At 31.5% G+C, this 64,264-nt stretch overlaps 3 protein-coding genes and 1 long non-coding RNA gene across 7 annotated transcripts; 2 read left to right on the plus strand and 2 right to left on the minus strand.

Annotated features, from left to right (window-relative positions):
• The first annotated feature begins 348 nt into the window (after positions 1-348).
• On the plus strand, positions 349-2,386 carry LOC123695217 (carboxypeptidase inhibitor SmCI-like). The gene is made up of 4 exons (XM_045640990.1): positions 349-469; positions 1,051-1,239; positions 1,567-1,721; positions 2,204-2,386. The coding sequence occupies exons 1-4, from the start codon at positions 349-351 to the stop codon at positions 2,384-2,386; spliced, it is 648 nt and encodes a 215-aa protein (XP_045496946.1).
• Positions 2,387-4,758: 2,372 nt separating this feature from the next.
• LOC123695106 (transmembrane protein 135-like) lies at positions 4,759-28,807 on the minus strand. Of its 4 annotated transcripts, none has more exons than XM_045640827.1 (10): positions 28,749-28,807; positions 12,760-12,922; positions 11,570-11,703; positions 10,154-10,280; positions 9,325-9,476; positions 8,999-9,089; positions 8,191-8,343; positions 6,379-6,519; positions 5,594-5,760; positions 4,759-5,007 (listed from the first exon to the last, which is right to left on the minus strand). In XM_045640827.1, exons 2-10 carry the CDS (start codon positions 12,916-12,918, stop codon positions 4,956-4,958), a joined length of 1,176 nt encoding a protein of 391 aa, XP_045496783.1. In that variant the 5' UTR covers positions 12,919-12,922; positions 28,749-28,807; the 3' UTR covers positions 4,759-4,955. The 4 variants fall into 4 exon arrangements, with proteins under 4 accessions (XP_045496783.1, XP_045496782.1, XP_045496784.1 ...); XM_045640826.1 differs by lacking the exon at positions 28,749-28,807 and adding an exon at positions 22,316-22,504; XM_045640828.1 differs by lacking the exon at positions 28,749-28,807 and adding an exon at positions 22,310-22,504.
• Positions 19,188-19,781, plus strand: LOC123695107. Its single transcript, XM_045640830.1, has 2 exons — positions 19,188-19,233; positions 19,324-19,781. Exons 1-2 carry the CDS (start codon positions 19,212-19,214, stop codon positions 19,665-19,667), a joined length of 366 nt encoding a protein of 121 aa, XP_045496786.1. The 5' UTR covers positions 19,188-19,211; the 3' UTR covers positions 19,668-19,781.
• Positions 28,808-58,276: 29,469 nt separating the features above from the next.
• On the minus strand, positions 58,277-59,314 carry LOC123695141. The gene is made up of 2 exons (XR_006751905.1): positions 59,240-59,314; positions 58,277-58,516 (listed from the first exon to the last, which is right to left on the minus strand). It is a non-coding gene; the product is annotated as an uncharacterized LOC123695141 (long non-coding RNA).
• Between the last annotated feature and the right edge of the window lie 4,950 nt (positions 59,315-64,264).

The following is a 64,264-nucleotide window of genomic DNA, read 5'->3' on the forward strand; positions in this document are numbered from 1 at the left end:
AAATTAGCTTGATAGTAGTCACTTGCAAAAATGGGCGATGTATCCTGAACTAGTAGTGATGTATATTGTGCTTAAATTCTCTGTCTCTTGTTCTCATATTTTTAATCATATACGTATGTTATTTTATATAACAACGCAATACATAAGTACTAACATTTTACGAAATTTTTTATCAATTCCAGTCCAATACCCACACGAAACATCAAAGAAAAATACTACCGAATACACACAATTTATTATAAACATAAAACAACAAAACAATACGGAACGTAATAAAATTTTAGTTTCAATCACGAATTTTCATTGTTTTCACCGACATTGAGGAAATGTTTCAATTTACTTGTAAACATGGCAGTGCTGAGGCTTAAATTTTATTTGTTATTTCTTTTAGAGAGTATTTTAGCGAAGAAACAACGATATAACACGTATAAGGAATCCGTGTCTCGCGTTACTCCGTATAATCCAGAAGGTAGATGATTAGACTAATGCAACTTTTTAAGTAGGTTTAGAAGTTTGTGAAAATGAATTACTGTAAGAATAAATGACTAATAGGTACAAATATCTACTAATTATATACATTACACGTATTATATGATTGTATTAAAAGACTTGCATTAGTTTAAAATATAGTGGCAACAATGTAGAAATATTATTATGCTCTATGTCAGAATTGTTCACTTTAACAATTGATTGTATAGAAATGTATAGAAATTATTAGACCAATAAGTGCATAGTAAATTTCAGAGAAAATACTAGCTGAGCAATAACTATTGGTGACTAGATATAGATAAAACGATAAGACTTGACTCTACGTTTCTCGCTCATAATAATATACATTCATATGTATAAATGAGACTTGCTACATTAAATTTATAATTTACTATATCTAACAGCTGCATTATAATATTTATTATATTATAATTTAATATGAGGATTTAATTATTATAATTTAATTATATAGGTAACGAAAATTAGCTACAACAACAACCTGTTTTCACTTATAATTATACACTTCAACAATATTAAGTATTCGCAAAAAACACTTTCCAGTGATCGACAAGACATGCCTCTTAAAGCCAGATATTGGTCCTTGTAGAGGCGATATCCTGATGTACTTCTATGATCCTTCCACCAAAGACTGTTCGAAGTTCTTCTGGGGCGGTTGCCAAGGCAACGGGAATAGATTCAATAGTCGCTCTGAGTGTCTACAGGCCTGCTTGAGTGAACCAAATGGGAGACGTACGTATTCTTTATTCACTCAAGCAGTTCTAATTTTAAAGATATATAGGTACTAATTCGTACTATTCTTATTTGTGAGCCAGTGTTTATACAATATATTTTTTATATTTAAAATGATATAAGATAATGACTACTATCTGTAACATGAATTTTCATTTAGCTGCCGATATAAATTTTCATTAATCGCAAATGATTACAACGTTTGTAAACATAAGCTGTAGGCTTAAGCCTACTTGAGAAATATTTATCTTTTAAAAGATAATAGTTTTTATGTAAATGGTCTTTAAGCTATGTGTAATGGTCTCTATATGTAAACAAATTTTCTAGGTCAACGACCCCGCTGGTGCAGTTTAACCTTTGATTATGGTTACTGTTTCGGGTCCCTCACAGTGTGGTACTACGATCCTCTGTGGCAAGTCTGTAAGGAGAGAATCTATTCGGGATGTGGCGGGAATAAAAACAACTTTTATAATAAAGAGCAGGTGATTTTGTGTCTTATGTCACTTAAAATAAAGTTTAGGATAAAATGTCTTATACCTAGCTCTTAAAATAGTGGCGAGATTGGGATAAAAATGATACGTTTGATACTTATTTATATTTTCTGTGTCCTTATTCCGTGGCTGAATAGTTTGCATTTCTTCATGTTTTGTCTCTTTTGTGTAATCATAACTGTATCACAGTACAAACTCTTAGAAAAGTAGAGAGATACTAACTCATATCTATTAATATGAATGATGACATTTTTTTTTTCATGATTTTATTTACTATGAATGGTGATTTTTTTTTTTTGAATTCTTGTATTTATTATGGGATATAAGATTATGAAGTCGCCAATAACTGTGCCAATATATGAACCGTACAGCAAAAGCTATGAAATAATAATAATTTGCAAAGTAAAGAAATCATAATTGCCATTAGCACATGCAAATAACACAATGTTTAAATAATTTCATCTTTTTTTCAGTGTGAATCCATCTGCAATTTCAATACTGGAATTATCAAGTGGGCGACCAAAGGCCCCGACAAACTTAAAAAGGTCATGATTATCAATCCTATCGGAGCCACATCGAAAAGGGGCAAGCATCAAGTGTCGACGACTAAAGTCATCAATTCTAATAAACCTAATTTGACAATAAAACATACTTGAAAAGAAAAAAAAGGATCTTTAATTGATAGTCAAAAAAAGTATAGGAAGACCGTTATTTTGCACAGAATTTCATAAACTTCATCCCCTTCTTCATTACTTCAAAAATAAAACGTTATTAAAATCGATCTAGTAGATACTGTAACAATAATAAAAACAATAAAAATGTAACAAACAAAAAAACAATCACATTTTTCTTTTTACAATATTACTCGTAGCTAACTCATTCCTCATATCTATATACGATATCTGTATGCTATAATTAAACCAAGAAACTGGTATAATATAAATAAAAAATACAAAATGTATAAAATAAACTTTAATAATTATTAATTATTGTCAACAGTAGGTAATAAATAATAAAAATACAATATTCCAAAAGATCATTATTAAATTGATGTCTAGTAAATTAATAAATAAATTAACAAACAATATATTTTTATTTCATGTAACTTTGATTTTATTATTAATACTTAAGTTTATTTTGAGAAAAATCTCCTATTTTCAAATTACTAGTTCACCGAAGCAAACATTTAACTTATAATATTTTTATGACACAATACGGTACAAAAATGTACCCCAGAAGTCAAAGAATATTGCACTAAACTTAATACTAGTCCTATTACCCGATATTAATTACTATACAAAAGTTAATTCACATAAATATAGCGTTATTTTACATACTAGCTTCCGCCCGCGACTCCGTCCGCGCGGATGTCGGTCTTCGCGTGGATGGTTTATTTCTTCATTTTGAGTAACTCTGACAATGATATCTTATAAATATATATTGGACCCAAATACGGCTAGGCCTATAATAATACGCAACGTGTGTTCGCGGTTCTACAGAACAACGTCTATGGATAAAACTGAAAAGATTAATTTTTTTCTACTTATTTTATTTAAAAAGTATCCTATTATACGCCCAGGATAATAAGGTATAATTATACCAAGTTTCATCGAAATCGAACCGTTAGTTTTCACGTGATGCAGACAGACAGACAGACAGACAGACAGACAGACAGACAGACAGACAGACAGACAAAAAATTTTTTAAACACATATTTGGGTTTGGTATTGATCCAGTAACACCCCCTGGTATTTATTTTTTCAATATTTTCAACTTATTTTCAATGTACAGAATTGACCCTTCTACAGATTTATTATAATATGTATAGTTACAAATACAATGAAATGAGATGACAGAGAGAATTATGAGTTTAATGAATAAACCAATTTACGGTGAAAACAATATTAATATGTTAATTATTATTATTATGCATACAATATATTTTATTCCAATAAGAACGACCGCTCGCCACACTGGACACGTCCGCTCGCATCAAAATTCATAAATTTTATGCGTCGCGCGGCTTTTTTTTTTTTTTTTTTTGTGTGGTGTTTCTCAATGTTAGCCAGAAGGGCTTCTACATTTTAACGCGGACGCGGGGGTGAACTGAAGGTTCACCCTGGTAGCGACATGCACAAGGGCGTCCCCCCTTGACGGGGACCACGAACCTCGGCTTGAGCTGTCGCTTGAGTGGAGGAGGCCAGAAGGGCCCTAATCGGACGGGCGCGTCGCGCGGCGCGGATCGCAGTCCTTATATAGGAGTCGTGGCAGGCGTGGCATCGTGCGGCTCTCGTGTGACGCAAACGGTTCAAGCCAAATCCGACTTTCGGAGCTACATGTTACGGCGCTGAATCCACTGCGGTATAGAACAACGTCTATGGATAAAACTGAAAATTTTAGTTTATTTTTTTTTCTACGTATTTTTCCAGGATAAAAAGTATCCTATTTTACGCCCAGGATAATAAGGTATAATTATACCAAGTTTCATCGAAATCGAACCGCTAGTTTTCACGTGATGTCTTCACATACAGACAGACAGACAGACAGACAGACAGACAAAAATTTTTTTAATCACATATTTGGGTTTGGTATCGATCCAGTAACACCCCCTGCTATTTATTTTTTCAATATTTTCAATGTACAGAATTGACCCTTCTACAGATTTATTATATGTATAGATTAGGTATCCATACTAATATTATAAATGCGAAAGTAACTCTGTCTGTCTGTCTGTTATCAATCACGCCTAGAATAGTGAACCAATTTTCATGAAATTTGGTATGGAGATATTTTGATACCCGTGAAAGGACATAAGCTACTTTTTTATGCCGGGAAAATGACGCAATCCCGGAAATACCACGGGAACGGGAACTATGCGGGTTTTTCTTTGACTGCGCGGAAGCCGCGGGCGGAAACCTAGTAATACAATAAATAAAAAAAAAATCACACAATACAACAAGATTTAAAATTTACCTCCACATTAATTAAAACCACAAAACACAAATTACAATCGAGATTTTTGTATTTCGTTATAAACTGTATGAAGCTATCACTTACCATTTAAACTTCAATATATCTAAACATATTTCGAAGTTATTCAAATACATAATATATTAACATTAAAGCAATATCTTTGATCAGCACCTTTAATTATAAATCTTAATATTATTCTAATTACACTATTAAAGTAAAGCCATTCACCTTAACCTAAGGTTAAAATTATTTTCATAAGGATCTCTTCACTGCTTCTAACATGTTCTTGTAGAGTATTTCAGATCTGAAAAAAATACGCAGAAATTTCACGATTTATTTTAAACACACAGCAAGGTGAAAATTTAATAAATATAACAAACTTTAGCTCGCTTATCTCCCAATATTATAACATATTATATTTTTTACCATTATGTATTGCGACAAACTAAATGGATCTCAGTCAAAAAAAAAAAAAGAGTGTGTGTACTTATGTACACGTGTTAGAAGTTATATTACTTCTTTAGCGTATGGAAAAAATACTAGAATATACAACTTGAACATAGTTATCAATTTTCATACCACCTAGAACTAACTTCATGCTGTTAAATTAAGGTGTCGGTGTGCGCGCGCAAAAATTCACTCTCATCATTTTTCTCCATCGCGCCATATAACACGCATTTTATAAACATAATGCAGAGGTCTTAGTATGATGATATAACTATAGCTTATAACTGTAGCCTTCCTCGTTAAATGGACTATTAAACAGTGAAGCAATATTTATAATCACACCAATCGTTTCCGAGATAATCACGAACAAGCAAACAAACTCTTCAACTTTACATAATATAGTAGTCATATTATATTAAAATTATTATTAGTAAACAACATACCTTCCATTACTAACGCTCTTTATAAGGTTGACTACATAACTGGGACAAACGTCTGGGTGCATGAAACGTGTGTGAAACAAGATCCCTTGACAGACACAGTACATAATAAGAGGAAGAGGAATATTCTCTGGTAATATCTTCTTTTCGTATAGTGTTGTGGAGTAGATCTGAAAATAAAATGCAATTATGAATGAAGGGACATCTCGAATCTTTGACACATACTTAAACGTTGTGATAACATTATATATGTATATGCAAGAGAAGTGAAGAAAAGCATTATCTTGATCACGTATTATTTTCCTATTGTATTTGACGTATTGCTAAATACCTAATGCAGCAGTAAGTAGACCTTAAAGAAATTCCTTTGTAGAATCTTGTATGTTTTATCTAATTATCTTAAAGCATTCTTCTTTGGATTGTTATAGGCTGTTTATTGAACGAGGATTTAAAAACAAATGTTAGAGTTTTAAAACTCGTAAGCAAGCTGAGGATATACCTAAACCTGCTTTCGATGCTGTTAACAAATGAACGACTTAAACTGAAAAGTCGACTGAAAAATGGTAGGCACATAGATTATGATGACTCACATCTATTATTTATGTTTAAGTAAATAAGTAAGAAATTAATTGACTATAGATTATAAGTTTTTTTTTATTGCGCTTGACCACAATCTCGCCTGATGTTAAGCTAAGATGTGGTCTAAGATGGTACGCCCTTTCCTAGAAGGTATCTGTTCACTCAACGCTTGAAGAATTAATAAGCTTTATAAGCTAAGTAATGATTACCTTGAACGCTCCCGTTAATGCTGCGATCGCGAATCCAAGGTTCGGCTTGAATAGAAACGATAAACCTGCGATGTATCCAGCTGGTAATGCGTACATTGCTGAGTCATAACCGCGCTTACGGCACAGGTAGCAGATGACAGCCTGTAATGGATAACGAACATGTTAAGTATGTCATATAAAAAGTGTTACCTAGGACGATTACGAGCCAATGTGCTGACTGTGGAATTGTTTTTTTACCTACTAAACTAAGTAAAAAAAATCGTGTGGATCGAGCACACGTGTCAGAAGTGAAACTTCTTTGGCAAGATTCAAAGATACCAAAATCGCCTTACGCCATGACGCGAACTTGAAATTTTACTCTCAACGCACCTAAAGAAATTTTACTTCAAAAAAATCCTAATCAGAGAAAAAAATGTCTATCCAGAATATACTCGGAATATACTCGGAAATTTTTACGTAAAAATATCTTTATGTTTAAGTTTCAAATAAATCCTTAATAACGTTTTAATTCTAAATAATTTTTTACACATGAAAGCCTTCAAAAATAGTCCTTGACAAACAACGCTCTTAATATACCGACCATCTCATACTCATACTCATAGTACCTACATAATGGCATATTACATCAAAAGACCACGCTGTAAGCTTACTACGATATTATTTTGTACAAGAACAGATGTGTACTGTAATGTACTGTCTCTTAGGACCTCATAAATATATTTCACACGATAGCAGCCTCTCAAAATGTATTTTAAAGGAAATATTGCTTTAATATCATTTTAATAGACGGCGATATTTATTTTTCAGTAGCCTTTTAAATATAATAAGTATGGTAAAAATATATGCATTGTATCTACTAGTTTAGTTTCGTAATTTGTATATCTTGGCTCCTAATTTAAGACCTGTCTCAGGATGACCCAAACAGCTCAGGATCTATTCTATTCCTCCAAATTACCAACTATTAACTAAAGTGCATTTCCAACCATATTATATAAAATTCTTAAGGCCGGTTGCAGAGCTTCACCGATCATCAGTGCGTACGTCAGTCGCGCTTGTCATATGTATAGAAATTCATAAAATCGTTCATAGCTAGACCGTCCATACGCACGCGTATTTCCATACATATAACAAGCGCGACTGACGTACGCTCTGATGGTCGGTGAAGCTCCATACGCACGCGTATTTTCATACATATGACAAGCGCGACTGACGTACGCACTGATGGTCGGTGAAGCTCTGCAACCGGCCTACAGTGAATTATTTCTACATTTGACCACCGTCATCTAGATCTGACAGCCGTCATCTACATCTGACAGCCGTCATCTACATCTAACAGCCGTCACCTACATCAGACATTCGTTATAATATGTATAGGTATAGTATTATTTATTAGATAAGATTTGAAATTAATATCGATGCAACGATGGTTTAATATTATTTGTTATGTTTAACGGTGTATTTACATCAAACGAACATAGAGCTAGCTAGAGCAAGAGCATTCTTTCATGATCTTTTTCTTCTTCTTCTTCTTTTTCTTCTTTCTTTCTTTCTTTCAGTATAATCAATGTTGTTCAGTTTTAAAACATAGCAAAGAATCTTTTTGAACGCACTAAAAACAACGAACGCTATATTATGCCTGTTACTAAAAGAATTTGACATAGTGTACCCCACTATTAGTGGGGTAAGAATGCGCATTCGCTCTTTAGATGTAAGTACACCGTTACATTACACGGGGGAAGGTATGGAAGGAAATCAAGTGATTATTAATTTAGTTAGAGACAAGAAGAACAGCTAAACAGAATAGTATCGTACTCTGTAGATACCGATATAGCTTCCGAAGAACATGGCCATTTTGAAGTGTCTGCCACGAATACTCGATAGAGCCTTCAAGGGGTTCCCGAGCCGTGGTAGTACAGTCTTAGCCAACGTTAGTGCTAAACCAGCGCCGAAATAGATTGATGTACCCTGGAATAATATAAATTAATAGACAAATTAATAAAAAGAATAAATTTTCATGAATGAACAAATCTGACAAAAACATTACAATAAGACTTTAAATGAAAACGGTAAATGAAAAAGCATTAAGTCATGAATAGAAAGAATAACTTTTAGCGACAACACAATTAAGTATCCACTAGAATTAAAATTAACATAACTGAAGAAAATATCTAAGTGAAAATGCGTTAAAATAAACAACTGTAAAAAACGCCAATCACAAATCGAACAAAATTGGGATCAGTTTCCGAACAAACAGCATTTTAATTCAAGCAAGTATATAATCTACACTAATATTATAAAGAGGAAAACTTTGTTTGTTTGTTTGTTTGTTTGATTGTAATGAATAGGCTCATAAACTAATGGACCGATTTTAAAAATTCTTTCACCATTCGAAAGCTACATTATCCACGAGTAATATAAGCTAGGTTTTATCCAGGAAATCCCACGGGAACGGGACCTATGCGGGTTTTTCTTAGAAAACGCGGGCGAAGCCGCAGGCGGAAAGCTAGTTATAAATATAAGTATATAATTTCTATTTTATTTATTAATTTTAAGTATATAATATTATAACAGTGGCTTATTAAAATATTCTTGTAACCTAAGAATCACATACGAAATTTACCTTAAAAATATACTTCAAACAGGGCCCATTGTGAGGACACACGTTCTTGGAATCGTCCGTTTTTCTTCGCACTTTCTCCGGTGTAAATAACCTAGAAATAATATTATCAATGTTAAATATAAAGATTTTAGTAAAAAAATAAAATTTTGTCCTTTCAGGAATTAATAAAATATATATATTATAGAGATATAGCACTCTACAATCTACATCTTTTTTTTTTCAATTATTTCTTTGGAATTATCAAAGTGCAGCAAAAACCATAACAAAGCTGATGAAATTACTCTTATTTTTATCACAGATAATAATATATTAATTTGAATTCTTACCATAATAAGGGTGTTCTCTTCTCCTTGTCTCCCTCTAATCGCATGAGATAGAAGAGGATAGAACTACCCAACATGAACAAAAATGTTTGCTTCGATTTTGTTAGCGCCAAAAATCCTGAACGGTGTAGTGATTGTAACCAGTATTCAATTACCTTTAAAAACATATTAATCTATATTTAAAAAACTCAAAGGTGACTGATACTTATAGTAATCTATCAACGCACAGCCCAAACCACTGCAAGTATCGGGCTGAAATTTGGCATGCAGGTAGTTGTCATAACGTCGTAGGCGTCCCTCTAAGAAAGGATTTTAGAAAATTCATTCAAAAGGGGTAAAATAGGCGATGAAAACTTATACCATGAAAATTTATCTTTTCCACGCAAGCGAAGCTGCGGGCAATAGCTAGTATAAATATAAAATAGTAATTTGGTATTAAATAAATTAGTTATAATGAGAATGAATACATCATGTTCGAGGAACTAATAATTTTTATATAAGCCAAGTATTGTTTCGTTCGAAAAATTTTGTGTACCTAACTGGAAACTACTATTTAGAGAATCAGACGACCAAGCGTTACTAGTTTAAATAAAATTTAATTCAACGTTAAAAAAAAATTAAATAAAAAAAAATTAAGTCAACGTAACATCAATCAGTGTTTACTTAAAAGTAAACAATACAAAATTGCCCTTTTCCAAAAAAAAAAACAATCATTAAAATGCAAAACAAAGCCTTAATTATAAAATAAAATCCTCTCCTAATTACTGAAAATTCTAAAATTAAGCAAGCAATGAGGAATTAATTTGAGGAAAATAATCTTGAAAATACGAACCAAGTTACTGAATAAGTTGATAACGAGGCCTCTTCGCGAAGGGGGTTCTAATAATATAAATATCCCATTAATCATATTGGGAATCATCAAGTAGGTGTAATAGGTGAATTTTCTACCCAATAGTAACCTGAAAATAATATAATTATATTAATCAGAGCCAGATTCATGGGTATTTCTAAATGTATTAAGTGTGTAGTAAATCAGAGAGTGTTCCTTAAACAATTTTAAAGTTAAATTTGTTGTACCTATCTAATATATAAAAATCAATGCCACTTTTCGTTGTAATTCCATAACTCGAGAACGGCTGAACCGATTTCGATAATTCTTTTTTTATTATATTCCTTGAAGTACGAGGATGGTTCTTATGTAGAGAAAACGTTAATATGTACCACGGGCGAAGCCGGGGCGGACCGCTAGTTATCTATAGAAACTGATTTCTAGATGGTATTTTTTATTACGTAACTATGTACGTAATAAAAAATACCATCTATTAGCACATATATTATTATATCGATTGTTAATATGAATCGAAAAAAGAAGTCAGATTAGTTGAAAGAGTTAAGTATAATGTCGTGGTTATTATGTCAGTTATTATTCATAATTAATAAAACATAAGTACCAAACATCGTGACAATATTTATGTAAAAAAAAAACAAAAATACTGACTATTAAAAATAATTAATATTCACAACCAACCTTAACGTCACATATTTTGATATTTATAGGTAGAGAGAAATTAATTTAACTCGTTTTGTGAAGTAAAATGTAGTAATAATTTTGGATATAACAAAATATTGATTAATCTTTACTGTTATTTTATGTTTTATATCTTAATATATAATATAAATCTCGTGTCACAATGTTTGTCCTCAATGGACTCCTAAACCACTTAACCGATTATAATAAAATTCGCACACCATGTGCAGTTCGATCCAACTTGAGAGATAGGATAGGTTTTATCCCGGAAATCCCTTGGAAACGGGAACTATGCGGGTTTTTCTTTGAAAACGCGGGCGAAGCCGCGGGCGGAAAGCTAGTTATATATAATATATAAATCTCGTGTCACAGTGTTTGTCCTCAATGGACTCCTAAACCACTTAACCGATTATAAGGATAGTTTAAACATGTAGGTACCACGGGCGAAGCCGGGGCGGACCACTAGTGTTAATGTATGTTTTTTATAGATATTAATTTTTAGTGCGGATAGCGACCTTTGTGTTTTTATGTATTTGGATTTATACTATATTTATTACCTTATTTTAACTACGTTGAATTAATTATTAACACGGGTAATATTAACAAAAAACCAGCGGCCAAAATAACTTTTACCATTCAGCCATTGTCTAGTCTAGGCCATATTATTGTTATTCCATAGTCTGTTATTCCATAAATATATGAATAAATGACGTACCTTACCTAAGTAAGCAGCCAAGTGACACACATGTTCCGCTTATGAGAGACCCTAGAAGGGTTGACCTGAGATAGTATTCTAGAGCTTTCTTTAGTTCCTCTTTTTGTAGTATTTTCTTGCCACGTATTAAGTTTTGTGCCTGAAAATTAAATAAATGTTATATTATATGAAATTCTCGTGATGCGGTGTTTATACTTAAACACCACCAAAACGGCTCTACCGATTCTCAAGAAATTTTGTGTGCGTGTAGGTCTGAGAATCGGACATCATCTATTTTTTTAAACCCTTCAGTGATAAGAGTAAAGGAGAACAACGTTTGTCGGTACATCTAGTATAATATAAAATAGTATGAGTGTAATATTTCAGAATTTTCGAGACTCTACATAATAACTACATATTATAAATTTTACATTAAAGTTTTCATTATATAATATGAATAATTCATAACATTATAATATAAACGGTGTTTTAAATTCGTTTTAATATGTATAATTGGGTATTTGAATAAAATTTTTTTTGTGCTAAATGGAAAGATTATATATTAGTTTTATAATAAAACTATTTTTTATTTTTTTTTTTTGCAATAATTCGAAAGTTATTTCAAAATAAAAATTAGTCTTTGAATTCAGTTCCGAAGACACACCGACAACTCCCGAAGCGTCACCCGGACGCGTGTGACGTCATAATGTTAGTTTTCACTCATTGCAGTTGATAGAAAAACGTATACAACTATAACATTTTGACGTCACATCTATGGTGACCAGCCATGGCGCGTTGAGTCACGTGATTTTAATCTAAATTTCATCAATTTTTCATTGCTTATAATTAATTGAAAAAAAATTTTTTTGGAGTTTTCTGCATTAAATATTGTAGAGGGGTTGAGAACTCAAAGACGATACTGATCGTAATGATTTTATTTTGCACACGATATCCGCTCTGATTATGAAAAAGAATGCGCCGCGCCGGCCTGTACACAATATGATATATATAAACTCTATGCATGTCTCCCATAATATCAATATTCTTTATAATAATAAAGTTTTAGAATACATAAAAAAAATCAATAATTTTTTTATTATTCAAATACCCAATTATTTGACTTTAAAGCTTTATGAGCTTTCACAGATTTAAAACAAAATCTGTAAAGTGGTTGGATTTATAGTTGGTAATTGGTATTATCGGATTTATTATTTACCAAATGTATAATTGCATAGAACCGAGCGCTGCCAATCAATGAATCTTTGTATGTCTGTATGGATGAAGACCAGCAACTCCTGTCCCACGGGTGAAGAATCACACTGCAGTGGAGGTCGCTGCAGGCGCTCTCAAACATGTGCTTGCTTATTTCAGCCATTGCTCTGTTAAAAATTAAGTATATTATTTAATACGAATACATAATAAAATATGGCTGTGAACGTGCTGTTTAATGAATATAACTGTATGAAAAAAGCATTTAATCTATTGTCTAGGTAACTCTAATTTTCTGAGATAACGTTGGGTTTTCTGTAAGCTTTCTCAATATTTATCCTACTCCAATAAAAGTCTAATTAGTCATAACCATCTCATTTACTTACTAAACAATGTATAAAGAATTAGAGTATTTCCCTCAATTTTTTTTTTCCAAAATACCCACACTCTACACAAAACAAAAATAATACGTAAACGTGTTATGCCAAAATGCACACAAACCACTGACCCAGTTGAAACGCTAACACACTTGCACCTACATCTTCATTAGTTTCAATTACATTGATGGAACTCATCTCGACCTATCTTATTCTCTAACAAACTACTGCCCACGCTGCGAATTCTTTATGGTGCATTTACACATTAGTGCGAATAGCGAGGTGAGGTCGCTACAGAGCGAGCAGCCTCGCGAAGCAATTGATGCGCTAAAAAGCTCGATCAGTGTAGATATGGCTTGTTCCAAAAAGCGTGTGTGACGTCATTATCCTCGGCCGATCCATTTCCACACTGACCAAACTGCTTCGCAAGACTGAAAATCCGCCTAATAAAGAACACGCATATGTAAACAATGCACTTGTTATTCGCATTGAAATTCACGTATACGCGTTAAGAGCAGTTTTTCGGACATAATCAAAGAGCACTAATTGCAAAAACGAACTTACTAAACATTTTTACATTACGGCTTACAGGTGTAAGCAGTTGTTCATAACAATACTCCTATACGAATTTTTCGTCGTGTGTGAAGGCGAATTGCGAACATGAATGTGTAAATGCACCATTATAGGCCACACTTTATTCTTAGCCACGTTTGCTTTTATACTTTTAATGGACGCTTAGAACCCTTTCATAGACTTTTCAAGCTTATTTTTATAATTTTGTTAGAGATGTTAGTTATTGTTATCAGATAAATCGGAATAATTTTCTTGTAATAATAAGCCGATTAAAATTAAATTTATTACGTATATAATTGTGGAAGTAAAGTACAGTAATTGTGGAAGTTAAAACATTAATATTATGTAAATTTTTAATACTACAAAAAGTTAAAACAGTGGGGAGTAATATGTACATAATATTTTTGAGCAAAAAAATCTATGGGAGTTGTATGTATGTCTATGTGTGTAGAAAATAAATCAAGTATAGTATAATCACAGACAACAAGAATGAATATAATTCATATTAATTTATGCAAGATAACAATTAAAAACCACGCTTTTGAAAATTTATAGGAGAAGATTAAAACAAAATACATCATTAAACTAGTAAGTAATAAAAAAATTATAAATTTTATTAATTTTGCTTATTAATTAAGCTATTGCATAGCTTCTATCGCGGGCCTTGAGCGCGGGGACCGAATCGAGAAATTCCGTAACGAAAAAAACCTCACGCTCCCCACTCCGATAGGCACGGAGGTGTGGCTTGAAGGCATGCTACAGGCCGGCTACTTTACCGCGGCAGTCCCCGAGTGCCACACGACTTTTTTTTTTAGGTAGATAGGTACTTGTTATAATATCCGAACAAATTATCAAAATATAGTGATATACAACTTATTTTTATAAAAAAATATAATGTGTTTTTACACGTCATATTTTTTTTAATTAATTCCATTGTTAGTCTTGTAATTAAATGCTAAGAAAATATCCCACGAAAGGTTAATCAGTGACACCATCACCGGGTCAGTTAAGTTTGTGGCACTGTGCATTGTACGAAGTATTATTTCTTTTTTTTTATTACATTTATTTTCCAATATAATAATTGATTTATTAACTAATCACAAAAATGTAATTAGGTATATGTAGAAAGTCATTATCTACGCTAATATTATAAAGAGGAAAACTTTGTTTGTTTGTTTGATTGATTGTAATGAATAGGCTCATAAACTACTGGACCGATTTTAAAAATTCTTTCACCATTCGAAAGCTACATTATCCACGAGTAACATAGGCTATTTTTATCCCGGAAATCCCACGGGAACGGGAACTATGCGGGTTTTTCTTTGAAAACGCGGGCGAAGCCGCAGGCAGAAAGCTAGTCAAAAATAATAATGTATATTTTATTAACGAAATATTATAAGCCATATTACATTGAAAAATCTTTATTGGATGACTTTATCTATAATATCTTAGATAGTGTTGTTTGTATCGTATTTATTGCATAATCCCTACTATCCCTACTGTAATATTATAAATGCGAAAGTAACTCTGTCTGTCTGTCTGTCTGTTACGCTTTCCCGCTTAAACCTCTCAACCGAGTTTGATGAAATTTGGAACAGACAATCTTTGACCCTGGGAAAGAACATAGGCTACCTTTTATTGCGAAATATGTACCACGGGTGAAGCCGAGGCGGACCACTAGTTTTAAATAAAAAATTTAATAATAATACTGTAATTTTCTGTAGTCAAAGACTATGTTTAAATAATGTTTGATTGGTTTGAAGTATGAAATGTTATCTCTAATCAAATCTTTGTTTGTATTTCTATAGATAAATAATTAATACCTATTAATAGAGTAGTCTAGCAATTGTTGACCGATAGAGGTGACCTTAGATAATTGCGTTTCTCTTATCATTTTATAGGAATTTTGAAAATCACTATCACTACAATATAGTATATAGCAAAGTCGCTTTCCGTGTCTGTCTGAATGTATCTATAAAACTACATAACAGATTTTGATGCGATTTTTTAATTGATAGAGTGATTCTTAAGGAATAATTTTAAGTAAGTATATAATTTCTTAGGCTTTACAAAAAGCGTGCGAAGCCGCGGAGGGAAAGCTAGTAAATTAATATTAAGTTTCAGATTTCGTACCAGATTCGAAGAAGAGAAGATTTCGTCAGTACCAGATTTCGTTCAAACTTTGTAGATTTATTGAGGACCGATGACAATACACTAATTTGATAAAATTTTATATTTTTTAGTTCGGTTTTCTATAAAAAGCGTGTTTTTTAGTTTTTTTAAACTATTATTATTATTGATAATTCATAGTCAATCCCTGGTAAGTAGTTAATTTAAAAAGATGCGGTGAAATAAAGACTGCGGGTAAGTTTAGAAAAGGTAAATAAAATCTTTTGACTTGACTAAAAAGCTAGACTTATTTTAACTTTTTAAACAAATATAAAAAAAAAGATTTTTCAGTTTGTTCAATTTCTTATTAATTTGATAAATTAGTTTATATAATAATTATTTTACTTACGCAAACTAGTTATACTTCCATTATACCAAGAATTTCTGCGAAGGTTATAAATGCAAATTTAATTCCAAGAGAACTACAGCTCTCTTACAAAGTCTGCATAATATAATAAGAATACTTCAATACAAGGATACTTTGTTCAATTACATGAACAAGTATCGACAAATAAAGTACCTATGTTTTTTTTAATATAGATATTTATTTATAGAAGCTGAAATCTACGCTTAAATTCGCATAATAATATAAAGTAAACTGTTGCATAGTAATAGTAAAGTAGCATAATATGTGTTAAGATTATAAAAATATCAATTATAATATTAGTAGGATTAGTAGTATCCTACTAAAATTATGAATGCGAAGGTTTGTGAGGATGTGTGTGTGTGTGTGTGTGTTTGTTACTCTTTCACGCAAATACTACTAAACCGATTAGAATGAAATTTGGCACACATATAGAGGGTAACTTGGATTAACACATAGGATAGGTTTCATCCCGGAAATCCCACGGGAACGGGAACTATGCGGGTTTTTCTTTCAAAACGCGGGTGAAGCCGCGGGCGGAAAGCTAGTTCTTACTATTCCTAAGATAGATATAGGTAAGTGAAGTCCCATGTCCCCTAGTGGGGTAAGGGGCAGATGCATTATACATATATTTCACTGATCGATTTTCTTTAGGGACAAATCAGCTTTCCGTGTCCTACTAGACCGAGGCATTTTTTTTCTTCGTCTCCACCGGAAATCAAACCCAGGATCCCTCGGTGCTACGCTCACGCGTCAACCACTGTACCAAGGAGGCGGTCAAAAAGAAAGATATGTAGTATTTGCTGTATTCTGTTCGTTTGTATAAAACTACTTGAATTTAACAAAGTAAATGACTCAGCAATGATTTTCAATATTTGAATTTTGAAAAAAAATAACGAATTTGTGAAACGGCACAGGTACCTACATCCAAAGAAGATCTCAAAGGAGAGGAGAGGTATACTATATACTGTATTATATATTTATAAAATATATAAAGAGATTTGAGTTTTAATTTACGTGTTTTGTTTTGGAAGAATTGGTTGGCATGGTTATTGGATTTGTTCTTTAGCTTATTGGTACGGAACCCTAGTCGGGATTCCGACTCGAACTTGGCCTATTTATATCTACCATAACAATGCCGTGATAATTTGCTGAGCTGTTTTCAACTTATTTATACATATAAAGCGCAGTTATTTGGATAAAGTAACCAAAAGAAAATAAATGATTATGTACATTCATTATTATGTACTCAAATGCTTTTTCTACACTGTTTGAATCACAGTGGTAAAGAGTAGGAAGAGAGCCGAGAGGAGCAACTCGACCCTCTATCGAGCTATCCTGTGAAATTTAGTTCATATTTTCACCGCGGGACTAAGTGGCGCGGCTTGGCGTGCATATTAAAATTTCGGAGGTTTTTTTTTTGATTTGATTAACGGAACAGGATAAAAAAAACTGTTTTACTTTTATTATAAGTATATGATAGATATTGATAAATTATTGTGCTAGCATAAGTTACAAAAATTAAACAGGTAAGAGTTGGTAAAGAAAATATAGTTTCGTGGAAAGTCTACCAGGTGTCGTTATGGAAATTTTGGAACATTATAAATCGCGCTATCGAAGTTTATTTTTAGGACATTAAAGTAAACGCTATGATAACCTAGGCTGGTGTCAGACTGTCGGATTGTCCTGGAGTCAGGTTAGTTTTAACATGTTATTTGTTATGACGGGTTTGGCACGGAAATCGGAATGTCGTCTGTCGAGTTTGCATCGATATTTACATTTTTTTAAATTTTTGAAGACAACGTTAATTTAACAACGTTGTCAATAAGGTACAATCAATTAACTCAAATTTTCGCATATTTTGCGTATGTGAATTATAATTATTATATTATAGTACATGACCTAGCAGATCTATCCTAGTATTTGACAGAACTTTTTTTTTTACTTTTGTGTCCTCCATTTTATATAGTTTGCATTCCCCTTCAGTTTCTATTTATCAGATAAACTTATCGATTAATGTTATCTCTTATATTCAATAAGCATCCTCAAAGTTCAAATTTCTTTCAAAAATAACAACTCAGATAATAATTTAGACACTTTTCAAGATATTTCCACTCGGTGTCACATAAACACATTTAAATTGAACAAAAAGATTTACAATTTACGTAATTGAGTGCCATTTGCTTACAATGTCAGGTCTAGTGTTAGCTCTTACTGACCTTGAGCTGATTGATATCGTTACATAAACAATAATACAATAGTGATAATTATTTAACTAGCTAACCGCCCGCGGCTTCGTCCGCTTTGTCTAAAAAATAATATACTAAAACCTTCCTATTGAATCAATCTATCTATTAAAAAAATCCTTATCAAAATTCGTTGCATAAAAAGGACATAGGGACAAATAAAGCGACTTTGTTTTGTACTATGTAGTGACAATATTTAATAGAACTGTAGAGAAAACATCATTAAGTTTTTTCAGTCATGTTAAAAAAATGTATGTATTGAAGGTACGATGTTTTTGTTGTTGTTCCAAAGTACAAATTCACAAATATGTATTTAAGGTTAAAGTTATTTATAAATAAAATGTTGTAACTTTAAATATTACCCTTTGTCCTTACAGTTTCTACTGTGTGTGTGTGTGTGCATATTACCATTAAGATGCAAAAACTTATACGTCGTTTTAACTTTACGTACGTACGTTCGTAATTATATTTTCCGACTTCCTTTGAAATAGAGGTTATCGACTCCATTCGGCTTTAGATAAGAAATCTAGCTTTATCAGATAAATCTTCATTAACCCTAGATTACTAACCTTCGTCGATTCGACGACGCGTCACCAAAAAAATCGCGATAACTTTTACGCGCGCGACCGTATGGTTTTCTAATTTCAGCTAATCTCAACCGACCCGTTGCGCTTGCGATGGACGGTAGTGTGTTTTGCGAGGAAGGCCCACACGTGCTGTTCTAGAAACCATGGCTCGTCACATCGACGAAGGTTAGTAGTAACGTGACTTTTTGTACTATTTAGTTAAGTTAAAATTACGTTATTTTCTTTTATAATGGTGCCTATTATTTTATTTTTTAGATAAGATTCATTTTTTATTATTAGAAGTCAAAAGCAATGAGGTAAATTCATCTGCGAGAGAGCCTGAAGACCACATTAAGGCTGATCCAGTGCATGAAATGGAGGATGATGATGAAGTTTCTATTGTAAATGAAGAGCAATTTCCAGATCAAGATTATGAGGCAAGTAGTAATACATCTTCGCAACGTTCAATTGAAGACGCGATACCTAGCACTTCAGCTGACCCTAGCGATTTGATTATAAGACCATCGCGTCCCATTCTTCTTGGGAAAGATAAACACATATGGTCATCAGAACAGTCAAGGTCACAAAGCAGAAGACCTTCAAGGAACATAGATACATAAGACGTAGGCCTGTACACTTTTTTCAAGATATTTTAGATCCTCTTCAATGTTTTTCAGGTATAATTACTGATGACATTACTGATACTCTGCGGGACTCAATCACATAAATTTTAAACATGTCAGGAAAAAGTAATGTGAGTGTTATAAGTGAGACTGAGCAAAGTAATGCTGCTGATGACTCTCCACAGCACAATAAAGAAACATATGTGCTATATGTCCCTCCGTAAAGCAAAGGCAGACTAAAAATAGGTGCACTAAGTACAAAAAATCGTTGTGTGGGGAACACAAACTTTATGTGTGTCACAAATGTTTTAGTTCCTAAGCTATTGTCAAAATTATATTTTTAATTACTTTTTCCGATATTATTTTTGTAATTAATAGTTTATTTCAAGCAATTTGGTGCTATATTTTATATGTATGGAATTTTTCAAAAAATTAAAGAAAGTTCATAAAGCGTGTACACTATGATCTTATTTTGATGATTGTTTGAATTAAAATTTTGTTAAAATAAATATTTTAATATTTCTATACGTAGATTAATACATTTTCCATAAAATAAAAACATAACTACAAATATATTTTTTTAATTAAACCCCTAAATCCCCTCCAATAAACAGCGTAGTCGAAACGACGAAGGTTAGTATTAAACGTCGAAAAATAAGGTTAGTGTTCTAGGGTTAATGCTATTTCACATTTGTTTACATAGTGATTGGGCCTTATTGACCATTTGCTTTACTATGTATGTAATATGTATGGAGAATTAAGTACGAATCTTGTATTTTATGGAAAATCATAAGATTGGCTAAGCTATAATTATACTACATATATAGGCTATCCAAGTGTGCTTTTATTTTTGATGGATAATCTATTCAAATGCGCAGAAAATCGTATTAATTCGTAATAAGTCTCATAATATGTGGATACTGTATGTACCTATATATTATGCAAAAAAATACGTGGGACATTTCACGCAAGGTCATTTACTTTTTGCTTTTGAGTAATAATTCCGCCTTTTAGTAGTGTGTGCCGTGTGATTGTTAATTATAGTTTATGTACAATAAAGAATAAATAAATATAAATTTAGGTACTTACCTTGGGAGTTGTTGAGTTTTTACTATGGGATAGAGTGAGCAAAAGTTATTTTAAGTATTCTAGAAAATAATTAATTTAATTTTAATTCACTTTACGATGCAACATAATATTATTTTTTTTTACAATAAACATATTTGTTAACCATAGACTATTAAGACATAATATAATATAAAATATTATATAGACCCAAAAAAATGCAATCCTCATTTTACAACATTTATTCAGTTTCTTGGCCACCAATTAAATAGAGTCGTTGTCAGCTTATAAAATTATCGATATTAATCAAAATATTTCGAATATTGAAATTGATTTTTTTGGTTTTATGGCATTCAAATGCTTTATAAATATAAATTTATAAAGAATGTAAAAAATTTGATCATGAATCGGGACTCGAACCCGCATCCTTTCGCGCCATTCCGGGGCGGATGCCTGACCAACTCGGCCACTCGCCGCGCCGCTCTGGCGGGTCACGACTCACGAGTGATCGATTTTTTTCTATTATTTATAAATTAATATTTCGAAAAATTTTATGACATAATAACACGATAATCAATTTCCTCTGAAACGATAAAAAGCAAAACAAAGGAAGAGATAATGCCATGGGGGAATAACCTTTCATCAAAATATCAGATAAAGGGATTACATCGTACGGAATAACTACTGTATTGCATTTATTGACAACATGACTGCATGTAAATAATACCAAAGACTAAAAACATGTTTTCTAGAATGTAAACAAGACGAAAACCCGATTGAAACACATTTCAATTTCTTAATTTTTGCAATCCATACTAAAATATTATAAATGCGAAAGTAACTCTGTCTGTCTGTCTGTTACTCAATCACACCTAAACTACTAAACCAATTTTCATGAAATTTGGAAATGAGATATTTTGATACCCGAGAAAGGACATAGGCTACTTTTTATCCCGGGAAAATGACGCAATCCCGGAAATCCCACGGGAACGGGAACTATGCGGGTTTTTCTTTGACTGCGCGTGCGAAAGCGCTGGCGGAAATCTAGTCTTCGATATTCTCTTAAATGAGTATGTGATTTTGTTTAATGTTTAAATGACACCTGAGCTAAACATTACCAGCCAGTATAATCAGATCCTTCTGTTATAAGAATGTATTATAGACACAAATATTATTAATTTTTATTGTGACTCTACATTAGCGTAGTACGACGATGGATATTTCTCTCTGCATCATTTTACATAATGTACTTTTTACAACTATATTTAAAATTAATAGAAATATTTTTATTGCATTTGCTTATTAAATACCTCTATATATATATTTAATACGTATCTTGGTTTTCCGGATTCTTTCTTTCCCTTTGCGTAAAATTAAATCTATTAGAATAAAAACATAAACTCTTAACTTGTAGAGGAATTTCAAATAATACACACATCTTAAATATGCTCTCTCCCTTCTTTTGAAATCAGTTACTAATTACTTCCTAGATCAAAAATACACTATCATATACATCACAAATAAAACAACACATTTATTATACCTAAATAACTACATAAACCAAATTAAATTACCTGTACCTTATCTAAACCTATCCCAGAGCCGTAAAATCTCTCCCTCCTTATAAATCTTCTCTTTTCTCCTTTCAACAACAAAACAAAACACCTTTTTCATAACAGAAATCACAACCTAATTACTCGAATGATGCGCGCGCGGCCTCTCATAGCGAGCTACTAATTGAACTCTAGCCGTGACTGCGCGCGCGCATTGTAGCGTATTTGAGCCAATATAACAACAATATTTACTGCCAATCGTTTATTATTTGTAATTGATTTGTGAGAGTTTAATAACATGTTTATTGACAATAAAATTATTTGTGTGATTGTCAATTTATATAAAAACTAGCTTTCCGCCCGCGGCTTCCCCCGCGGTTTAAAAGAAAAACCCGTTCCCGTAGGATTTCCGGGATAAAACCTATCCTATGTCCTTTCTCGGGTATCAAAATATCTCTAAATAACAAATTTCATGCAAATTGGTTCAGTAGTAAAGGCGTGATTGAGTAACAGACAGACAGACAGAGTTACTTTCGCATTTATAATATTAGTATGGATGTTCGACTACAGATAGTTTTTCTTTGCTACGGTTTTGGCCTATAGCATCCTATCCACTCCCTTATGTATATAATATGCTGTGAAGTATAATTCTGAGATCAGAATTTTTCCCATACTTATTCCTCCTTACATAATAATATTTAATATAATATGAACTTCCATATTTATAATATTATTATTTCCTTCAAAGTACATGAGCATTAATTATTTCGTTATGTTCATGTCGACCTTTTCAATCTGTAGGTAAATTTTAAAAATATTTTTGAAGTGAATCTTTATCGGGGTTGAAAAAAATGTAGTGTAACATTTTTTCGTTACGCGTGACATTTTTCCGTTACGCGCCATCTTTTTCTTATCCCTACCACGCGTGATTCGACGTATTTCTGTAAAGTTGCATACAGTAAATTATTTTTTTTAAAAATAAGGTCATAAAGCAGTTTAACTTCTTACGTGTGTACTCTAGTACACGTACACATTTTTTAAAATATAGAGCCTTAGTTACAAACTGTTTGGATTACATATTTATCCAATAACTAAATCCTTAACAATTGTAAGTTTTTTATTATTTTTATAATATAATGAACTTATATTTATATAAATACCTGGCACGTAAACATTGACCTAGGGTTCATCTCATGAGTTCTGACGTCATAGATACCTCATACGCAATCTCTAATAACTAACTAATGTTCCATTAGCTACGTTCATTATATTGTCTAGTATGTAGTATGTACTATGTATGTCTTTATTTGTAGAATAAATATAATGTTAAATCGATAGTTACATTTTGCATTTTTCGAAAAATAAAGTCGTATATAGTTACATACTTAATACGCAATTTTATAAAAAGTAAAAAAAAAAACGTGTTCGAAACTTGATTTACTTATTTGTTTATCTGTTCACATGATTTTTTTTAATCAAAAAATAATGTCGAAAAAGATCACATTCATTAAATCATACAAATTACTTAAATACCCAATATAAAAACTAAAAAGATTAGCATAAATTATATCCGTTAATCAAACTGGTTAAATGTTAGTTTAATATAAAAATATAATATGCAATGAAATATTAAAACATTATACTAACTGATTGTGTGTTAATTTAGCCCGCGACCTACAGTATATAATTAACTCTTTGATTAGCATAGCTTTGTAGGAAATGAAAAGGCATTACCAGGCTGAATCTAAATAAATATCATTAGTAATTTGTGTGGAGTCAACATAAGGTTAGACAAAACAATTTCTAGTGTCCTTTTTCATATTTTACTAACTCTACAAAAAATCTCTATGGAAGAGTTCATAATATTACCTATTTTGAAATGTAATTCTAAAAAATAAACTATTTTCTAACGCCAATTTCTTCCACTGATAGTTCTTGTAGAAAGTTGTAGAAGTAATTAATTCTGTGTCACTAAAAAAGAACAATGTACTGTGTATCCCAGTAAAAATAAGGAATTGAGTTCGTCTATATGAAATGTTATTAAGTGAAAAGAACTAAAATGAAGCATTCGTCCACTGTATATTTTTGTTTATACTATGGAAATCCTTGTCATACATACTAATAGGTTTTTGTTAAAACTTTTATTGTTCCAGCTATGCAAATTTTTGCAACTGTTTTATTTTCACAAAAAATATCAAAAACATTGGAGCACAATGACATATTCGAGTGAAATAACATTCGTATAATGGAACGTATTTTTCGCAAACAATAGTGCGAAAATATCATAAAATTTTCATTAATTAACCTAAGTAGATACGCTATGTTCTAATTATTCCATATAAAGATATTCTTTCTGATTGTTGTTGAAATTAAGAGTCAAATAAAATTTTTGTGAAATGTTAAAATGTTTTTTTGAAGTGAAACTTCTATAACGGGGTTGGAAAAAAATTTAGTGTAACATTTTTTTTGTTACGCGTGACATTTTTCCGTTACGCGCCATCTTTTTCTTATCCCTAACACGCGTGATTCGACGTATTTCTGTAAAGTGGTATATAGTAAATTATTATTTTTTAAATAAGGTCATAAAGAAGTTTCACTTCTTACGTGTGTACACAAGTACACGCACACATTTTTTTTTGTTTGGTAATAGATGAATTAAAATTTACGTTAATCGATTTTGATAGTATTATTGTAATATTTTATGTTGTATTAAACATTATTGTGTTCCTTAGTTCAAGGCACGTTCGATCGCAAAAAAAAACAACGTAAAAATTACATACAATTTTTTTTGTCGGAGACCAATACATCGAATATATTTTAAGCTCGTAAAAAGAAGTTACGTGATATATTGATATTTTATACGAACATTTTTGTATTGCATTTTTTTATATTTCGAGGATAGTAAATATTAAATTGTCAAGTCAAGTTAATAAAAAAATAAGTTTATTATATCGTACTTTAAAAACCTAAAAACCTTCGCTTCTCTGTTTATCTTTACTCTTTTTATGTGCCTTATTGTAAACAAAACACTACATAATATATTTTAGCGTAGGTTATCATTTGAAAGATAAATTAGTACATGATTATCTAATTTGAAATCACAGTTATCATTAGTCATCAATAATGTATTTAGTAAGCGAATGATTGAGCATATAATTAGTATCAACTATCACTGCAGGATGTGATATTAGTCCGATATAATCAATCAAGAGCTGTGAAAGATAATTTATACATTTTTCTTAATTATGGTGTAATTTCATTGGTCTTCTTTACGAGTATTTAATGCACTGACTGCTAGCCCTGCCTTACCTGGGTTGAATTTGTTTCTTATGAATCATGGGGTAATCAGGTTGTAGAGATGTTCACTGATACTACATACTTAGTATAAAGCAAAAATACTTCCCGCGTCTAACGTAAGTATGATTAGATCTTTAAAACTTCATAACGGATTTTGATGCAGTTTTTTTAATAGATAGAGTAAGTTAAGAGGAAGGTTTTAGTATGTAATTTATTAGATTTTAGGCAAAGCAACCGAAGCTGCGGGTGGAAAGCTAGTTAAAAATATGGGCAAATTAGAACAATCCAGAATTAGATTGGCATTCCAACAAAATTGGCACTAGAACCAATATGAAGCCGACTAGTTCCCTCCAACAATATACTAGGACAAACACGCCTTTTCAATTACAGGGAGTATTGTGGCTTAGCTTTAATTCGCTTAACTTAATCTGAATTAGATTATTTCGAAACTGTACTGTATTAGTATTTGCAATTAAAATAGACTTTCGTACCAATATATTCAAATTGAGCAAATGTTGGCTACAACTGCGAAAGACGAAGATGTATTTAGTTAAATACTAGCTTACCGCCTGCGGCTTTGCCCGTTTTGTCTAAAACCTAATAAATTATATACTAAAACCTTCCTCTTGAATCACTCTATCTATTAAAAAAACCGCATCAAAATCCGTTGCGTAGTTTTAAAGATTTAAGCATACAAAGGGACATAGGGACAGAGAAAGCGACTTTGTTTTATACTATGTAGTGATGTACTAGCTGTCCCGGCAAACGTTGTTCTGCTAACTCTTATCACTTAGGGGTATCAATAATGATCAGATTCTTAGAGACCAATAGGCACAAAAATTTCATGAGAGTTGGTGGAGTATGGTAACTAACATTGTGTCAAGAGAATCTATACTAATCCATACTAATATTATAAATGCGAAAGTAACTCTGTCTGTCTGTCTGTTACTCAATCACGCCTTAACTACTGAACCAATTTGCATGAAATTTGGTAATGAGATATTTTGATACTCGAGAAAGGACATAGGTTTTATCCCGGAAATCCCACAGGAACGAGAACTATGCGGGTTTTTCTTTGACTGCGCGGGCGATGCCGCGGGCGGAAAGCTAGTTATATAATAAAGCTGAAGAGTTTGTTTGTTTAAACGAGATAATCTCAGGAGCTACTATTCCGATTTGAAAAAAATTTTCGGTGTTAGATAGGTAGCCCATTTATCCAGGAAGGCTATAGGCTGAATATCATCACGCTAAGACCAACAGGAGCGGAGCAATGCGGGTGAAACCGCGGGGCGCAGCTAATTTTATATATGTAGAGAAGATAATTAATAATATAATAAAAATATTATTCCTTGTTAATATTAACTACCTATCTCTTTGTTTTAGTGCTTATTCTACACTAATATTATAAAGAGGAAAACTTTGTTTGTTTGTTTTTTTGATTGTTATGAACAGGCTCATAAACTACTGGACCGATTTTGATGAAATTTGGCACAGACAATCTTTAGACCCTGAGAAAGAATATAGGCGAAAGAATATATTATATAAATACCTTTTATTGCGAAATATGTACCACGGGCGAAGCCGGGGCGGACCGCTAGTATATTATATAATGGAAACTCCATGTTTGAGTACCATTTGTTCACGTGGACCAGGTCAATACGAGCGAAACGTTCATGCTCTTTTTTATTTTATTTACAGAATTTTTACCATTAGTATTTAAATTATTGCGTTGTTATTTTTCGAATATTGTACAAGGTAACATGATATATTGTGACTTCAAAAAATTATGATAACTGATTTTTTCGGGTACCTACGAATGTAAAAAAACATTAAAAATTATTAAGAGATTTTATTTTATTACAAAAAGCGTTAAAGAATTAAGTAAGTATTAATACACTTGAGCAATTACTTGACCTTGAATAAAGATTTAAAATTATATTATTATTTATTATTACTCATACATGTACATAATATCTGTTTATAGAACATAGCCTTTGAATTGAAAAGAAAAAGTATTCCTTTTACGTTTTGCATGCCTTGCCTTGTGCAATGTGCATTAACAAAAAGATAAATAAAAATAATTAACTGGATTGATCGAGCCGTTCTCGATTTTTAAGCTTTGCGTTTCGTGTGGCGTTAAAATTCAGGTGCATCATTTTTATTTACATAATTTACTAGCTTTCCGCCCGCGGCTTCGCCCGCGTTTTCAAAGAAAAACCTGTTCCCGTAGGATTTCCGGGATAAAACCTATCCTATGTCCTTTCTCGGGTATCAAAATATCTCTATACCAAATTTCATGCAAATTGGTTCAGTAGTTAAGGCGTGATTGAGTAACAGACAGACACACAGAGTTACTTTCGCATTTATAATATTAGTATGCATTTAGGTATTTGAATAGAGGACAAATATAAGTTAATTTGTAATTCAAACACGCTAAATGTATGTTTGAAAAAAATATATAGCAACAAGTTATTAATAAATTCAAAACAAGGATATTGAAAAAATAGTATACAAATAAAATTAAAAATTACCTAACTACATGATTGTTTATTACTTAAAAATACAACTTTTCACATAATTTGTATGCGTTAAAAAACGCTTACACAACGATTGACACAGGGAAATCCCCAATAGTAGACTTTTATACCCCAATAATAAACTGTTGATAAGAAAAAATGTACAAAACTCTAGCTGCGCCGCGCGGTGTCATCCGCATTACATTCTAAGTGTATTTTTAATTTTTTAATAATTAACAAAACAATTATTGTCCAAATATTTATGACTGATTTCCAAATTTACCAGTCATAAGTAAAATGTTGATATTAGTGATATTAATTACAAAAAAATTGTAAACCTGCGAAGTTCTTTTTTTTTGTGATAATGATCACGTTGCATTTATTTATGTATTTGTTTACCTACATAAATAACACAATTCTTATACTTAAAGTTACATTAAAACTGAATAAATGGATTTTTTGTAATTGAAAATTTTCATATTTTTTATTAAAAAATATTATTAACATTTAGGAAACCATAATTATTGTAAAAAATATTATAATTAATAAAAATAGCGACAACCTCCCCAGTCCTAAAGTCACCAACACTAAAATCTGACAACTACTACTACTATAATATTTTTTTTTTTAATAATAAAATTACTTACCACCAAAATAATTCACACAGACACACACACAACACAACCACTCCTTTTGACGGTATAATTTTGACTGACGGTTAAAATGCTATGTTTTTTGGTTTTTATCATCCTGTTTGACGATTGATAAAAGTTTGAATCACATATGACTCAAACTTCAGGACGTCACTATACATACGTATGAATGAATTATTTTCAAGTGCACCACTCCCAAATTTATACATATAATACTAGATACTAGATATAGATATAAATTACATCGTGTAACACGATTAAATAAAATTATAATTTATGATTAAACAAAACTCCCAATAAAAAATAAAATAAAAAAAATAACCTAACAATTTGGTATTACACAATTAAACTTAATTTCATGAAATTAATATTTTTTAATCAAGCGTTATGTAATCTACGACTCTCGCTTTTTAGAATTAGGCTTCGTGTTTTAATAAAAAAAGGTTCTTCATAAAATTTTACCGTTCCTAAAAAAGTGGAAACCTTCAAAAATACATACAACCCTTAAAAACAACGAACTTAACAGTACCCGTATATAATAAAAATTATGTACGCAGCCATTTACAGATGAAACTGTGTACTGGCAACCCGCCAATACAATTACTGCTTTTGTAGTAAGAGCTGCTGAAAAATTATAATATCATCAAATTTTCATAGAAGATTATAAATTAGCTCAGATTTCTTTTCAATTGTATATTATCTAATATTAATATTATCTTTTCAACGGTTAAAAATAATTAAATCAGTCCACTAATCTATTCAATATTTGTTCTCTTTTTACTTCGAAATGACTGAAATTATTTCGAGCTCTTGAAAGTTAGTTTAGTTAACATACAAAAAATAGGTATAAAATATTTAGAATAAATTTTTCCTTATAATTTTAAGGAAATTCAAAAATAATAATATCTTAAATGATGTACTAATCATGGACTAAAATACAGTTATTAACTCCTGTCTTTCAAATAACCTTAGCTCTTTTTTGTTTATTAGAAATAGCTATTTTTTTTACTGGAAAATCAATCAAACGCAAGATAAACGGATAAAAAAGTATATAGATATCCATAATAAGTGTCTAATGCATTTTTTACTTAGACTATTGTTTTGTAATAATATTATAATACACTAGCATTCCGCCTGCGGCTTCGCCCGCGTTTTCAAAGGAAAACCCGCATAGTTCCCGTTCCCGTGGGATTTCCGGGATAAAACCTAGCCTATGTTACTTGTGGATAATGTAGATTTCGAATGGTGTAAGAATTTTTAAAATCGGTCCAGTAGTTTAGGAGCCTATTCATTACAAACAAACAAAATTTTCCTCTTTATAATATTAGTGTAGATTTGCATATTATTTCTATGCTGAACCTAACCTAAGTATAATATTAGCTAACTACCAGTAAATAAGACTATTGAAATCGAACTATTTATTGGATCATAATATTATTATAATATGAAACTTATTTCAGCAAACACAGATCAATAGTTTTTACATATTTGTGAGACTTATCACAACTCACGTAGAATATGGAGCGTATTATTACTTTTCAGATGTTCTGATTGGGGACATTACATACACATTACACATACAGACGATTTCTGAATTGAGTATTCAACGTTGAGTCTGACGTCTAATATTTCTAATATTTTCTTGTATGTGTACTTTGTCAAAAATTAATACATTCTCAATTCAAAAATAACTTCTTTAGTTTAATAAAAAAGTTCGCTAGCTCTTACACTATTCGTAAGTGGACCAGTCTAAACAACTCCAAAGCTCACGGTAGATTACCTTTGTGGCAGATAAAGTATGCCAATTTTTGAAGAGCCGTTTTGTTTTTACTTTACTAACGATCACATTGTTATAGCGAAGCTATTAGTACTGCGAAAAGTTAATTAATAGGAGCACTTTTAAATCTCCTAGAAAATATAGAAGTTATATAATATGTGTCTGTTTGTTTGTTGTCTTTGAGCTCCTAAGGGTTGAATATATTATTCACGATCACGAAGAATTGAAAAAAAAGTAATATCGTAAATTAATATCATAATATTATGATATTATTATATTAAAGAAAATCCTCTTTTTAAACAGAATTGAATTAATTTTATTTGAAAATTCGAAGTAACCCATTGAGTACAGTCGATAGAGAACTTATTGAAGAACTTATTGCTCCATAGATTGTGTGTTTGGTTCATTTATGTACAATTTATTTCTATTTTCTTTCACTTGTCTAACTTCCCTCACATTACAAACAAGACTGCGCTTTTCATATTATTTAATATATTAAACTCTACCAGCAAGATATTAATAATTTCCTATAAACGTTTTCTTGGAAACTAAACTAAAACATACACATTGGAGAAGCATAATATGATAGATCTAGGAAACAGCTATTCGTTTAATCGTTTAAGCTGTACTCGATACATCAATGTTTGTTGATACCGATCGCACCCTTCAGCACTTGTCAATAAGCGCTATAATGGCGTGCTTTAAAATAAAGTTGCTCGCTGTAATTCAGTTTGTGATGTGCATAGTTTTTTATGATTTAAATGTGTATAGAATTGCAGTGAGTAATTTAGCTTGTTTATGCACTTTAATTATAAAAAAGAGTTGCTGCTGTGTGTTTACATTTACCACTGTTTCATTCGCTGAAGAAAAGTGTCCCAAGAAACCGAATACTCGCCGAAGATAATGACCTACACTAAGTTGTTATTTTTTAACAATAATCCAAATCCGATCAGTGTTTCAGGCATTAAAATGTAACTAGTCTGTCTAGACATACTAACTTTTAGATTTACAACTCTAGTATGGATTTTAAAATGGATTAGGGCTCGTTGTACTATGTTTCGTTAAAATCTATAGGTACTTAATATTATAAAGCTGAAAAGTAGTAGTAGTAGTAAGAAGTACTGGTCCGATTTGAAAAATGCTTTCGTTGGTAGAGAGCCCCTTCATCGAGGCTATATAATTATAATCACGCTAAGACCAGCAGGAGCTGAGCACTGCGGGTAAAACCGCGGAGCAAAGCTAGCCAAAAATATAACTCTTTTTTAACTTTAAATGGTTATTATTTTCCATTTTTTTGGTATTTATCTATTATTAGATAAGAATAATAACTGTTAAAATATTGAAAAGCTTGCAAAAAAACAGTCAGCGAAGTCGGGGCGAGGGCCTAGTATTTCATAATATTTAAATGCCGGGATATAAATCATTGACTACATTAAGCAGTATTAGCTATTACCAAGATCGGAAAACATTTCTAAGATTTTCCATTTATGTCTAATACTGAATATGGAATCCGAATAAGCATACATCTTACAAGCGAATCTTGTATGAATACTTCACGGTATTTACATAATAAACTACGAAGATCTGAAGATTTATTCCAAACTTCAATTTCCTAACGGCTCTACGTTTAATCTATTCACGGTGAAATTGAACTAGAGTTAGGGACTACACACATTTATACGTAAGTACATATTGTATTAGTTCGTAGTTGATTACTAAGTAATTAAGTAATTATTGGCGTATTATTTAGATGTCAGTCAAGAAAAACTTCCTTTGTAATTAAATAAAAAAGCTTTTGGATGCATAACTATCTGCATGCATATGAGCATTCAGTATACATTAGCTGAGTATGCGATGATTGCTATAATCATAGACTAATAATAATATACTGCTATAATTATTCTTTTCGACATAATCGTCAATATCCGTCCAAGGTGATTTATATTATTATAATGGGATTTATTTCTGCTGTAGCCTTTAGCAAAAAAATATAGAGAGGTATCTCTATATTTGTTTTTTCAGGCACCCCGTATTGTAAGCAGTTTGAAAGGTGGCTTCTTAGCGGGGTTTTCTTTTCTTTCTTGCCTTTATGAGAATAACAATGAGAAAATTAAACGTAGTTTACTCTACTGGACATTATTATGGCTTGTTTCACACAGTTGCCAACAATACAAATCTGCTCGCAATAAATATCTCCTTTCAGTGAAAAAACAGCGTTTTCCATCAACGTATAAAACGACTAGCTGCGAACCACTGCGTACAAACGTGTGACCACCCTCAGGATATTTACCAACGACCACGCCCATACCTCGTAGCTAGTGTATGCAACACTATGCGAAATTAAAATTGGCCTCAAGCCAATATAATCTCATAGTGAATGTATTTATCACCACAGGAGCTAAGTGGATGAGCTCAGATGAATATATCGTTGATGAAGAGCACGAATTAAGCCCAGTTGAATACACACAAGTTTTGACAGTGGAAACATGAGCTGTTACGTTTTATTTGTAGTAGTATGATGGATATTATCTTCTGTAAGTTTGTGGTTAATTTATCTGTCTTTTGAACTTAAGATGGTTGGATTGGTAAACTAGCTGTTATCAATTTTGAGGCAATCTCTTAAATGCTCTTTATTTAGATAAAATAAGTTCAATATACCTACACAATATAGGTTCAGCGACTCTAAATTTTTTGTCAAAACATATGTGCACTGAATTTTTTTTACACTTATCTCGACGTGAGATAAATCGATAGGTTATTTCTCTGATCAAACAAACATGATCATAATCATTTCGTTTCAGTGTTTTTGTTGCTACTAAAAACTAGATTCTATGTACAAATTCAATTAACCTCTACTAACCCTATACAGCACTACAATTAAATTGAGACTAAAGGTCCACAGAACAAGGAAAAATACCAATGTGTCTTTAAGAAAAGCATAAAAGGCATATTGGTATTTTTCTTTTTACGTATTAAAAAAACCCTAAAATACATGGAATATTTGAAATTGATAGACATTGTACATATTTTCTTCAGTACTGTCTTAGATGGACAGTGTTGAAGCTTTAATAATACTAGGTTGTGGTAACGTAATTATTGACGTCAGCAATTGTTTTAATTATAAACAACTATTTTAAGGTAAAAACATCAAACTACGTATATTTCTCAATTTCCTGTTAGAATGTTTTTCAGATTTACGCAATACACATTTAGGACAATCGTAAAAAACGGGACTATTACGGTTTTGTGGTTTCAATTAAGTGTTTAAATGTTAGACTAATTTATTTGTGTTGAAAATAATGAAGAATTCCTTCCTTATAACCTCCGTATACCATAAAAGGCATGGATTAAAACCTAATAAATACATTGCGTATAAAACATAACGATTAACGAGTGCAGATAACAAATATGAAACGTCTTTACACGTTTTTTATCCTCCTCCCTGTTTTTGTCTCTTTTCCTAATTATATACATCCGCGTTACATTAATCATAAAAGTATTATATATCTATCCTTTACCTTAGGTGGCCTGGAAGAAATCGCTTTTAAGCAATAAGGTCACCTTTTGTACTTTACCTCGAATCTGTACAACTATATATTATATACTGTAATGTTAAATGGTGTGGTACAATAAATAGTTAAATTAATAAATAAATATATAGGATCTGTCCTCTTGTCCCGGCTTTGTCCCAAGTTGACAAGGAAACAAAAACCAATTTGAAACCAGATAAATATTTTTTATGATCCATTTTTTTATCAATGTTTCATACAAAAGCTATTTTGCAGAAAAAAAATATTTCTAGAAAGCTACATCATTAGGTACCTAGCTACCATGAACTATTTATGACTAGGTATTTTGAATCTCAATCCTAGGTGAAGCCGGGACAAGCAGCTAGTCTTAAATAAATTGAATAGAAATTCAACTAAATATAATTCTAAATCCATCGTAATTTAATTGTCTCATTTTTTCTTAAATTATCTTATTAGCCTTCCTCGATAAATAATCTAACACCGAAAGAATGTTTCAAATCGGACCAGTAGTTCATGAGATTAGCGCGTTCAAACAAACAAACTCTTCAGCTTTATAATTTGAGTATAGATTTTTATCAAATTTATCTTCTAAATATCAACGTTTGTCTTAAGTTAATTTCATAAGATACTGGCTTTCCGCCCGCGTCTTCGCCCGCGTTTTCAAAGAAAAACCCGCATAGTTCCCGTTCCAGAGGGATTGAAATCTTAACGAAAGCACATAAAATGTAAATTTTCCTCTTCATAATATCAATTCAAACTCAAACTCAAACTCAAACATTCATTTATTCAATTAGACTACTATTTAGTAGCACTTTCGAATCGTCATTACATAAGTATTTTAACATTTACCACATTTCAATTCAGATACATTATTTTTTATTATTGTCATTCGAAATAAGTAAAACCTTATTTTTTCCTTAATTCATTGTCGTAATGAAGACCGCATATTATTTTAGTGGCAAGCTAATATTTTTTGAGGATAACCTAAATTTGTACCTAAGACTGTATGTATTTTTTACCTCTTATATGTTATTCGATTCATTTGATAAAAGTTACAATATCTTATATTAAAACTTAATAAATTTAAAATTGAAATGAGCTATTTTTATTACCTAAGTAAAAAAAAAAACACTAAAATATTGCAAAGCGATTTGTCTGTATCTATTTAAAATTTAAAAGCTAAAGTGTTTTGTTTGTTAGAACGCGCTAATCTCGGGGATTACTGGAACGATTTTAAAAATGATTTCACCTAATATGTACGTTATCTCTGGCTGCTATAGGCTGTAGATGTACTACGAGCGAAGCCGAGGCGGACCGGTAGTATAATATATTTTTCATTATTATAATTACAAGGTAGATCCATTAAAATAAATGCAACGTCTGTTCTGTTTTATCGAATAAGGAAAAATATGAAAACCAGTCGTTCATTCATCACGACTGAATAGGTATTGAGTGAACCAAAATAAGTAAAAGATGGTTTTTTAACATTAATGTTTGTAAACGAGTGTTCTTTAAAGACATAGGGTATTGTTAGGAGAGGTTAATGTGGACATGATTGCAAAAACAATTAAAATTTTCTGAAATTTATTACAGGTAAGTACTAAGTTGTATATTGTTTGTGGTTACTTCATACTTGTATTTTTAAATACGGGTCAACATGACGCGGTGTACAATTGCCGAATAAAAATTTAAATTAATATTTTTGATATTTAATTTTTCAGTCAGAGTTGGAATTGCTTACTCACATTACACGTTTTCCCCAATTTCAAAAATAGACGACGTGACAAATATTGTTGAGTTTGTGGGTGTGATATTTTTTCCTTATTCTAAACAAGCATTAGCTAAATTAAATATTCAAATTACTAATATCTTGAGACGTGGTAGTAGCATTACTTTGATATAAAAAAATTGACACAATATAAAGACATTAACGCGAATAATAATATTTAATTATTGTTCTTTATGTATACAAAATAAATCAGTCTGAATACCAAAACAGTAATCTAATTTGAAACTTTATGCAATATTACCTTCAAATAAATAAGATTTGTGACGACAGATGTTTTCATTAGATTTAGATAAGTACTTTTATTATTTTTAAACCACATTAATTAAATCCAAATGATTGAAACTCCGTACTGCTTTGACTAGGATTTCTCATTCGAAAACCAATACTGAATTTGCTTGTTTTAATTAGTAGCTACCACGAAGATGCCAAAAATAAAAATATTTTTTCCAATATACGTGTACACTGCGCATAAAGTAGCACGTGAATAGTAAGTACAAATTATAATTAATAAAAAAGTTAATTTTTCGTAGCGCCGATTTTCAATTGTCTCCTGTCCTTATGATTTTATTTTAAGATAATACGAGCATTCTGCCTACGCCCGCTGTGTTTAAAACCTAATAAATTATATACTAAAACCTTCCTCTTGAATCACTCTATCTATTACAAAAACCGCATCTAATTCTGTTCAGTAGTTTTAAAGATCTAAGCATACTTAGCTTTATACCATATAGAGCAGGCTCCAAGGAAATGTTCGTTTGCAAAAATAGCGGACCTAAATCTGACTTCTGATATATATTGTATAGATCCCAGACATCCTATAGACAGATGTTGCCAACCAGTTTTGTGGTCCCCCTCTCCCCACCCCGGGAATTAAATATGGCATACAAAGAAACGAAACTCCACTGAGAGTCCGGTCTAATATAGTGTACAAGTCCCCTCTTGGGATAAATAGTACTACAAAAGAAAACAATATTAAATAATATATTAATTTATTTATTTTTTACAGGAAAACACCATTTAAAATTCGTCTTATCCACACTACGTCACAGAGCTACGCCGAGAGACGAACATCTCATCATTCATTAACGTCAGACCCTTGGTGACTTATTCGCTATATCTGAAGTCCTGCCTTTGTTCCCTGCAAGCTCCTAGGCTACATTGTTTTATTTCCTAGTCCCGTCATTTTTCATTAGCTTTACTTTTCCAAAGGGTTTTTAATAATTATTCATTCCTAGATGGTCTGCGTGATAGTTGCGTTGTTATTTCATGGAATGTTTTTTTTTCATTTCCTTGTTTTGTTTTTATGTTTTATGATTTTTTTTTCAGTAACGTGAACAAGAGCGCTGGCTATTAAGAAATAATAATATCAGATTTATTTATATTATATTATGTATAACATACCCATGTCTTGATACTAAATAATACGTTAATAAGTTCACATCTACAAAATACGTTATTAATCAAACTTTTAATTTTTTTTATTACACTTTAAAAGTCAGTTGAATGTGATTTTTTTAAAGTTTTAATTTATTACACAGATACATGATACCTATGCATTAATTTTCAATAATTTTTCATCTTATATCAAGTTTACAATTAAACATGGACAAATATTAAAAATCACGTAAGTAGTGAAACATATTTAAATTTTAAAATATTTACACATAATATGGATACCCTTTCATACTTGGTTATACTACGCGTGGTCATTGATAACAAAACTAACAATGACGCACGCATGCTCATTTAATACGTAAACAAAGCTAGTGCAGGTGTGAGTGTTTATTAATCCATACTAATATTATAAATGCGAAAGTAACTCTGTCTGTCTTTCCCGCTTAAACCTCTCAACCGATTTTGATGAAATTTGGCACAGACAATCTTTAGACCCTGAGAAAGAATATAGGCTACACCTACTTTTTATTGCGAAATATGTACCACGGGCGAAACCGGGGCGGACCACTAGTTATTATTATATTTATGAATGACTCTTATAGTATTAAGTAGGTATTTATAATTATAAAACTTTCATAAGAAAAGGTGCTAAATGCTAAGTCCTTAGAAAAATACCCTGCATTATCTTATTATTTTTTTCAAATGATGCCATCAGGTTGAAAATTAAGTAAAGCATGTGCTACGAGTTCAGCTGATTACATATAGTACCTACACATATTAAATTATGTATCCGGAAATATAATATCATAAACAAATAAATACTAGGAAATTAATTTGACATCCGCATTTAGAAAATCCTCTCCTTATTATGATAGGTACACTAAAAACTTACACTTAAATTACCAAGCAAAACATTCTACAAAACTCATCAAAACCGTGATTAACATCTTAAGCCCTTAATCAGGTTAGGTTCAGTAAAATCTAAACAGAAACCTTGATTCCAAGGCTATCTTGTCTTGCAAAGAGCTCTCATTATGATATCGGCCTACATCTCAAGTGCCACTTTCTGAATAGTGGCGAGTGGAAACGGGCAAAAGACTAATTAAAATATTGTGTACCTTGAAGAATATAATTTTGTACTCTTAGTAGCCCATTTTGTATGGTTGATGCAATTTTCTTACAGTATTTTTTGGTAATGACGGCTTATCTTTAACTAGTAATTATTTGCATTGTTCTTTTAAACTTAATTTTAATTATCATCAAATTATATTCCATTCCTATTACATTTTGCTAATACTTTCTATTTTACGTCAATAAATTTTATTTTTTTATCCCTTTTATCAAATATCCGTCGAGTACTACATTTACTATTATTATACCATATTTTCTACTAACTAGCTATTATACTTAGGGCTTATTTTTCAATCTTTGGTTAAAATTTATCCGTCCAATAAAGTATTACACGAACATTTTAAAATGTCACCTGTAAACTGTCTTATACGGACAATTAGAATACATTTTTGAAATGGTAGTTTAATACGTTATTCGATGAATAAGTTTTAACCAAGGATTGAAAAATCAGCCCTTAGTCTCATATACATAAAGAACTCAATATAAACGAATAGTATACATAAATCCGTAAAAACCTATACCTACACAAACACACAATTTTACCGCTTTATACCGCACAATATCGCCATTGTTACACAAACTATAACACTAAAGCAACCGGAATTATACGATACCACTCGAGTTTCATGAAATATGATCTACAGAATACACCTTTCGGAAGATCGGTGAAATGTAGGCCGTATTTTGGTTATACCGTGCATATTTCCTTGTAAAAGTTGAGGCAGTAATTTCCAACTGCGCACATGCGTTGGGAAACGCTACGTGAATTCGGGCTTCAATTTCAGAGACAGTCAACAAATATCCAATGAAGAGAACCTTCGTTCGGTATTTAATTAAATCGAAAAGGTAAAATAACAGTTGGAGAGAAAACTGACTGACATAAAGAAACTGAATCAGTAAACACACAATTTAATACATGAACATGTTTCACGTTCTGTGCCAGACCGAACCTTATTTATATCCTTAAGGTACTAAACCAAAACTGCAAAATTCAAGGAAAAATGATTATATTATAATAAGTACCAAAATCTTTATAATAGGCACTGCATCATATAAAGATTCTTTATCTAAAGTGTTAACTGTAAATATAAGATTTTTTAGGAGTGTAGTCTGTGTTTACATCACTAAGTGGTCACAAACAAAGTTGTTCGACCCTTATTTCTTTCCTGATCCGTAATCCTTGCCTTAATCCTTTTAGGGACGATTTCAACAAAGGGGAAGCTTATTAGTTGAGCAATTTTGTACTAAAAGTTGAGGCAACAATCATTACGAGAAATTATTTAAATTTAAAATAAATCTCATGTTAAAATAACAATTATTAATTCACTTTACAAATATGTTTTGTTCTGTTTTTTACCTGTAGTATTTACTAAACAATCTTCCCTAAAGTTAAACTTTTGCTTGACGTAAATTACTAATGTTTTTAAGGTAAATAAATTGATTTAAAATAGAGGAAAACTATTGTCTAATTATAGAACAATGATGCAATAATTCTAAATAAGGAATGGCCAAAGTTCAAACACATTGCAGAAGAAAATAATTCTATACGAACTTGATTAATAACGAAATTATCAAAACATATTATTGCAATAGAAAATTGTTCTAAATAAGGAACTTAATCTATTAACGAAGTCATAAAAATTACTTAATAAAAGAGAAAATTTTATACGCGTTTTAAAACGCTACTGCGAAAGACTTGCTTTTTGGGCAGGCAAATATTATGACGTACACTCTGAACCGCGAACCGCTTATAAAATATTTGTCTGAAATATGAGCGGTCGGCAACTTCAGTGGAAATTAAATGTATTACGAGTTTCTAGATCGATGACGTGTTTTGTTCTCGTGGTCCTAATTTGTGTTAAATATTCTGGTTTATACTTGAGTGGATATTTATGATTTTAAATACTGATGCTTAGTTATAATTATATTATAATATAATGGAATCAAAATAATTTGTTGCATATAGTATGATTGATCGTCTAGTTTTAAATCAAGAGCAGTATAAATTCATTAAATAATCCTTGAAAATTGTAATGTCTCATCGTATTAATTCAAAATGCACGTTTAGATTTATTTTATGGAACTTTAACGTTTCCATAGCTAATAAAATTGGACTCGAAATGGTGGCTTATTTGCAATACAAAATGCAGCAAAGCTGATGTTAAGAAAAGAGACAAAAAGACGAAGAAACAGCATCAAGTGTCACCACTGAATTGCAATGAATATAACACAATAATATGTACTTATCCGCTTTATAGCATCCATACCACAGAATATTGTCTGTGATCCATACTAATATTATAAATGCGAAAGTAACTCTGTCTGTCTGTCTGTTACTCAATCACGCCTTAACTACTGAACCAATTTGCATGAAATTTGATATGGAGATATTTTGATACCCGAGAAAGGACATAGGATAGGTTTTTTCCCGGAATTCCTACGGGAACGGGTTTTTCTTTGAAAACGCGGCGAAGCCGCGGGTGGAAAGCTAGTTTGATATAAGCTGCATACTCAAACGTTCAAAACTGTTTCCAAAGATTTACCACTAGAAAAACAAGACCAATAAATACCACACATTTGCTGCAAACTGCGCTTGGGCCTATTTTCTCGTTCTATCACCTCGGCCTATAAACAAGTTTCCAACATCGATAACGCAAGATACACAATACCTTGGCACGTTTCCATAGCGCAGTGTTCAATGCTCCGTTCTTTATGGCCTAGTCTTTATGATTTGCTATGTAACAAGCAGACGATGAGAGGTTCATTTAAATAATCGCTGTTTTGTGGCAGCGATCCATGTTGATGTGGTTTATGGGACGTGATCGTAGTTTTAAAATTGTGGAGTTTTGATATTAGAGGGTATTTACTATACTCTACTTAGACATGCATGTAGATTTGATATTGGCGATAGAGGGTGGTTTTACAGGCTCTATAATTTAATTATGGAGGTGAAATATAACGAAGAAAGAGAAGAGATGGAAAAAAATCGGCTGTAAAATCTGTAAATATTAATGAATCAAGTGTAATATTTTTAAATTTGCATTTTAATACAATTAAAATTGTATGAGTTGGGAAATAATTAATAATTCTCTTATCCTATCCTATCCTACTAATAATTATAAATCAGAAAGTTTGTGAAGATGAATGTATGTGTATGTATGTTTGTTACTCTTTCACGCAAATACTACTGAACCGATTTCAATAAAATTTAGCACACATATATAGGGTAAATTGGATTAACACATAGGATAGGTTTTATCCCGAAAATCTTACGGAAACGTGAATTCTTTGAAAACCGTGCGAAGCCGCGGATGGAAAGCTAGTTTGTTGTTATTAAGGTAACGAGTTGATACTTTCCTGATAGTTTATAAATTGTTCAGTGCAAGCATAATCTAAAGAATGTTCAAGTCCCGTTTACTTAAATATTTATTCAATGAACTTCTTTAACAGTCTTTGAAGCACTATTGACTCTCACTATAAAGTTAATCAAAGTTCGATTTATATAATACCTGAAAAACTATTAAGGTAAAGATATTCACAAATGCAGAGTTTCTAAGAAAAATCTATTATTTGTATTACCTAGTATTTAAGGAGTAGGGTAGTTAAAACTAATTTTTAATAAAAAACTAAACCGCCAAAAAATTATCACAATTGGACAAAATTTAAATGAGACCAACTGGAAGACAAAAGCTTTTTAATAAATAATCATCATAATTGGTTCACCCAGTCCAAAGTTCTGATGAAACATACCCAAAAATAAATCCAGTCTTTCTCGAATTCTCTTTAAAAAATATTATAGTTTGTTGAAGTTGAATTTCTTTTCTGTACATTTCAGGTGAAAATTAAAGCTACGAAGGGTCAGGCAAAGTGAGATACACACAAGTGATATCTGCGTTAAAAACAACCGACTTCAAACTTGCACTTGCAAAATTTACAAATACCTACAGACAAAAATGCTCATAAAATAAAAACTACTGAGCCTATCCGAATAAAATTTTTATGGGACACCATCTCGCATCGAACAAAAAAAGAATCACGTAAATCGGTTCAGAAACCTCGGAGTAATCGGTGTACATACATAAAAAAAAAACATACCGGCCGAATTGATAACCTCCTCCTTTTTTTGAAGTCGGTTAAAAATGTGTTAAAATTATATATTTTTTTTTTTTTTTTTTTTTTAATAATTAGAATCGTTAAAATACACGTTACTTAAAGTGTATTGAATACCATTTTAGAAATACATTGAAAATACTTATATCATGATATTATTGATAGATAAATCGATTGTGAGTGAAAAATCCTTATAAAATATCTAAACAGCTTTTAGCTCTATTCTCCATTAAAGTATCAATTACGTCCACACAACACGACATTCATTTTTAATTTTCCATAAGCGTACAATTTAATCTGGCTTCATTTAAATTTTTATTACAGACTAGTGGTCCGCCCCGGCTTCGCCCGGGGTACATATTTCGCAATAAAAGGTAGCCTATGTCCTTTCTCGGATATCAAAATATCTCCATACCAAATTTCATGCAAATTGGTTCAGTAGTTTAGGCGTGATTGAGTAACAGACAGACAGACAGAGTTACTTTCGCATTTATAATATTAGTATGGATTGATTTCGCATAATATTGGATGAAAATTCTACTTTCATTAACAGCTTTTGTTTTGTTTTAAAATATACCGTCTATTCCGATGACGGTACCTCATTAATATTATTTTACTTTAGTTTTCTCTCTTGATACTGAACTAGAATATTCTATTGTATTGACATGATAATGTGACAGCCAAATGAAAAGGTTATGCCTTGCGGAAGACCTTTCTTTTATACTGTGACCCGTGACTGCTAGTTAGTGCTATTTGTTTTTTTAATTCCCTAATAGAATCTGGCAGTGTACTGGAAGAGTTGTAGAAGTGTAGCTACTACTTAGATAAATTAAGTTTAATAACTGATTGTTAATAAAAAGGAGGGTATAATTAAAATATTTTTAGAGTTTATCATCTCTTTATCTTTTTAATATAATGCTTCATAATAACTTAAAACTTAGGGAGTAAAATTGCCAATGTGACATGGATTTCAAAGGAAAATGAACATGATATTTCTACACAAATTTTAAATAGAGCAGTAATTATAATAAGTATCGAAAATTGTGTAATATAGAGATAAATTAATTAAAACTTATATAATATGATTTCTATTATTACTAATACAATTACCATTAGAGAGAAATAATCAAAAAGGTACTCTTATTACAAAAGCTACGGTGAAACACGTTTTTCCGTGAAAATTGTAAAAGTTTCACTTGAAATATGAGTATTTGAAAAGGTCAAGAAGCTGATCCGGCAAGGGCAGACTATCACAAAAGTTATAAATTTATATTTTCTATATATATTTAATACTGTAGAAATAATTGTAAGTATATAATATAAAGAAAAGTTGTAGAAACTGAAGGGAAACTTTTCATTTAATATTTTCAAACAATGACATTAGATTTTGACAACAAACAGTCAACATTAGATTTCGAACCAAAAGAGATGGTGCAGACAATCCTCTTTTCAATCGATTTAAAATAGGAGGAGGTTCTCAATTTGACTGGATCAACAAAGATTGATTTATGAACCAAAAACATGATCCATCTTGAACCATGTTTTTTGTTTATAAATAAAGACTGATATTTCTAATATTTCCCCATGTTTCATACGTACCAAGTTTCATAGAGACTGAAAACTAACAAAAGGTATTTTCCACTACAACGTAAAAACGTAAATGACTCGGCTTGCAATCAGTAACCCGTACTGAAATTTAAGACAACTAGCTAAGTGCTCGGCCTTATTCAGTTACGATTTGGGTACGTTTCTGTCTGTTTTAATGCATTTTTTCCACGGACATAACGTTTTCGACTTGATTTTTATTCTTTGTGAGGTAAATCACAAAAGGACTCATATGTAACCTAAATTATAAAATTTAATTTGAGATTAACAGGAAGCCTCTTTTTAATTAATAAGTTTATTAATTAGAGTTTATATTATTTTCTACTATGTTACGCAATAGTATTTTTTTAACTAGTCTACAGTCTGAAATATTTAAAATTTAACATGAATATTCATAATTACAGATAAATAATTATTGTTAATATGCTAAAGCTTCGTCCAATTGTAATTTAATTATCAAAACTTACACACTTTATCCATAAAGTATCTAAATTTAAAGACCTCGAAAGACTAAAAGGTAAACTAAAATTTCGTTTAATCATTTCCAAAGTCGAGTATGGACGAACCCAAGGACTGTTCAAACAGAACATTTTTCCCACCGTTCTAATAGCTTCCACCTACATCGCTACCTTAGACAATACTCGTTTTCAGATTATACGGATCTTGTTGAACAAACGTGAAGGGCAAATAGGATTGAAAAACTTTAACGAAAGTAGTGGAACGTACTTGAGACTGTAGCTTATAGCTAGAGGTATGTTACAGTTTGTCTCTTAAACAGAACATAGTAAATACCTACATAGTTCTGTATAGTAAAAAACTTCATATTGCATTAGTATAAAATATAGTTTTAGTTTTGCCCCAAATGATAATATTTTGGCAGATTTTATCGTTCAATATCTATTTGTTAGTTTAAATGCAATTCAGTGTAAAATATTTCGAAATTAATAATGTATTTTCACTTGTTGAGAGCATTTTAACAGTAAGAATCATGGACTTAATACAATCCCAAAAAAAAAACAATAATTTATTATACAATCAAGAATACTGCATCAGTAGTACTTGTAAATAAATATCATTCACTCATATTTGTTAAACCACTAATCATTACATCATGCCAATTTTCGCACACAAATTCCCTAAACCCCCGTAAAGGAAACGTTTAATAGTGTCACATGAAATACAAAGGTTTTGTCCCCAAATAGTTATCCTTGCGGCTATATCAATTTCTGTCAGTAACACTCCGTAAGACCGAACCAATAATATTGATTGATCGTAGACCGTGTCTCATATATTACACTCGCTTGGTGGACGCTTTGATATTCTGTTTGATATTTTTATTATAAGGCGATTATGCTAGCTTCATATCGCTTACATGTGACGTAATTAAGTCTTTACACTATTCAATAATAAAAAGGAAACGCCTGCGAGAAATATGAGGCAAATTCGCTATGAATGTGATGATGATGAATTAGGTTCTCGATTAGTATTGCTTAAGAATTGATAGTAGTTTAAATGCCTTATACGATGCTTAGGATAAATTTATTGCAGATAAAAACATTACATAGAACAAATAGTAGTAAACAAATATATAGGTAAGCTTGACTTGGATAACCTTGTATCGTAAAAAATGTAGTTATGATTAATTTAAAACTATGTCTTAATTTAGATTGTTTACTTTATAAATATAACGATACTTATATAACTTTATAGTGTGTAGGTACTTTCAAACTAGGAGACATAAAAATATTCCAGGATTATCCATCATTTCTTGTTATATTCCATATCTCTGAAGCTCTCGTGTATGTTGTCTGAAAAAAATAAGGATTTTCGTCGATTTTGTTGTTCGAGCAAATATTTCACAAAGGGAAGACATTAACACGATGCCTAATGGTGTGGGTGGAAAATTGCTATATACATACTTTCCGAGGTCGATTCCTTTACCAAATTTACCTCAGGCGTTTCAAAAATATATGGTAATTATTGTAAAATATGATGGCTTATTTCTATACATTCAAATTACAATTAATAGGCATGTAAGTTATTATTTCTTTTTCTATCTATTTATTTTATTGAAGTAGTGTAGTAGTGGTATGTAGTATCTCAATATCACTATAATAGTCAAATAGTTCAAGTAGTATTTAAGGGATTCGTTGAATGCTATTTTTTTAGTTAACTTCGTCATTAAACTTCGTCATTTCGTCAATATCTCCAGGGAAGGAAGAAAATCTAAGCAGGCAACACATTTTCCTTTAGATCTGTAAATGTGGGTAGTGGTGATGGCTCTAACATGAAAACCGAAAAACTATATTAAAATTTTATAGTTTCGCTTCCGATTTTACGATATTATATTTATTAATTTAGATCCATCGAAATTTTTGCCGACTAGCCATGAATGAAACATATTTGTTTTATGTTTTAGAGTCATTATTATTGTATTAGATCCTGCATGGAATTCCATTTGCTATATTTTTCTCTCCTCTAATCATTATAATCTTATTATAATATAATCAATATAAAAGTGCATAATAATTCTTTCTTTTATTCTATCTTTGGCAATATTGTAATGATGACTTCTAAACTTGTAAAATATATTGGTCATGCACACCATATAAAATAGACCAAAAATGGTTAGAGGATGACTATATAGTCGTCTCGATAATTTCAAGTAGGAAGGCTATTCAATGACTATAATATTATAGTCATCTTTCATTTCAAAACCAACCATCACAAAGTAAATTTAATTCAAAGGTAGTTACACAAAACTAATAAACCCAGCTATTTCCGCATCGTTTACCTCTCAAAGGCTTTCAAACCTTCGATTTTAACTTTAATATTTTTACTTTCAACTCGCCGCAATCAATTTTTGATGATAGCAATATCTTGTGTAGTTCGTTCCAAAGCTAATCTGGCCTTTATCCTGTAATGGGTTTTCGCAATACGTTGAAAATAGTTTCCAAACGAGCTTCCAATAGCCGCAACCAGCTTGATAATTGCCAAGAAAATTTTGATAGGTTTTCTGAATTAGTGGGTATTGGGTAAAAATTTTGTGTAGTTTAATTATGTTTTTGTTTGGTTTTGGAGCAAAACCGGTGTGCAGATTTTTATGATGCGTTTGTGAATTTTTCATGATCACCAAATAGCAGTTATCTTTGATGCCATTGTGTATAGCTTTGTGTATATACACCGATTTATCCGCCTACTAAGTATTATCAAAGTCATTATATCTGTAAATATTTTACAATATGAACGACTTGTTGCATCTTATCAAATATGTACTATTATATCCCTATGAATACAGTATGTAGGTATTTACATGATACAATTAGCACTACTAAACAATGAAACTTCAGGAACATTGATATTGATTATCAAATTATTATTAGTAGCGAGTAATTCAGACTCAAACACTTATAAAACAATGGCTTATTAATTAGTACATAGACGATCTATCAAACAATAATATACCTAATATTATAACGATTAAGAACCATTTATCATTACTTTGATGAAGGACGTATACAGTTTAGTAGGAGGATAATACGCCCAAATTAATATACTTAAATATTGTATTTGTATGGGCAACTATCAATTCTAGGTAAACACATAAAAATCCCATTACATCTCGATGGCTCTTTTAATGTATAATAAATAATATCATAAATAACATATTGCCTACTTGGGGGCAACATATTGAGGGCTTAATGTAAGGTTTTATGTTTGTTAATATTTATAAGGAAATAGTATGGCAGAAGCTTTTTAAATGCTTATAATAGATGATGTTAATATTTTACAAATGTGATGTTATCGTATCGAGATATCGTCGAATATTTATTTATGGATTCGTTTTTTGTCATTCCTGATTATTGTGCTCCTTATTAACATTTATAGTACCTTGTTATGGAGTAGTTTTCGTACTTATAACAGTGTTGTTGATGTTTTGACCGAATTTTGTTGATACATTAATTTCTATCAATCATAATAACATTAGTGCTAAGTGGGTTACATAGAAGAGATCGATCTGGGCATACAAACATCTAACACCAGTGGGTAAAAAATATATTTAAACCATCTTACACAGAAGATAAAGAATAAGAAGAAAAAGCTTCTGCTTTATCTATCAGTTTTTGTTATTTTTTTTATTTAATTAAATCACACACGCAAATAATATAATAGACTAGCTGCTCCGCGCGGTTTCACCCCCGTGGCTCCACTCCTGTTTTTCTTAGCTTCCTCGATAAATGGGCTATCTAGCACCGAAAGAATTTTTCAAATCGGACCAGTAGTTCCCGAGATACGCACGTTCAAACAAAACAAACAAACAAACTCTTCAGCTTTATATTATTAGTATAGATTATAATAATTTATTTGAACAATACATCATTCGTCCAACCAGACTACGTATATAATTAAACCTTGTAAACTCTATACTGTCTATAATAAACTACTGAAACACCCTAAAACTATCTACACTAATTCCCTAAATACTTGACCGTGAAGCTATGGAGTTTTAAATCAGTTCCCTATAGTTTTGAGCAAGAAATGGTTGGCTGATAAATGGGGGCTCGGACGTTGAGTGATGCCCATCCCTTGCTCGAAATGTACCAAATATAGTCTAAATTAAGACACTTGTTTGTGATAGTGCCTCGCTTTATGGTCGTCATATTTTGACGTCGAAAAATCTATTGTGAGTAATGTTTATGGTTTTATCGTTTTTGGTAAGGATATATATTTAGTTTGGTGTTTATGGCAGCAAGATGTTTTATTTTGAACTATTTATATATAAATGAAGATGTTTTTAATTTATCATATTTGAGCAAGAAAATACTAATATAACCTTTGATTTTTATGTATTTTCAGCACAATAAATCGTTTTCTGAAATATTCTATGCTAGCTTTCCGCTCGTGGCATCGCCCGCTTTGTCTATTAAACCTTCCTCTTGAATCACTCTATCTATTAAAAAAACCGCATCAAAATCGTAAAGTAGTTTTAAAGATTAAAGCATGCAGGGACTATTAGGGATTGTATGCTTAGTTAAATTCAATAGTGAGTGAATGACTTGCGGGGTAAGTAACATATTGCGCGGTCGCAATATTGATGGGTAACCGATCAGTCTTATTAAAATTCACAACTGGTTAACCAATATATTGAGTTAAATAGAACCTATTTTATGAATCGTCACGTAGAATGTTAATTTTATTTTTTTGTAAATACTGATTGGGCAAAAAATAACAATATAATTATCTTTTATCTCCTAAAATTAATGTTTGTCAAAAGTAATTCAAGACACTTCAAGATTTATTTTTTTACAATAAACCTCGTTCCATTCCTTAATTACAAAATCTAAACATAAAAACATTAAGATTTAAAAATCTCCCCGAATTTCAAAGAAACGCCAAAATACCAAAAATTCCGACCTCAGCAACTCTGGAACGTTAAAAAGTTTAACAAAGTTAATTAATAAGTTACGGGATAATTAATGAATAGAAAAGTAAGTTTCACATTAATGACAGTAATAAATTTAATCCCTAACTTTTTCCTTATACGTGACTAAAAGAAATCTATTGTGATAGCGACTTGACCCTAAATGGATGAATTGGGGGCCGGAACAAGAAAGACTACGGAACAAATATAAAACAAAAGAAAATCGCTGCTTATAATTTTACGTGAGTTTTTAAGGTTTGTAAAGCGTGTTATAACGAATGGAGAAATATAGCTATACTTGTAAGCTGAAGAGTTTGTTTGTTTGTTTGAACGCGCTAACCTCGGGAACTACTTGTCCGATTTGAAAAATTATTTCGGTGTTAGTAGCCCATTTATCAAGGAAGGTTATAGGCTATAATATGTATATTATCATCTCGCTGAGACCTACAGGAGCGGAGCACTGCGGGATAATTAACACCGAAATAATTTTTCAAATCGGACCAGTAGTTCCTGAGATTAGCGCGTTCAAACAAACAAACTCTTCAGCTTTATAATATTAGCACAGAATAGCTATATGCATAAAATAGTTGAATTTTTTTTAACTAGCATAGATAGATATTATGCATAAAATAACGTGTGATCGTCAAATTCGTAAGTTGTTTAGTTTCCTTTCTTGCGAAAGCACTAACATTTATAGATAAGTAGTTATGTTTTTGGTTAGTAATGTCGTTAATAAAAGTTGCTTTAGCAGACTTATAACATCTATACATATAATAAATCTGTAGAAGGGTCAATTCTGTACATTGAAAATATTGAAAAAATAAATAGCAGAGGGTGTTACTGGATCGATACCAAACCCAAATATGTGATTAAAAAAATTTTTGTCTGTCTGTCTGTCTGTCTGTCTGTCTGTCTGTCTGTCTGTCTGTCTGTATGTGAAGGCATCACGTGAAAACTAGCAGTTCGATTTCGATGAAACTTGGTATAATTATACCTTATTATCCTGGGCGTAAAATAGGATACTTTTTATCCTGGAAAAATACGTAGAAAAAAAAAATCGTAATTTTTCAGTTTTATCCATAGACGTTGTTCCGTAGAACCGCGAACACACGTTGCGTATTATTATAGGCCTAGCCGTATTTGGGAATTGGGTCCAATAGATATTTATAAGATGTTATTGTCAGAGGTACTCAAAATGGATAAATAAACCATCCACGCGAAGACCGACATCCGCGCGGACGGAGTCGCGGGCGGAAGCTAGTGCTCAATAAAATTATTAAATTCTCATCTAAAGTTCTTCTCAGAGGGACTTAAAAATAACTAGTCTTGCAATTTTTTCTTATTACATTAATGATAAAACATCGATTATCAAAACTAATGAGCCGTTTACGCTCCTGTCCCTATTAATTCCCATTGGCCCAAATTGAAACTAGCATTAAATTCTATCCCTTATTATGATCGAAGATCTAATGTTGGATTAGGTGCCTAATTACAATTAGGTTTCTGTTATTTTGAATTGATTACATTTTACCTTTGGTTAATGTCTCAAATAAAATAAAAAATTAAATCGCAGTGATTAGAAATAAATGGGATGCCATTGAAATTTTTATAATTTTCCTAGTGATTATAACTGAGGAAAATAGTTGTGTCATTAATTTTTCATTTTTAAATTAGAATTTCCCATTTTCAAGCCCTCAGATTTTATGTAGCCTCTTATTACCTGAATCTCTATTTTTTGCAATAATTTATAGTCCTTTTCACCTAAGATGATTCCTGTGACATATCGATTGTTGACACGTGTAGAGATTGCCTTTACTGAAATCGTATCAATTGTTTCCGATAAATATTATTTTTTGTGTTATTTTATTTTATTTTTCGTTATATTAAGGGCCGATTTTTCAATGCCCAGATAAACAGCTAGATAGACTTTATTCTTCAGGTAACAAAATATTCAATTTTTCAATAGACGAATAGGACTTATCTATCGAATAACTACGTTATTTGAGGAATAAATCTATCTGCTGCTCCAACGGCCAAATAGCGTGCTATTCGACGATTAGACGTTTGAGTTGACAACTGACGCGTCAAATTTGGGATATTTTCGTATGTAATAACATAGAGCGTAGAATTTTTACAATAAAGCCTCTTTCTATAAAATAATTATCAATTAAAATCATATTGAAATTGATGTTTTTGATAGTACCTACTGATGATCATGCCATTGAAAATTTGCCGGACGCTGCCTTTATGTCGTTTCCATCGTAAAATATATAAATTTTAACACAAATTTAATCAAAACTCTTTACTCGAATCAAAACAATAATCAACAATCATAGAACACAAGATAAACTTAAAATGCACTCCTGACGTGAGTCATAATGACGGTTGTTGACATATTGCAAGTTGACTCTATCCCGCTCTAACCTGACTAATTTAATATGTTTGTTTCGCCACTCCAAGAGCAGAGCTGCCAATATGGAAATATTTGGTCAGATAGTTATTCATCAAATAAATCACGATTGAAAAATAGGCGAGCCGTTATGAGTTAGATAAGCAATTGAATAAATCTATTCGAGGGGTAGTTATTAGACTGTTTATCTGGGCATTGAAAAATCGGCCCTAAAATAAACAATACTGTTTTTGTTTTAGTAGCTTAAGATGTTTCATTTTTATATTTTTGGTAATAATGCCGCCGTAAAATAAAAATATTATGCATTAAAATTAATTTTGCTTTTTAAACATAAAGTACGTAATTCGGTACACAATGAAGTGTCACAGGAATCATCCTAGGTGAAAAGGCCTATAATAAGTAGGTACTTTCCTTAGTAAGAAATTGATTAATGTCAACCGTATCAACTTTTTAACAAAAACTGCAATCAATAAAAAATCGATGAATCTTATCGATATAAGTGTAAACTCTTGTTACGATTCGAGCGTCGAGGGAGCACTTAGCACCGATCAATCTATGTGACATCCCGCTACTTAACGGCTTTGAAAATAATATTTTGTAACGCTACGTTAAATAGTGTTATTAGAGCTTATAATTGCTTGGACCGATTTGTTGGTTAAGCAACAGTAGTCGCTGTCAATTTGTGGATGCGTTACCGTTTAGTTGAAAGTGTTTAATAAAGATCGATATTTTGTCGAGTTGCTTAAAAAATGGTTTAATCAAATAATTTTAAAGTAATTACAACAAACAACTTATATAAATTATAATTATATCTAAGGTAAACATATGAATATTATTTACCTTATTATTATAATATAAATGTACCTAATTTTAACGGTTAAAAAGGTAGGTAGCACAGATTTGCATATAATTTGGTACAAATACAGCTTATAGGCTGAATTATTATGAAGGTCACTACATCCGGGCTTAACCCGGGCATACCTGTTTAGTTAACTAATCATTTAAACCTCCGTGAACTTAACTCGTTAAACTAATTCATTACATATTCCATACTGATGTTTGTTGCGTTTTCATATCAAAACTAGTGGACGGTTTTTGATGAATTTTGATGTAAAGATAGATGAAATCTATAAGAATTTTCTAGTGACAGATAGTTTTATTTTTATTTATGATAACTTAGTAATAATGTACCTACATTATTACTAAGAAACTTACTTACGTCTAAGTATAAAAAATAATGCAAAGCAAAACTATCAATACCACGGAAAATATACTCAAAGAGAAAAATTCCTTAGAGGCTCTAAAAATAGTACAGAAATTAAACATATAAATAATTTTATGAAACTATCTTGGATGAGATGAGTTTTCCTAGGAATTATCAACGGATCTGAATAATTTTTCTCTTGTAAGAGCAAGATTTATGTTTAGTTAGACCTCATTTATATTCGTAAATTAATTGATGTTACTGACTGATTTCAAAAAGGAAGAACCAAGTTGGTAGGTACTCAATTAGATTATTTAAAAATCTGAATGTGAGTGAGCGTATATTCATTCTTATACAAGCTTAAATTTTAATACAAACATAGTTTTAATCCATTGCCTACAAAACTTAGCATAATTTGGTCTAGACTCTAGACTATTTTTATAGAATACTAGCTTACCGCCCGCGGTTTCGCCCGCTTTCTCTAAAACGATTTGAGATTTAAACTATCCTATCTGATATCTCTCAAGTTGGATCGAACTGCACATGGTGTGTGAATTTTATTATAATCGGTTAAGTGGTTTAGGAGTCCATCGAAGACAAACATTGTGACACGAGATTTATATATATTAAGATTATATTCTATCAACGTGACAAACTTACCTAGATTTGACCAGCCATTTTTACGTAAAATAGTACCTAACATCCCAAAATGTAATGTAACAGTAAACGTTAAATCTGTAGGTACGTAATATTGTGTATTTAGTAGGTCCATACATGAAACGAACCCTTAAATTGCTGTTGATATCGGAAAACAAGACTCAAGTAATATTAATGTATCTGCTGGTGACATCTTTACGAGTCTCGCCTGAGTACATAACAATAAATAGATTTTTGCGACACATTTCGCACTATGCCGTGTCTATCGATGTATAAGTAGTTGTTAGGTTGTTCATTGCAGTTGCCTCCTTGGCAATTAGTTGGTTTAATTTTGAGCAGTTGATGAGTTTTATTGTGGAAGTAATACCACGTAATACATATACACTAAAAATTGAAATGTGCGCATGTAAACCACAATTAAACTAGGTAATAATTATTATCAGTGTTCGACTCGTACTTTTAATCACAACCAAATTAAGGCTTCATTACGACTCAAAAATATAATTTTCTAATGAAGAACGATTTTGTCCGTTTATTATCGAGATTACCTACCTGCCATACCTAAACGTAGAAACTTAACAATAATCATCATGTTGAAAGAGAACTACCTATTTAATATACTTTTCAATAATCATAAATTAAACGAAAACATCTAAACTTACCTCTTCACAACGATCAATCTAATTCTTATTTACAAAGAGCAGCTTAATTACAGAGATGCCAGTTTTCCCTGTATCAATAGGTACAATAAATTACATTAGATATTCTGACCGGAGCAAATAAATGTAGTTAATTATGGCTGGATAATATATTTGGGTAATGTCCTTTATTGTATTAGCTTTTAATGTGATGAAATACTGTTTTGATTTTGGTAGTTAATATAGCTTAATGGTTTTAGCGGCGTCTAGTTGTATCATATAATTTAGTCGTGACTAATGATTGTTTTATTAAGGAATTAAGTCAAATTTAATTTCAATGTAGACTCCCTGATCTTCATTATATTATCAGTATTGAGTAATGAGTATGTACACTGTACAGTGCTTTTTCTTAACATGATCAATGTTTATATGTATACTACCTACATATTTTGATCAACTACAAAACTGCCTGTAAAAAGTTACACTATATCAATTGTGTAGTTTAGAGTACATAATATTTAAAGAGTAGTGTATCTGTTACAGTCAAAACCCTGAACCAGTCAATAACGTTATTGACCGGTAAAATCAGTTAATAAGGATATTGACTAAGGGCGTCGGTTAATATCCTTATTAACTGATTTTATCTGATTAAACCAGTTAATAACGTTATTGACTAAGGGCATCGGTCAATATCCTTATTAACTGATTTAAAGTCGAGACATCTAGTCAATATAGGTTTTAACCGACGTGCCCAGTCAAAACTCATAAAAAGTTAAGGACGTTAGTGAAATTATACTAGAAAATCATTTAAAAAGGTTCATAAAACTTTTTAAAGTGCAATATTTAAGAGTTTTATGTTTTATTAATTAATTCGGGGTATTGTTTGTAAACTGCAACCACGCGTGAATACGTGCCCCAAAATATTTTTGAAGATGGCAATTGTGTTTTAATAACAACTAGGTTTCCGCCCGCAGCTTCGCCCGCGCAGTCAAAGAAAAACCGCATAGTTCCCGTTCCCGTGGGATTTCCGGGATTGCGTTAGTTTCTGACTTGATGGAGTGACCTGCAGGTGTACTTCGAAGACTGCTACTGGATCTAATAGACGAGTAGAGCTAGAAATGCCGAGTTTGGGCTCGTTTTGTTAGTTATGTCGAGACCTTACCTCCGGACTTGATGGAGTGACCTGCAGGTGTACTTCGAAGACTGCTACTGGAACTAATAGACGAGTAGAGCTAGGTGTGCCGAGTTTGGGCTCGTTTTGTTAGTTATGTCGAGTCCTTACCTCCGGACTTGATGGAATGACCTGCAGGTGTACTTCGAAGACTGCTACTGGAACTAATAGACGAGTAGAGCTAGGTGTGCCGAGTTTGGGCATGTTTTGTTAGTTACGTTGAAACATTACCTCCTGACTTGATGGAGTGACTTGCAGGTGTACTTCGAAGACTGCTACTGGGACAAATAGACGAGTAGAGCAAGGTGTGCCGAGTTTGGGCTCGCTTTGTTAGTAATGTTGAGACCTTACCAGACTTGATGGAGTGACCTGCAGGTGTACTTCGAAGACTGCTACTGGAACTATTATACGAGTAGAGCTAGGTGTGCCGAGTTTAGGCTCGTTTTGTTAGTACCTGCCGGTCACTCCATCAAGTCCGGAGGTAAGGTCTCAACATAACTAACAAAACGAGCCCAAACTCGGCACACCTAGCTTTACTCGTATAATAGTTCCAGTAGCAGTCTTCGAAGTACACCTGCAGGTCATTCCATCAATTCCTGAGGTAAGGTCTCAACGTAACTAACAAAACGAGCCCAAACTCGGCACACCTTGCTCTACTCGTCTATTTGTCCCAGTAGCAGTCTTCGAAGTACACCTGCAGGTCATTCCATCAATTCCGGAGGTAAGGTCTCAACGTAACTAACAAAACGAGCCCAAACTCGGCACACATAGCTCTACTCGTCTATTAGTTCCAGTTACAGTCTTCGAAGTAAACCTGCAGATCACTCCAACAAGTCCGGAGGTAAGGTCTCAACGTAACTAACAAAACGAGCCCAAACTCGGCACACCTTGCTCTACTCGTCTATTAGTTCCAGTAGCAGTCTTCGAAGTACACCTGCAGGTCACTCCATTAAGTCAGGAGGTAAGGTCTCAACGTAACTAACAAAACAAGCCCAAACTCGGCACACCTAGCTCTTCTCGTCTATTAGTTCCAGTAGCAGTCTTCGAAGTAAACCTGCAGGTCACTCCATCAAGTCCGGAGGTAAGGTCTCAACGTAACTAACAAAACGAGCCCAAACTCGGCACACATTGCTCTACTCGTCTATTAGTTCCAGTAGCTGCAGTCTTCGAAGTACACCTGCAGGTCACTCCATCAAGTCAGGAGGTAAGGTCTCAACGTAACTAACAAAACGAGCCCAAACTCGGCACACCTAGCTCTACTCGTCTATTAGTTCCAGTAGCAGTCTTCGAAGTACACCTGCAGGTCACTCCATCAAGTCAGAAACTAACGCAATCCCGGAAATCCCACGGGAACGGGAACTATGCGGTTTTTCTTTGACTGCGCGGGCGAAGCTGCGGGCGGAAACCTAGTTGTTATTAAAACACAATTGCCATCTTAAAAAATATTTTGGGGCACGTATTCACGCGTGGTTGCAGTTTACAAACAATACCCCGAATTAATTAATAAAACATACCTAAAACTCTTAAATATTGCACTTTAAAAAGTTTTATGAACCTTTTTAAATGATTTTCTAGTATAATTTCACTAACGTCCTTAACTTTTTATGAGTTTTGACTGGGCACGTCGGTTAAAACCTATATTGACTAGATATCTCGACTTAAAATCAGTTAATAAGGATATTGACCGATGCCCTTAGTCAATAACGTTATTAACTGGTTTAATCAGATAAAATCAGTTAATAAGGATATTAACCGACGCCCTTAGTCAATATCCTTATTAACTGATTTTACCGGTCAATAACGTTATTGACTGGTTCAGGGTTTTGACTGTAACATATCTATTATAAAACGCCAATACTGTTTTTCCTAGATAAATAAAATACTGTTTCTAGTATCTACTATTGTTAGTTTTTAACACAAAAAATATGATTTCATCTGGCAAGTTTCACGAAAGAAAATAATATTATATCAAACCCATAATAAAATATTCGAGGAAATAATATAAGAATTTTTCGTGGGTATGATGTTAACAAAATATATCTCTCGTATGGAATAAAACAATTTACGAGACGAGGTAATCTTATACCTTTAACGTTATTTTGTTTCTAAAATAACTTTTATATTTTATTCGATTTCGTTTCTGGCGACATTTCCAAGAATGCTTTTAAATTAAAAGTGTAATAATATATTGTGTCGATATTTGTTTTTCGTTTTTATATTTTAGCTGATATAATTATTGTAATCCTAAGAGGACGCTATGTTTGATATCGACATCTCACATTATTAAGATATCACCTTTAAAAAAATTTAAAAATAGGTATTCAATTCTGACTTTAAATTTGGAAATATGGGCTTATAGTTAAATGTATAGATTATAAAAATAGTAACCATTTTACTTAAGAAATTAAATTTAGAATAATATCAGTCAATAACGTAACTTTTACTTTATGACCAATGGAAACATTTAAAGGAATTATCAAATTTCAAATATAATAAAATTAAATATAATTATTATGTTCGATACAAACATACATGTACTTGTTTACCAACCAATATTTGTCCATTCTCTAGATAATTGAAAAAAAATTGTAGACGATATTTTTACTACAATTTCTACACCATTCTACTATACATTACACTACCTAACCAAACTCACAAGATAAATCATTACAATAAAACCACGTCAAACCAAAAATCTTTATTACGATAACCAAATCGCCACGTCATTTCTTCTCGAATATTCTAAACTTATAGTCCACATAGTACCCATTCTTTTTAGCGTGTTGGTTCAGAGAGAACGTTATCTTTTTAATTTTCTCAACTACTTCCTCTAACGTCAAGTTAGTGATGTGCTTCGTCGCTTTTGGCACCATTTTGTATCGATTCTTCTGATTTAACGCCCGTTTTATGTAGCTAGGGATGTCTGCAAGAATCGTTTTCCTTACGATAGTAGGTTATGTGGTCGTAATAAATGAGGAATGAATACTTTCAGAGTGGGATATTATTTGGTATTAAATAACCATATTTATATATTCATCTTTGTTGTATCACGAACTTTATGATCTCGTCTTTAGCAAGGACGTATTTACAGATATAAAATCTACCAATTTCATACGAAGAAAGTGAACCGATTTCGATAAATTTGAGCATAAAAATTCATTCACACAGGATAATATTTATTGAGCAGTTGAAGATCGGCTATAAAACTGTACTAACTAACTCTATCTCTTGTAAAACTCTGCAAGGGTATTGGCTCTGAATGGGTAACTTTAAGAGTATTTAACAAAAATAGTAATCTAGCATAATAATATAATAAACGCGAAAGTTTGTGAGGATGTGTGTTTGTGTGTTTGTTACTCTTTCACGCAAATAATACTAAACCAATTACAATGAAATTTAGCACACATATAGAGGGTAACTTGGATTAACACTCAGGATACGTTTTATCCCGTAAATCCCACGGGAACGGGAACTATGCTGCTTTCTCTTTAAAAACGCGGGTAATGCCACGGGTGAAAAGCTAGTCTAGCATAACTACAGTACAAACGCTGCAATTAATATAACGAAATTTCGCATAAACGGAAGTACTATTCACAAGAATTCAATAAAACAGAAGTTATGAAACTTAAGTTTGAAACAAACATACCTTCATAGTTGGAAAATTGGTATTGAGATAAAGCAAGCCTTAACAGTATTAATGCCACGACCACAGTCACAAACATGCTTCGTTTGTTAACTGTTAACACTTTTGTTTCGACTATATGACACAGAGTAGGTAATGCATGCAGAGATCTTTTTTTATTTTTTTGTGAAAGCAATATATTACCTATGTTTAATGTATGAGTTTGTTTATTGCCTTGTATCCATGACTGAATAATAGGAATTAAAATTAGCGATATTGTAAAATCTTTAATCAGAAGAATGAATAAAACATGTATTTTTTGTGGATAAAAAAAAAAAACATTATAATTTCATGGTTCGCCTAATCACAAATTAACATGATTTTCATTTGTCACTTTAATGAGTATTGAGATAAAAACTATAGCTTAGAAGTATCGCTTAAAATCAGTATAGGAGGTAGTTACATTGATTATGTAAAGTAAAACGAATGTCACAAAAATAATAAAATTTTGCAAGATTTATCTACATTTCATATAAATGTAATAAACGAAAGAAGCATGAAATAAAAATATTGAATATGAAAATGTAGGTGGGAAATAAAGTTTATTGAACCGACGCCATTGCGGTATTTATAAGCCGTGAAAATATTGCTCAGTAACGAGCTTAATAAAGTCAATCAGGTTACGATAAGAAAATTTATCTTTTATTTTGCTCTCCCATTAATTTTTCCGTTCTTAACGAGTTCCAATAAATGCTAAATCAGTTTGTTCGATTTTCAGAAATTCGAGCGATGAAGGATTCACCTTAATTATACCTAAATCAAAAGTTAAAATACTCTGAAAATTTGTACCTACACTGTATTTTTATTTTTAACTTCTTCGAAAGCAACTTTTATTTTTTTGTAACTTAATTTTTATGTTGGTGCTTAAATAGAAATCGTATTAAATATATTTTGTAATAAACATATTATGTAAATGGTAGACAACCACCGCATAAACACTGTTCCAGAATTTAATTATCTATAAGATTAATAATTAAAAACATATGTACAAAATAAAATAAAGAACTATCTGTAAAACATTACTCTATGCATTATGCACTCGTACCAGCAAATACAATTTGACTTATATTGTTATTTATGGCACACACAAAAATGTACTTTAATTCTCGATAATACAGTTCTATTTTGAATACATCTCGCACATCGCTATTGTCGGCAAGTATAAGTTTACACGGAAGGCGTTAAAGTTCTTAAAACAAAATGTTTTGTTTGCGTTTGTGTCCTTAAGTTTTGTGCGACGGATTTTTTTGAGAATTGGAAATTTATTTTGTCGCGAACACTGCTCTTATTTTTATGCGAGGATTGTGAAAAAGTAGTTGTTAATAGAATGCGAGAGACCAAAAAATAATTTAAGAATCTGTTAGCTTATTTCACTGAAAACATTTTTCGAGAGTTTATACAGTCAACAGAGAGTTACTACAATTTAACAAATATTTTCTTTTAAAAATATTATAAAGATTTGTTCATATTATCTTAACTAGTGCTTGTAAAAGCTTTATTTTTATTTTTATTTTATTTTATTAAGGCTCATTAGCAGCTGTACATCAATCTTTACATAAAAAATACACAAAAAATATAGGACGTGATGACAACTAATAAAAAATGAGCACTGCATGCACTACAAAAATTACAAAAAAAACCAATAATAATAAAAATAAACAGATTAACTAAATACATTTTAACTTATAAATTACATTTTAAAATAATCACTTGATAAAACTTAAATAACAATATATCAATCAAATGAAATAAAATTAATTGAAATCTAAACAAATAAAATTAAAACGTTACCTTAAAATTGACTACATATTATTATATAAAATTCGAAGTAAATAATTAATATAAAGTGTAGAATTAATTCATTTTCCAACATAAATAAACAACAACATCATGTATAAAAGAGAGGTAGGTACCTAGTATAATTAAACACTGACATGGTTGATCGCTTACATCGTCTGTTTAAATTTTCCAATATTATCAAAATGTATATCTAGTGTATGATTTACTATTCGATTGTAATTTCTACATATTCTTGGTATGGGAGAGAAGGAACCCAAAGTGGTCCTCATGATAGGCACCGATAATAGTGGGATCGGTTTACGTGGAAATTTACTAGGCGTCCGGAATCCAATCAGAGAAAGCAATTGGGGGCAGTCAATATGATTTCTAATTAGTTTGTATAAAAATAAAATATCAAAATTGTCGCGCCTTTTCTCTAAAGAAACCATTCCAAAATATTCCAAACGCTTAGAGTACGAAATCAGACTTTTACTAATGTTTTGACTGTAAGCAAGGTGCCATATAAACCTTTTTTGCACGCGCTCTAATCAAAACACAACAAAAAACAAAGCTTGATTTTCTTTCATATAACTTCATCTAGAAAACTCGCTTCAACGTAAACTTACTCATTGATTTGTAGAGCGAACGCATGCGGATTGCATCTATCGACTTTTACCATACTTTTATAAATATATTTTAAAACTTTTAAAACTACTTGAAATGGATTATTTACTTAAGTTTAAAACCAAATTGAAATTACATTTAAAGCTACCTAAGTAAGCATTAGAATAAGCAAGGTGGGAAAATAGGTTTTATTATGTTTGCCCCTTGTTTGACATATACCTAGGTAGTTTTATAATTATTCGTCGACATGCTATGAAGGGCGAATAAGTTTTTTTATTCTCGTAAGGGTAACATTAGATTCTGTAATTGTGTATAATACACTTGATATTCCTTATGTCAATGATTCACTCCTCTGTATTTAACATAGCATTCGATAGCTAAGCCCTAATCCCTAATCAACTAAAATTTGAATCCAAACCAATTAATCAAGCACATTAAACCGCCATCCATATAAATGACAGGTCTAACTTGCAAGTTCTAAAGTTGAAGCAATGAATCAATATGTTAACGTCTCGAGAAGCAGTCTAACATGATTTATGTGTATCAATTAGGACGGCCAGTGGATTGGATTACCGGTGACACCCGAAGTCTGCGTGCTTAATTATTAGGCTTAACAGCGTTAAGACGACTTCGATCGGTCCCAATGTGAATTTGGAAATGAGTGTACCGCTTTACATTTGAACGCGCGTGAATGGCAGCTTTATTTGCGGATGTGAAATGATGAACTAGTGCTAGAATAGTATTAAAATATCTGTGGTAGGTTTTTTTTTATTTGCTTCATGATAATATTTTGTTGTAGGTAAGTATGTTTAGTGTTTATTCGTGTTGTTGAATAATGCCATCTTACTTTGCATCTATATCTTTTTACTTACAACATCATTGAGCCTAAACACGAAACGATTGAGGCAACAGCATCTCTCTAAATGGAAGAGTTTTTATCTGTGACAAATCTCTTTCCAAATTCAAACAATGATTAACAGCAACAAGTGTCAACGAAAAAGGCACGTTAAAACTCGTCACAAAGTCCCAACTTATTCAGGGACCAGACTATACGTCAATGTCACTCCCCTATTCACGACTTGATAAATACTATGTTACGATAAAGTCGGGTCGTGTAACGCGGCCTTATTTCTGTCGTGTGGACACTGGTTTAATTTTTCTTTTATGGTTGTAAATATTGTATTAGGCAGCAGGGAGGATACGCGTCTGGGTTAGGTTATGCATGTACAATGTACATTCTAAATGAATGACTGATTATGTTTTATGCAAGTGTATTTATAAAATCTGTTCAGTAGATTTCCCATGAAAGCGTAACAAACATCCATGCTTACAAACCTATGCATTTATAATATTAGTAGGATAAAGATTTCAATATTCTGCGTGGCAAGTAGAGAGCAACTCCCGAAGTTGCATCGCTACGTGCGCGCACTTTCTTACTAGCCCATAGAGTTGATGGGAGAGACAAAATAGTTGCGGAGACAAAAGTTGCTCTTGCGCGCTAGCTCTTATACTTTACTATTTCTTCTTCTTTCCTGCAATATTATTTTAATCAAAGCAACAATAACTTTGTCTATAAGTGGACCTATTTGTCAAGCTATAGCATTTGAAGTATCTGGATCAAGTTTGCCTTTATTGTTAAAGGAAAAGGAAACAGCTCAAACTTTACAAAAAGACTAAGACTAATATTTCCGAAAAAATTATGACATTACTAAAACTTCGCATCAGCCAGTTCTCTATACATCAAAATGTATGAAAAATGTTAAGAAATTACAGACACCGCTATTTATAAAAGTCCATTCTATAGAGGAAGCGGTCCCGAACGTGACTCATCGATCAAATACTGTACCGATATCAAAATGTAGTTACTATTGTCCTTTCGATAAAATATGATCGGCGACATTGACAAATCGTGAAGTCAAAATGTTGGTATTTTTGCTAATGTCCCGTTTTAGATAAATTATTTGTTGCTAAAAAAAGAGTTGTGACATAAACATAAACGGATTTCGAAAACAATTCTTCAAATATATTGTTAATTTTAATGCTAAATGTTAGAACTAGATAAATCCGTTTGATATTCTCTTAGACTTCGTTCCTTCTAACCATAAACACGGTGACAAAGTTCACTCAAGGAATAACAAGCAAAACCCTTTGATCAACAATTATTGGATAATTAAAAGTCACATCCCAAAAGTTTCAGATACATTTGTATTGCATGAATTTACCTAACAAACATAACATACCTATTATATACATAAATACACAACTTCGCCATACATTCAAAGTCTTTAATTAACTTTCGTAAAGGGGTGAAACGAATTTTACCAGAATTAAAATACACGTGTAATAATCATGACCTATTTATAGTTTTGGTGGAAATATATTCATGATTTTTTTTCCTTGATTAAAAACATACTTAAAATGATATTCAACATTTCAACATAACTAAAACATAACAGACATAACTAAAACACCATAGCTTCTAGTACAGTCAACAAGAAGTCATCGAAATGTTCCCAAATACTTTCATTATATTAAAAATTCAATCAGATGACGTAAAAAAAAAAATATGCTTTAGGTATATTGAAT

Source organism: Colias croceus, chromosome 10, assembly GCF_905220415.1.
Source record: "Colias croceus chromosome 10, ilColCroc2.1".
In the NCBI taxonomy this organism is placed as follows: Eukaryota; Metazoa; Arthropoda; class Insecta; order Lepidoptera; family Pieridae; genus Colias; species Colias croceus.

Excerpts from the sequence above, each read along its gene's own strand:
- LOC123695217 (XM_045640990.1), top strand. The coding sequence starts at position 349 with ATGGCAGTGCTGAGGCTTAAATTTTATTTGTTATTTCTTTTAGAGAGT. Across the intron at positions 1,240-1,566 it reads GAGTGAACCAAATGGGAGAC|GTCAACGACCCCGCTGGTGC; the intron begins GTACGTATTCTT and ends CAAATTTTCTAG. Across the intron at positions 1,722-2,203 it reads ACTTTTATAATAAAGAGCAG|TGTGAATCCATCTGCAATTT; the intron begins GTGATTTTGTGT and ends TCTTTTTTTCAG.
- LOC123695106 (XM_045640827.1), bottom strand. The coding sequence starts at position 12,918 with ATGGCTGAAATAAGCAAGCACATGTTTGAGAGCGCCTGCAGCGACCTC. Across the intron at positions 6,520-8,190 it reads GCTATATCGGTATCTACAGA|GCTGTCATCTGCTACCTGTG; the intron begins GTACGATACTAT and ends TATCCATTACAG. Across the intron at positions 5,008-5,593 it reads AAGAGCGTTAGTAATGGAAG|ATCTGAAATACTCTACAAGA; the intron begins GTATGTTGTTTA and ends TATTTTTTTCAG.
- LOC123695107 (XM_045640830.1), top strand. The coding sequence starts at position 19,212 with ATGGCTCGTCACATCGACGAAG. Across the intron at positions 19,234-19,323 it reads GGCTCGTCACATCGACGAAG|ATAAGATTCATTTTTTATTA; the intron begins GTTAGTAGTAAC and ends TTTATTTTTTAG.